Below are 72,089 nucleotides of genomic sequence, written 5' to 3'. Positions count from 1 at the left end.
TAAAATATTGGGGAAAGTGCTGGACAAGCAGTGAAAAGATCTTGGATCCTCACTTTAGGCATACCCTTTGCTAAACATTTTTTCCTTTCTAAAATTCAACTTCTTTATCTATCAAAATGTATACCTTTGCTCTAGGTTTTTTGTTTGTTTGTTAACAACAAAATGATTTATGTGCAACACAGCCCAGTCTCCATCACTTCACACTAGTACAGTAGAGAAGAGTTACCCTGCAAATACCCATTCCATTCAGGGCAGAATTCCATGCATCCCAAGAGAGCAGACCCATCTCCCTCAGAGACCCATGCCCAGAGCCAAGTTGAATGCACAAACAGACCAGTCACAACCATCCAGTTTCCCATCTGCAGTCTTCTACCCTCTCCACCCTCAGTCAGGCCACCTCCCAGCCTCTAAGCCACCAGGGAACTTCCTTTGTGAGATGATTAACCCCACACAGGTATCACATAAAACAAGAGATTACTCTGTGGAATTTGTTGTTGTATAGAAACTTGTAAATGACTGCCCGCTACACACACATAACCCTGATTGCAATGACCACTCTTCCTCTGTTCATAGATGTGGCAGTTTTGAAGTGAAGGCCCCCCAGCTCCATACTCATTTCCTTACGCCCTTATTGAAGGCTCCTGTCCTCATTCAAGATAGGAAGGAATCTGCATACTTCCTCAGGCTCAGAGGCTGAGAGGAAGAGCCCTGATAGCTTAGGAAAAAATTTCCTTCCTCTGTTGCCCTAAAAGATGTTTCTGGGGATCTTTGCCAAAAAGTTTTCTGGTTCATTCCAGAAAAGTTGTTTTAGAGTTGGAGGACAGCCAAGCACAGACGCAGACAGCCTTTCTGATTAGGTACTAAGTTTGAGGCTACAGGATGCACAGAAAAGGAGGATAAAATCCCAAGTTGCTCTCTTCATCAGCTCTGCTAGCAAGCCTCAGAAGATGGATGCTAAGAAGATCCCAGCATCCCCAAGCTTTGGTGGGACAATTCCTAAAATTCTGCTATCACGGATTGGTCGCTTTGGGCAAAGTCACAATGAAAGAGACAAGAAAATAGAAAGGGCATTTCCAAAGAAACACTTTACCTCTGAGTAGGGCCAGAACGTACTGATGCTTGGTATCAGAACTGGTTTTTTTTTTAATAAAATGAGGAGCTCATAAATGGGGGGAAAGACTTAAGACAACAATTAAGACAAGGAACAGAACCCACAGATTGGACAGAGAATCACTCTGGTGCTAACGTTGATATTTGTTTATGGAGAAACCCTTCTCCAGTTTCTCAGGAACCCTGGGCTAGCTGCACCATGCTGTCAGTTGCATGTGCAGTCATATCCTCATTCTCCTTCTTCAAGAAACTCCCATTTGCCTCCATCAGAAGGATGCTAATGGGAACATACAAGGGACACAGGAGGGGTGAGGGACACGCTGGTCTACCTGCTCATTAACACGGTTCTGGTTGATGGCATGATTGGTACAATTGAGACTACAACCTAGTAGTACCTGAGGGCAGGTTCCCTTACAGGAGTTTGGGGTGTAGAGATGGGGAGCAATGATCCAGTGACTGCAGCCCAGCTGGCAGAAGCTGATGTGGAAAGGGTTGAGGGACCCCGGTTAGTTTCAGGTCCTTCATGTTCCAGGGAAGGGCCCGGAACCTCAGGCATGACACTACCTGCTTTCCAGACCCTCTGCAAGAGGAATGTCCCTTTCCATGAACTCCTCCAAGCCTCTGGGGAAGTTTGGCCTTCTAGACACTTTTTGTGAGTGCTATTGAAATAGAGTAACAAGAAGGCCATGTCACTGGAGCTCAGGAACCTCACTACCTTTTGGCTGCTGACACAGGAAGTAGAGTTGTAGAACTCAGCACTCCAGAGCCTTTGCCACATGGGTTGTGTGATATGTGTCTCTGTCCAGCTTTGGTGGTCAGGGAAACCTGACCTATGAGGAACATCTTCCTGAAGAAGGAAAGTGGTTGGTTGGGCTGGCTCTCCTGGAGCAAAAGCTCCGTGTGGCAGAGGAGGTGGAAGTAAGCTAAGTGGTGTAGATGGCGGGAAGCCATGGTGATTCTGAATAGTTAGTATGGTTTGGTCTCAGGAAAGCTCAGGGTCTGCACACCAGAGGCTTCTGAAATGCCTTCCTGCATGGCCGAGGGCCTTACCAGGCTCTCAATGATAGCCCAGTTGTGCAGTTCTCCAGACTGTCCCAGCATGTCAGCTGAATGCCAGTACAACTCCAGCATGTACCACAAGGGACATCCTAGGACCAGTAGCTTCCTCTGCTGCTTGCCAGGGGCTTGTTCTAATAGCTTCCCAACCAGGGAAGATAAGTGCTTCAGCCAAGAGGGCAGTAGAAGGCTTCCTTACCTTTACCATTTAAACCCTCTGTTCCATAAAAAGCACCAGTCCCCAAAGGAGCCATTTACAGATGCTGGGGAGGACCACCTTGAAAGGCTTGGTGTTCAGCCACATGCTCCATCCCCAGCCCAAAGGATGTCACTCTGACCCTTTCCTTCATATCCGTAACCACATCCTGGCTCCACCACCACAAAAGATAGGGCAAGGAAGGAAAAAAAAAGTGGGCAAGCAAGCCCCATGTCCCTTCCTCTGGGAGGATCTCCAATGGAAGTCTCTTCCAATGGATCACCAATGGAAGTCTCCTCATTTGGCCTCTTTGCATTGAAACAAACACAAATAGCAGATGAGACAAGGCAGCATGCCTCTCCTGCTCTACTAACCTGAGTAAGATAGTACTTACTCAGAGGCTGAGGTAATTTAAAGAGAGGAACCCATTCCAGGACCTGCTCCCTAGACTTACCCCCTAGAATGGAGAAAAAAAAAAAAAGAAAATGATTTTTGTTTGTTCTTTATTGTTTCCCCCCACAGGAGAGATGGGTATGGATGGAACTTATGGCAGAGGCTTTTTTCTTTCCCCCAGCCAACACCGTGAAGGACAAAGGACACTTTATCAAGAGACTCCATCTTCCCAGGTGGAGTTCAGGGAGGAAAAGCATTCAAGAAGGTACAAATCCCATTACATCTGCAGCTCCAACAGGGCCACACTCTCGCTGTAGCCCATGGGGTCTTTAGCAACTCATTTTGAAGGCTTAACTGAATCTCATTATGGGGCTTCTGTGGTATACTGGGCTGAACCAAATACCACTCCATCCCCAAAAAGATATGTTTAACTCCTCTCCCCCAGAACCTACGAATGTGACATTATTGGGAAACAGCATCTCTAATGTACTCAAGTTAAGATGAGTTCATACTGGGTTATGTTAAATTCTAAATCCATTATCACTGATACCTTTATAAGAAAAGGGGCATTTAGACACAGAGGCACACACAAGGGAAGACAGTCACTTGAGGACAGAAGCAGCAATTGAAAAGACAAAGCTACAAGCCAAGAGATGCTGAGGATTACCGCAAGCCACCAGAAGCTGGGAGAGAGGTGTGGAACAGATTGTTCTGTAGAAACTCGGAGGAGCATGGCCCTGCAGACACCTTGATTTCAGATTTCCAACTTCCAAACCATGAGAAAATTAATTTCTATTGTTTGCAATTCCTGGTTACAGCAGCTTTAGGAAACGAAACATCCAGAGAATCTGCTCTAAGCAAACAGATGGTTGTTTGCTGGTTTCCTTAATAGGTACCTGTTATCCCAGATTTTACTTTAGTGGGTTGTCCCGTGACTTCAGTTTTCTGAGGGTTTCAAGAAGAGTCATGAATCCTCAGCCTTTTCAACATTGTCAATGATGTATGTGGGGGAGCTTTCCAGCTGTCTACATGTCTGAGCTGAAACTGGAATCCTCAATTATGTTCACTCATCATTTCAAAACCTTACACAAAGTTTCTTAAATGAGACATTGTACTCCAAGGCTAATTGGGAAGGGCAAAAAGAGAAGACCTTTGGCTTCTCTAAGCGGTAATTTCTGTTTCCCAACTGCTTTCCAATCTTTTGAACCCACTCCCCTCAAAAAAAAAAAAAAAAAAAAACCACAAAAAACACAAATCACAAAAAGAAAAGATGGAAAAGAACAAAGAGCTCTATACTGTCCCACTCTCCATTGTCTGGTATGGGTGTTGAAGAAATCAGCCATCTCCTGTGGGCAAGACTATTGTGGGAAGACCTGTGCCAATATTTCTAATGGGAATAGCCCACCTTGAGACAATTTTCTTGCTAAATCCATTTACTGCATTGGGGAGTCATCATGGCAGGGAAAGCAAAGCAAAAAACCAGAAGTCTATTGATGACTGAAGGTTCTTTCCAGCTGTGATTGGGACACACTATCCAGCTCTCCATTCTAAGAGATCCTGCTATAACCAAGGACTTGTACCTAAAATTTCAGAAATATTTTCCCCTCCAAGTCTTGACATTTTTAGGTGTTCTCTCATATTCAGTTAGGTTATTACAAAAGTAAGGTTGTCTTATACACTCTGATGAATTAAAGTGAACTTCAATTTGGGGCATCAGGGTGACTCAGTCGGTTGAGCATCCAACTCTTGATTTTGGCTCAGGTCATGATCTCACTGTTTGGGAGATCTAAACCTCACGTGGGGCTCTGCACTGGCAGCTTGAGATTCTCTCTCGCCCTCTCTCTCTCTGCCCCTTCCTCACTCATGCCTTCACTCTCTCTCAAAATAAACATTAAAAAAAATTTTTTTAAATAAACTTTAGCTTAATCATCTTCACACACAGCCACCCATATTCACAAACAAGATGTCTACTATCCTTCTAAAAAAGAAATGGACCTAAACACATTGAGTAATAAAACCAGGCTGTCATCTGGTGAGAATCCTCCCTGTGTCCCTCTCAACCACAACAGCAGAGGTAGAGACAGCAGTTAAAAGTGCAGGCTTTCAGGTCACACGACCTGTATTTGAGCCTCAGATTTCCACAGTTAAGTTTTGAAAATCTTGCTCTTCTCATCTGTAAAATGAGTAAAGTGATAGTAGCCATCTCATGGATTTTATGAAGGTGAAATGATTTAATGCACGTTAAACCTTTAGAAGTGTGACTGGTACATAGTAAGTACTCAGGAAGCATCGGAGGCTATTGTTTTCCTGAGGCTTGGCTGTGTGTCTATCTTCCTCATTTAAAAATCTGTCTGCCGCAGTCCTGAGTTCTCCTCCCCGCCCGCTCAGATCTGGCTCTGTATTAGACACTGGCCGATGAGGGATGCTTGCCACACACAGCTGAAACAGGGCGTCTTCTCTGTCGATACTTCTCACTGTCTCGTTTAGGGAGCTGGATGCAGTCTCGGCTGCTATAAACAAGTCTGCTTTGTGAATGAGTTTCTTATTTGCTTCCTTTTACTTCTGCCTATATTTAGTTATTTCATAAAACTTCTCTGGTCTGTTGCCTTTCTGTCTCTGCATCTTTGGCACGGTCAATTTGGAGTTTTGTTGATTCATTTGAATGTTTCTCCTCATCTTTCTGATTGTTCATAACTATAGAAAATTCTGGAAAATGCACACTGATTTATAGAAGACAATAAATACCTACCATAAATTTCACAGTGGAAAATGTATTTTCTTGGACTCATTGTTATATGCAATTTAAAACACTTTGCAATTTTGTATAATTTCTTTAAAAAAAATTTTTTTAATGTTTATTTTTGAGAGACAAAGAGAGACAGAGACAGAGACAGAGTATGAGTGGGAGGGCCAGAGAGAGAGAGGGAGACACAGAATCCGAAGCAGGCTCCAGGCTCTGAGCTGTCAGCACAGAGCCAGACGTGGGGCTAGAACTCAGGAACCGTGAGATCATGACCTAAGCTGAAGTCGGATGCTCAACTGACTGAGCCATCCAGGCACCTCTATAATTTCTTTCACTTATTTTACCAGCACTGTCACTATATTACTTTTAATTGCACCATTTTAAACATTGAATTAAATTTCCTTAGGAGACATATTATAATCTACCAATGGTTTTAATTAGTAAAACTAGGAAAATATGATAAACCCTGCTATTGAGCAATGATGGGCAATTTACTTTTTGAGAAGCTGAATTTTAAAGTATTTCGGTAAAAAAAGTCAGCTTGCCCAGAACACCGCCTCATGTTATTTACTTTAAGCTGCTTACATTTATTGGCCATTGCACTCAGACTCTGGTTGAAGATTTCTGGCTCAAAAAGAAAAAATAATACTTGAGATGATGCATGGTAAGCTATACTTAGGTTTCTTTTTTCTTTATTTCATTTTGATTACAATTTTATTTTAAGTGTGAAACGAACAGGTAAAATTGAATGTCAAGGGGTTCTTATTTTGATCTCCAACAGTAACTTTAAATTAATGAAAGATGGTTACTATTTAGTAAATAAGACGCAGAAAACATGTGGTATAGCACAAGCTGAGTTGCAAAAGAAAAATCTGGTGTGTGTGTGCATATATGTGTTTTCATATATGTTTATTATTTTGCTTTTGCATTCATGCACACCCATACCCACACCCACAGGGATACAATGTCTCTGAAAATATCCACAAGAAACTCATCACTGGTTTATTCTACAGGAGAAAACTAGTTTTCTTTTTCTCCTTTTTTTTTCTTCTTTAAGAGAGAGAGGGCACAAATGAGCGAGGAGGGGCAGAGGGAGGAGTGAGAGAGAAGGGGAGACAGAGAAGCGTGGTTCATGTTCACCCTAAGCTGGCCTTGAACTCACCCAAAGCGGGGTTCAAGCTCACGAACTGTGAGCTAATGTCCTGAGCCAAAGTCTGATGCTTAAATGACAGCCACCCAGGTACCCAAGAAAATTAGTTTCCTAAGGAGACTTTTTATTATGTAGCCTTATATTTTTTACATTTTTATTTTGTGAATATGTTACTTCTTAAAAACCACATACAAAATAAACACTAATGAAAAGTTTTAAAGAATAAGAAAGAGCTGGGGCGCCTAGGTGGCTCAGTCGGTTGAGCATCCGACTTCAGCTCAGGTCATGATCTCATGGTTCCTGAGTTCTAGCCCCACATCTGGCTCTGTGCTGACAGCTCAGAGCCTGGAGCCTGCTTCGGATTCTGTGTCTCCCTCTCTCTCTGCCTCTTGGCTTCTCATGCTCTGTCTCTCCCTCTCTCAAAAATAAATAAGCATTAAAAACATTTTAAATTAAAAGAAAATAATAAAGAGCTGAGTATTCTTGACAAAAATATGCATCTACGTTTTCAACTCTCTAGTACTCTGCAATAAAATAGTCAAACTGCCAAAAGAGAAGCATTATTTAGGGTTTTTAATTTTACGATTATCAAACACCTCTTTAACATTTGGTAATGCCCTCTCAGAAAATGTTTTCAAGGACAAAAAAACAGGCATATTGGGGAAAACTATCAAATGTTTAAATTAAAAGAATTGCTACAGTAATGTAAGAGGATCTTCATTAAATACCACAAATAAGATTTAATGGCATGTCTAATGACTTCTGGAATTTTAAATTGTCTGCAACAATTGTAGTGTGGGGGTATGGAATTATTTTCAACTTCTATTGGTGACACAGTACTCCCAACAGTACTGTGGTTTGTTGCTTAAAATCATAATTGAAGAAAAGGTTAAATTTCTGTTGGATATTAGTAAAAAGAAAGAAAGAAATTTTTTACCACTCACATTCAGACTCCCAAAATAGTATCCCTAGATTCTCTTGGAGGAGGGTATATTGAGAATCCCTGTTGTTGGAAAAAAGTAATAACTTTGGATCAACCCATTGAATAAAACATAGTGTAAAGGTTATGATGGGGTGGTAAGCCAGTATGAGGGGATCCAAAGACTTTCTACAGAAGTTATGTCTCAGCTATATCTTAAAGGACAAGCAAGAATGTGCCAAGTGAAGGGTGTGTGGATGGCTCAGTTGGTTGAGCATTAGACTCTTAATGTGAGCTCAGGTCATGATCTCAGTGTTGTGGGATGGAGCTCTGCGTTGGGCTCCTGCTTGAGAGTCAGTCTCTCTCCCTCTCTCCCTCTCCCTCTGACCCCTCCCCCCCCAATTTGCCAGGTGAGTAAGGAAAGGAAAGAATGCGTCAGAGATGGAATGATGTGAGCAATAGCAGAAGAATGTGGAAGCCTGTGGGATTGCAACACACAGGGAACTCTCCCTCAAGTGCAGAATCAAGAGAGAATAGGGGAGATGAGATTGGAGAGGAAGGAGAGACTATGCTTTGGAGAATCCTGTGAGCACTGCTGAAGAGCTCAGATTTTATTTGGTAGCAATGGGGACTTCTGAGGTACTGAAGGGATGTTACATCGTATGATTTGTGTTTTCTGTTGAGCACTCTGGCTGCATCATAGCGGATGGATTTGAGTTGGCCGGAGACCAGAGAAGAGGCAGTCTGAGCAAACATAATTAGTAATGATATAAGAATGCTCTTTTAGAATGAGGACAAAGAATAGTGGTAAGAAATATGTGATATGCGTGGTACGTTGGGCCATTGTTTCCTAACTTTGTGCTCTCTCTTGTTTGGGAGGACACACCTTCTATCAAGAGATAGAACAAAACTATTTTATACTGCTGTGGTGGGTTTGTGTAAAAGCCAGATTGCAAGTAGGCTGACTAGTAACTTTGAGAAGGAAATCTTACTTTGGTCAGAAATGTATCCTTAAACTAGTAATGATATCCATGTATCTCAACCACAAGCTGGTCTTAATGCAATGGAGTAGCATATTTAATGTAAAATCGTTTCCTAATTAATGGAATAGCATATAAAATGGAGATTTGTTTCCTCCATTAAAGTGCATTTATAATTTTTTAAACAAAATGTTATGGATTCCTTTAAAACCCTATATATGAAATAAAATCTGTCTTCAGGCTCTTACATACCTAATATTGAATTCTTAAAACAATCGTAAAGGTAGAAGTAGCAGATGAATTCACATTCGAACTCTGACTTTAAATTTGGCATCAAATTCCATCATTCCTTCAGCTACATTACATCATATTGGTAATGGCTACGAAGTGGAATTTCAATTATGTGTGAGTAGGGTTCCATGTCTGAGTATCTCATGAGCCCATTTGATCTATGAGAATCACTTTGGAGATTATTGAAGGCAGACAAGAGCCTCTTGGCAGTAACTATCTTTTATTGCATCTGTTAAGCAGAAATTTAGGTAATCTAGTATCAAAGCATGCCAAAACGTGTTTCTAGCTCTGTTTTAAGCCTTATTATGCTTTGCCTAAAGGTTTAAAAATATTATGTTCCAGCAACACTGGATTTAATTGAAAGCTCCCTAATAAAAGAATTCAGTCAGAAGCAATTTGTAAAAGTTGCTGAGACTGTGGTGTTTGCATTTATAAGTGCCGAACTTCTGACAGAGTTTCAAGTAGAGAGCAAAGAGTAGAAAAGCCAAGAATAGGAAAAGAAACATCTCCACTCTCTTTCATAATAATTTTGTGCTATGGTATGCATTTTTTTGGTCATGACCTACCATTCAATGACCAAAAATGCTAGAATATAGATATATGATGATGTTAATCCTTTTTTGATTTTTTTTAGAATGTCGATGTATTATTTTAAAAAATCCATCCATTACAATTTCCTGAGATCTACTTAAAAGAATGTTTTCTGGGGTGCCTGGGTGGCTCAGTCAGTTAAGTGGCTCAGCTCAGGTCATGATCTCACCCTTTACGAGTTCGAGCCCCGCGTCAGCTCTGTGCTGATAGCTCAGAGCCTGGAGCCTGCTTCAGATTCTGTGTCTCCCTCTCTTTCTGCCCCTCCCCTGCTCACACTCTGTCTCTTTCTCTCAAAAATAAACACTAAAAAAATTTTTTAAAAATAACATTTTCTATTCTATTTAGTTCTTCATACAAGTATTTCTTAGAGTATCTGTAGTAAAGAACCAGTTTTTCAGCTTAAAAAAAATTTCTTAGGGGTGCCTGGGTGGCTCAGTCGGTTAAGTGTCAGACTCTTGATCGGAGCCTGTTTGGGATTCTCTCTCTTTCTCCCTCTCTGCCCTTCCCCTGCTCATGCTGTCTCTATCTCTGTGAAAATAAATAAATACATAAATAAATAATTTTTAAATAAAATACATTACAATGTCAAATTACTATAAAAGTCTTAACTGCCTGTTCTCAGTTTTTGAACTTATCTCATGATAGTCATAAATAGCTCATCGACTGATACATGTTCCCTAGACCACACTTTGAGTTGCCTTATGTTGCAACATCATTTTTTTTAATATTTTTAACAGTTTATATAACCCATCCCATTGTTTATATGTATAGAAATCCATTCCACTTGTCACTTCTGCCTTATTTCCTTCTAATTGGGTTCAGGCAGGGGCAAGTTTTGTAAAGACGAGTCCAGGGACCAGTTATCATAAGTGGACTCTCCAACTGGAGGTGGGCAAGGTATAGAATTTAGTCAGTAGAAGTGAAATGAGTACAATGCAGAAATTTGGACAAAGTGTGAAAGCCAACAAGTACTTTTTGAGAGACAGGCAAAAGAAAAAGAAGAAACTAGCAAAACAGTGGAATAATTTCCCTTCTCTGAGTTCAGAAATGAGAAGGGCCAAGGACACAATTAGACTATGACCAGAGGGAGTCTGTCCCATAACAGGTTTCTATCAGACCATTATTTTCCGAACTGGGACCCATGTAACACTGGTAGTAAGCAATGATAAGTATGCTTTTATTTTTATTATTTTTGAATATTTGTAATATTAGAAAAAGCAAAGTAAGTTATCAAAATTCTGATATCATGGTGAGTATCACTTAGGATAAGTCTAAGTAGTAAAAAGAGTTAAAAAAATAATATTTGTATAGATGTTATGCAAACACAACTGTGGAAATCACTCAATTGGGGGAGCTTTGCATTCAATATGGTTTAAACCCCTACTCAGAATAAAAATTCTATGTATTTTCAGCAATTACTCTGGAGTATAATATACTTCATAGAAGAAGTCTGGGCTCTGAGAAAATGGGTAGAAGCCCAGAAGACAAAAAGTGGTTTGATTACTAAGGCTGTGAAAGAAACCACTTTAAAAAATAGTGACCTAAAACAGCTGCTTTATGATGCTCATTGATCATAATCATGTGGGTCAAGAATTCCACCTGCGAGTAACCAACATGACTTGTCTCTGCTTTCTCATTGACTGACGCCCTAGCTGGGGAAGCACCTGGACTGAGAGACTCTGAAGACCAGGAATGGCTAAGAGACTTGACACATGTGAAATATACCCACTATGGTTCAGTATGTCCAGATTGGCTGAGGGGGAGGGGAGTGGCCTGAGATGGATGTCAATGATGCTGGTCCCAGGACTATACCTTGGGGTGCTAACACAGGAACACACAATGTATTCTGGGTTCTCATTCATGAGAAGAATTTCAAAAGTAACCCTAATTATAATCAGCTTTATATGTAATGTTTCTCTACACACAAACTGCTTCAAATATTTTCCAACAGTCAATTCAAATCAAATAAGTTTATGATCAAATAGAAACTATCTCCAGCTTTTTACTACAAACACAAAGATTGGTACTATCTGAAAGAGATCATAAGGAGATGCGAGATAAGTGAAATTAATGAGAAATGACACAATTATTATAGTGTTTACCAAATATTTGATTACTTCATTTGAATTTTTAGTTTTGAGTTTGCAAGTCTCAGGTTCTTGAGGTATGTCTTTTCCATACACTCTGGCTGGCACATTCTTAATCTCGAATCGGAGACAAACAACATTCAGGGCAGTCAACCACACACAAACATGCACACATTGAAGTTAAATTTACTCTGTGCCAGTGGCATCCTCAAGTGTGTGTGAAGAAACCATTCCAGACATTTCTATCAGAGTCCCAGCCCTTTGCTAATTTTTGAGCTCTGAGCAGAAAGGAAAAGGCACCAGTATGTAATTAGAGAAATCTATGATTTACACATTAACGAGCAAGGAAATACAACCCACAGAGGGGAGAATGAAATTGTGGCCAGCTAATAAGTGTACTTATTAAGGCTAAAGAAACAACCTATGAAGCAAATCTAAGCCTTTCCCAAACAGTGCAGGGCAATTATAGTTGGCATAATTTCCACAGGGAAAATGCAGCTTTATAAACCTAAAGCACTGAGACATGGGAGGAAGAGAGTCAGCTGAAGATACAAGTAAAACATTTCTCAGATAGATCACAGATAAGGGGAAGGATAATGGTGAGAAAAGGGAGACACGAAGGCCATAGGGAAAAGGAGGAAAACGAAATGTGCTTTTAAACTTCAGCCTTCATTCTGGAAGATGATGGGAAAATTTAAATTTCAAAGTCATCCACAAGAACTTGGAGAATAACCTTGATGGAAAATTTCTAGCAGGACTACAGAGACCTTTAATGCCAAAAATCAAAAGAAGCAGATGAACAGTCCCTTGAAGAATTTATTCCTCTCCTGATGGTAACTTTGTTAACACTGACTCTTTTACCGAAATGATGAAACAAATATTATTTCTGCCTTTGAAAAGTTTCCATGGAGTAGAAAGTCTACACACACATATATGCACACATGCCGGCAGTCATGGATGCAAGTTCAGAAAAATTCTGGGTCTTTTTCTCATTAAGAGCTTTGGGTTCAGATCTCAGATACTCTACTTACAAGAAGTGTGACCTTGGGCAAGATATACTTCACTGGTTTGAACACTGGTTATTTGTCTTTAAAAGGGAAATGATAGTATGTAGAAGCCAAGATTGTTGGAAGAATTAAATATGAGGGTATCCAACTCATAAATATATAGTATATATAATTTCCATCTGAATTAAAGCATGCTGCAGAAGGCCAAGGTTAAGGATAACGTCTGGGACATTCAGGACGGGCTATCTGCTTTCCTCTCTAGCTCCTGTCCTCCCTTACTATCCTTCACTTACTTGTAACATTATTGTGGGCAAATCACAATAATGAATACAATTCCTGGCCTCGGTCAGCTCACAGTAGAGCAGAAGAAACAGAATTGTAAACCATTTCAGTGCAGTGTGATAAGTTCTGTATCAAGGTGAGTCCAAGCTATTGGAAGAAAATAAAAAATGATTTTCTTATTTATGGGCACAGAAATACAATGTTAAAACTGATGCTGGTAGAACTATCAGAAAGGGTTTCTTGGAAGCAGTTGCAATCAAGGTAAGTTTGGAACCTCCAAAGGGACCTGTTCCCGTTCATTGTCCTATCCCCAGTTTCTAGCACAATGCCTAGTATGTACTGAAAGGTTAATAAGGCGTACATGAAAAAGGTGGAGGGCAAAGATAAGAGAGTAGATTGAGTTCTCTAGATCAATGGTTATCAATCATGGATGAGCATTATTAGAATGACCATAGGAAATTCTAACACCATACTTCTGGCACGGGATGCAGAACAATACGTTTCTTATAAATCTCCACAAAGAGTGTTATGCATATTTGTGTAAGTTATTATTCAAAAAAGAGGACTGCATGTGTTGAGGCTCAGCAACACAAGATGACTTCTCACTGACAGATTATTAAGAAAAAAGCAAAAAACAGCCTGAGAGGTTGTAGGTACAGCTGTTGCCAGAACAAAACAAAAGAAGTTCTTCTCCACCACTTACAAGGAAGTGTGGGACTTCTCTTTATGTTTTTAAATTCCAGTTAGTTAATGTACAGGGTCATGTGTGCAATCTAATGACTCAACACTTCCATAAAACACCCAGTGCTCATCACAACTTAATCCCCATCACCTGTTTAACCCATCCTCCCAACCACCTCCCTTCTGGTAACCATCAGTTTGTTCTCTAGAGGTAAGAGTCTGTTTCTTGGTTTGCCTCTCTCTTTTTATACTCTTGGCTCACTTGTTTCCTAAGTTTCACATATGAGTGAAATCATATGGTATTTATCTTTCTCTGACTGACTTATTTCTCTTAGCATAATACTCTCTAGCTCCATCCATGTTGTTTCAAATGGCAAAATTTCATAATTTTTTATGGCTGAGAAACAGTCCATTGTATCTTTTATCCATTTGTCCATCAGTGGACACTTGGGTTGTTTCCATAATTTGGCTGTTATAGGTAATGCTGCTACAAACATTGGGGTGCATGTATCCCTTTTAGTATTCTTGTATTCTTTGGGTAAATACCTAGTAGTGAGGTTGCTGGGTGCAGGATAGTTCTATTTTTAACTTTTGAGGAACCTCCATCCTATTTTCCAGAGTGGCTGTTCCAGTTTGCATTCCCATCAAGAGTGCACAAGTGTTCCTTTTTCTCCACATCCTCATCAACACCTGCTGTTTCTTGTGTTGTAGAGTTTAGCCATTCCGACAGGTGTAAAGTGATATCTCATTGTAGTTTTGATTTGCATTTTCCTGATAATAAATGCTGTTGAGCATCTTTTCATGTGTCTGTTGGTCATCCATATGTCTTCTTTGGAAAATAACACATTTTTATTGGATTGTTCCCTTTTATGGGTGTGGAGTTTTACAAGTTCTTTACATTTGTTGGATACTAAGGAAGGGTGGAACTTTTTGATAGATGACTATCCTAGTTTAGGTCCCCTACCCCACCCCAAAACCCAGTCTGCAGCAAAGTCTTACAGGTAGTTCATTGGAGGCTGATTCTAGGAAGCAGGATCTAGGAACCAGTAAAAGTACAATAAAGAAGGAAAGAAAGATTGTGCTGTTGAGTTGGGCCACCAACTCAACTCAGCACCACCATGGGCCACTCCATCTAAGCAGATATTTTGAGGAGCACTTAAAATAAGTTTTATAATTTCCCAGCCAAGGACCTCCAAGGAGAAACATCTCCCAGCCCCGGTAGCTGGCTGGTTGAAATTTGTTCTAGGACGTGTTAACTCTTGTGCAACTCCAGACAGACCAACCGGAGGAATCATGGGCAGAAAGCAAAATATGTACTATACATATTGGAGTTGAATTTCATTTGGAACTATGCTGAAGACAACGGTGAACTCAGAGGTAAGGTGGAGAGGGTGGGGTGGAGGTACACAAGAGAAATCGGATATATTTAACTTCGAGATTCCTCTCAATGAACTATTTAAACTTTTTCTTACTTATTTGCAGCATACATTTAAAATTATCACCCTCCAATCAGAGCATCTCACTTATTCCTTTGGTTGATGTATGTTCCATTTAACCTATCGTTTAAGAGTCTGATGCAATCACTGGCTGGTCTTTTTTCAAAGTATAGACTTTAGTATAATTTCCTTCTTTACACAGTAGTTAAGTTTAAAACATTCTTTGTCAACGTTCTATTACTCTTTTGACATCACGTGGAAAACGAGAAAAAACAGACAAATTTGTCACTAAAGATTTTAAAACTTTGTGAAAACAAAGACGCTATTATCAACAGAGTAAAGGCAATCCACAGAATGTGAGAAAATATTTGCAAATTATGTATCTGGTGAGCGATAAACATCTAAACTGCATGCAAAACTCCTAAAACTCAGCAACAATAAAACAGTGCTTTAACATGGAAAGGACATGAACAGACATTTCTTCAAAGAAGATCTACAAATGGCCAATAAGCAGGTGAAAATATGCTCAACATCACTAATCGTTCGGGAACTGCAAATCCAAACTGTAATGACACATAACCTCACACCCATTAGGATAACTACTCTAACAAAATCGTAAGATTACAAACGTCGGCAAAGATGCAGAGAAATAGAAACCCTTAGGAGGAGCCAAGACGGTGGAACAGCATGGAAGTTTTTTTTTGCGTCTCGCATCCATGAAATAAAGCCAGATCAACACTAACCCATCCTACAAACCTAGAAAACTGACCGAGGATTAACAACAATCTGCACCACCTGAACCACCGAAGTCAGCAGGTACGCGGCACAGAGAGGTGAACCGGGGGAGAGAGAAGCTGCTGAGGGCAGGGAGCTGTTTTGCTTGCAGAGAGAGGATGGATTTGGGGGGGGAGAGTACTCGAAAAGCACCCTCCCCACAGCAGCTGGAGAGAAAGTGGAAAAGTGGAGACGACCGCAGGGCCTGAACAAAACAAGGAGAAAGGAGAGGGTTTCAATTCCATTAAGACTCTGTAAACAGGGGGAGCAGAGCCTGAAACTCTGCCGCTCGTTACCTGGTGGAGCTCTGGTGAGAAAGGCGAATCCCCAGGAGCAGAGTCAAGTCCGGGGTCTTCGGGCCACACGGGGAGAGGCGGTTGCCCTGCTGGGAGGACTCCCCACAGGCAAAGGTGCCAGTGGGCCCCGGAGAACAACCACATTCGCTGGTGCCGGAACAAGGTCGCTGGGGATGAAGCCTGGCGCCGGACGTGTGTTGTGATTTTCCATAATCTCTGAAACGCTGCTGCTACGCTATCTCGGGAACTTGTCCTGGGGCTGGCTGGCACCCGGCCGCAGTCTCTGGGCACCTGCAGCAGCACGGTTTCCGTGAACCAACGTTCCTGGGTGTGGCTGGCAAGGCCACGGCTTGGTGAAACCCTCCCGCAGAGGGGCGGAGCGGGTCAAAGCGGCACTCCCTAAGAAATAAGGGGTTGGGAAACAAAGCCACATCTGAGATAAAGCTCAGGAGGGAGGTGCTGCCTGGGGCTTGGTCATGGACAGAATAAAAGCGGGCAATGGATGGAAGCCGAAGACAAAGGACAGGTCCGCGATTGCTGGTCGGGGAGCACTAGAGACTAAGTGGAGGACGCCATTTTTACAGTTCCCGCACATGCGCCTACACACCTACAAGCACCACAACAATCCATCCCAGGAAGCTAAGCAGCGCCACCTAGTGGGAGACGGAGCCGTTACACTCAGCCCCGCCCAACTGGGCCAACCTCCCTCATCAGGAACACAAGTCTCTCCACCTGCTTAGTTTATGGACTATAAAGCACTTGATAGTTCGACTTCTAGGGGAAAAGAAAGTCATTTCAATCGTATTTCAGTCTGTTCGTCTGGTCCAGCTACTCAATTTTCTTTTTCTCTCTTTTTCGTTTCTTTTCATTTTCTTGAATACAGAAAGAGAAACAATTTATTTTATTTTCAATTTTTATTAAAAATATTTTTAATTTTTTCCTACTGTATCTTTTACTTTTGTGTAAATTTTTTCAAACTCAATTTTACTTCCATCATTTCATTTTATTGTATTTCACTGTATTCATCTTTTCAAATTTTCAAATGATTTCCTTTTTTTCCTTCTTTCTTTTCCCTTTTTTCTCTAATCTATCAAACCCCTTTCAACACCCAGACCAAAACACACCTAGGATCTAGCATCATTTATTTCATTTTGTATGTGTGTGTGTGTGTGTGTGTGTGTGTTGTTTTTATTTTTTTAATTTTAATTTAATTTAAAATTTTTAAATTTTAATTTTTTTTACCTCATTAATTCCTTTTCTCCCTTCAAAATGATGAAATGAAGAAATTCACCCCAAATGAAAGAGCAGGAAGAAACAACAGCCAGGGACTTAACCAACACAGATACAAGCAAGATCTCTAAACCAGAGTTTAGAATCATGATAATAGGAATATTGGCTGGAGCCAAAAATAGATTTGAATCCCTTTCAGTGGAGACAAAAGAAGTAAAAAGTAGTCAGGATGGAATAAAAAATGTTGTAACTGAGCTGCAATCTCGAATGGTTGCCACGGCGGCAAGGAGGGATGTGCCAGAGCAGAGAATCAGCAATACAGAGGACAAACTTATGGAGAATAATGAAACAGGAAAAACAGGGAGACTAAGGCAAAAGAGCATGGTTTAAGAATTAGAGAAATCAGGACTCATTGAAAGACACAACATCAGAATTACAGGGGTCCCAGAAGATGAAAACAAAGAAAAAAAGGTAGAAAGGTTATGTGAGGAAATGATAGCAGAAAACTTTCCTAACCTGGGGAAAGACAGAGACATCAAAATCCAGGACGCACAGAGGACTCCTGTTAGATTCAACCAAAACCGACTATCAACAAGGCACATCATAGTCAAACTCACAAAATACTCAGGCAAGGAAAGAATCATGAAAGCAGCAAGGGAAAGAAAGTCTTTCACTTACAAGGGAAGACAGATCAGGTTAGCAGCAGACATACCCAACAGAAACTTGGCAGGCCAGAAAGGAGTGGCAGGATATATTCAATGTGCTGAATCAGAAAAATATGCAGCCAAGAATTCTTTATCCAGCAAGGCTGTCATTCAAAGTAGAAGGAGAGAGAAAAAGTTTCCCAGACAAACAAAAATTAAAGTAGTTTGTGACCACTAAACCAGTCCTTCAAGAAATTTTAAGGAGGACTCTCTGAGGGGAGAAAAGACCAAAAAAAAAAAAAAAAAACAAATAAATAAAGACCAAAAGCAACAAAGACTAGAAAGGACAAGAGAACACCACCAGAAACTCTAACTCTACAAGCAGCATAATGGCAATAAATTCATATCTTTCAGTACTCACTCTAAAAGTCAATGGACGGAATGCTTCAATCAAAAGACATAGGGTAACAGAGTGGGTAAGAAAACAAGATCCATCTATATGATGTTCACAAGAGACCCACTTTAGACCTAAAGACACCTTCAGATTGAAAGTAAGCGGATGGGGGCACCTGGGTGGTGCAGTCGGTTAAGCATCCGACTTCAGCCAGGTCACGATCTCGTGGTCCGGGAGTTCGAGCCCCGCGTCAGGCTCTGGGCTGATGGCTCAGAGCCTGGAGCCTGTTTCCGATTCTGTGTCTCCCTCTCTCTCTGCCCCTCCCCCGTTCATGCCCTGTCTCTCTCTGTCCCAAAAAATAAATAAACGTTGAAAAAAAAATTAAAAAAAAAAAAAAAGAAAGTGGATGGAGAACCATCTATCATGCTAATGGTCAACAAAAGAAAGCCATACTTATATCAGACAAGCTAGACTTTAAAATAAAGACTGTAACAACAGTGAAGAAGGGCATTATATCATAATTAAGGGAACTCCACCAAGAAGACTTAACAATTATAAAATGTGGAACACCCAAATTTGTAAATCAATTAATCACAAACATAAAGAAACTCATTGCTAATAATACCAAAATAGCAGGAGACTTCAACACCCCACTTACAACAATAGACAGATCATCTATTCACAAAATCAATAAGGAAACGATAGCTTTGAATGACACAGGACCACATGGGCTTGACATATATTCAGAACATTTCATCCTAAGGCAGCGGAATATACATTCTTCTCCAGTGTACATGGAACATTTTCCAGAATAGACCACATACTGGGACACATATCAGCCCTCAACAAGTACAAAAAGACCAAGATCATACAGTGCCTATTGCCAGATCACAATGCTATAAAACTCGAAATCAACCACAAGAGAAAATTTGGAAAGGTAACAAATACTTGGAGACTAAAGGCCATCCTACTAAAGAATGAATGGGCTAACCAGGAAATTAAAGAAGAAATTAAAAAGTACATAGAAGTCAATGAAAATGATAGCACCACAACCCAAAACCTCTGGGATGCAGCAAACGTGGTCAGAAGAGGAAAGTATATAGCAATCCAGGCCTTCCTAAAGAAGGAAGAAAGGTCTCAGATACACAACCCAACTTTACACCTTAAAGAACTGGAAGAAGAACAGCAAATAAAACCCAAAACCAGCAGAAGACAGGAAATAATAAAGATTAGAGAAGAAACCAATGCTACTGAAAGCCAAAAACAAACAAACAGTAAAACAGATCAATGAAACCAGAAGCTGGTTCTTTGAAAGAATTAACAAAATGGATAAACCACTAGCCAGTTTGATCAAAAAGAAAAAGGAAAAGACCCAAATAAATAAAATCAAGAATGAAAGAGGACAGATCACAACCGACACAGCAGAAATAAAAATAATAATAAGAGAATATTATGAGCAACTGTACAGCAATAAAATGGGCAACTGGAAGAAATGGATGCATTCCTAGAAACATATACACTACCAAAACTCAAAGAGGAAGAAATAGAAAATTTGAACAGACCCGTAACCATAAAGAAATTGACTTAGTAATGAAAAATCTCCCAAAAAACAAGAGTCCAGGGCCAGATGGCTTTCCAGGGGGAATTCTACAAAACGTTTAAGGAAGAGTTAACACCTAGTCTCTCGAAGCTGTTCTAAAGAATAGAAATGGAAGGAAAACTTCCAAACTCTTTCTATGAAGCCAGCATTACCTTGATTCCAAAACCAAAGACCCCACTAAAAAGGAGAACTATAGGCCAATTTCCCTGATGAAATGGATGCAAAAATCCTCAACAAGATATTAACCAACCGGATCCAACAATACATTAAAAAAATTATTCACCACAACCAAGTGGGATTTATACGTGGGATGCAGGGCTGGTTCAATGTCGGCAAAACAATCAAAGTGATTCATCACATCAATTAAAGAAAGGACAAGAACCATATGATCTTCTCTACAGATGCAGAGAAAACAAGTGACAAAATAGAGCATCCTTTCTTGATAAAAACCCTCAGGAAAGTAGGGGTAGAAGGATCATACCTGGAGATCATAAAACCCATATATGAAACACCCACCGCTAATATAATTCTCAATGGGGAAAAACTGAGAGCTTTCCCCCAAGGTCAGGAACAAGACAGGGATGTCCAGTCTTGCCACTGTTATTCAACATAGTATTAGAAGTCTTAGCCTCAGCAATCAAACACAAAGAAATAAAGAGGCATCCAATTCGGCCAGGAGGAGCTCAAACTTTCACTCTTCGCAGATGACATGATACTCTATATGGAAAACCCAAAAGATTCCACCAAAAATACTTCTAGAACCAATTCATGAATTCAGCAAAAGTTGCAGGATATAAACATCAATGCACAGAAATCCGTTGCATTCCTATACACTAGCAATGAAGCAACAGAAAGAGAAATCAAGGAATCGGTCCCATTTACAATTGCACCAAAACCCATAAAATACCTAGGAATAAATCTAACCAAAGAGGTGAAAAATCTATACACTGAAAACTATAGGAAGCTGATGAAAGAAACTGAAGAAGACACACACACACACACACACACACACACACACACACACAAAGGAAAAATACTCCATGTTCCTGGATAGGAAGAACAAGTATTGTTAAAATGTTAATACTACCCTAAGTAATCTACATATTCAATGTAATCCCTATCAATATAACACCACCGTTCTTCACAGAGCTAGAACAAACAATCCTACAATTTGTGTGGGACCAGAAAAGACCCCGAATAGACAAAGCAATCTTGAAAAAAAGAAAAAAAAAAAACAAAAAAAAAAAACAAAGCAGGAGTCATCATAAACCCGGACTTCAAGCTGTTTTACAAAGCTGTAATCATCAAGACAGTATGGTACTGGCACAAAAACAGACACACAGATCAATGGAACAGAACAGAGAACCCAGAAATGGACCTACAAATGTATGGCCAGCTAATCTTTGACAAAGCAGGAAAGAATATCCAATGGAATAAAGGCAGTCCCTTCAGCAAGTGGTGCTGGGAAAACTGGACAGCAACATGCAGAGGAATGAACGTGGGCCACTTTCTTACACCATACACAAAAATAAACTCAAAATGGATGAAAGACCTCAATGTAAGACAGGAAGCCATCAAAATCCTCGAGGAGAAAGCAGGCAAAAACCTCTTCGACCTTGACTGCAGCAACTTCTTACTCAACACGTCTCTGGAGGCAAGGGAAACAAAAGCAAAAATGAACTATTGGGACCTCATCAAAATAAAATGCTTCTGCACAGTGAAGGAAACAATCAGCAAAACTAAAAAGCAACCGACAGAATGGGAGAAGATATTTGCGAATGACATATCAGATAAAGGGTTAGTAACCAAACTCTATAAAGAACTTATCAAACTCAACACCCCAAAAACAAATAATCCCATGAAGAAATGGGCAAAAGACATGAATAGACACTTCTCCAAAGACATCCAGATGGCCAACCGACACATGAAAAAAAGCTCACCATCAGTCATCATCAGGGAAATACAAATCAAAACCACAATGAGATACCACCTCACACCTGTCAGAATGGCTAACATTAACAACTCAGGCAACATCAGATGTTGGTGAGGATGTGGAGAAAGAGGGTCTCTTTTGCACTGCTGGTGGAAATGCAAACTGGTGGAGCCACTCTGGAAAACAGTATGGAGGTTCCTCAAAAAATGAAAAATAGAACTACACTATGACCCAGGATTACACTATTAAGTATTTATCCAAGGGGTACAGGGATGCTGTCTTGAAGGGGCACATGCACCCCAATGTTTATAGCAGCACTATCAACAATGGCCAAAGTATGCTAAGAGCCCAAATGTCCACCAATGGATGAATGGATAAAGAGGATTGGTATATAGATACAATGGAGTATTACTCAGGAATCAAAAAGAATGAAATCTTGCCCTTTGCAACTACATGGATGGAACTAGAGGGTATTATGCAAAGCGAATTGAGTCAGTCAGAGAAAGACAAATATCATATGACTTCATTCATATGAAGACTTTAAGACACAGAACAGATGAACACAAGGGAAAGGAAGCAAAAATAACATAAAAACTGGGAGGGGGGAAAACAGAAGAAACTCTTAAATATGGAGAACAAACAGAGGGTTACTGGAGACATTGTGGGAGGGGGGATGGGCTAAATGGGTAAGAGGCATTAAGGAATCTACTCCTGAAATCATTGTTGCACTATGTGCTAACTAACTTGAATGTAAATCAAAAGAGAGAGAGAGAGAGAGAGAGAAAGAAAGAAAGAAAGAAAGAAAGAAAGAAAGAAAGAAAGAAATTGGAACTCTTTGTTCCAATTGTTGGTGGGAATGTAAAATGGTGCAGCCTCTATGAAAACAGTATGGTATATCCTCAAAAACCATAATGAAGTTATCATATGATCCAGAAATCCATTTCTGAGTATATGCCCAAAATTGTGGAAAGTGGAGTCTCAAAGATGTATACCCATGTTTGTAGCAATATTATTCACAAAAGCTAAAACATGGAAGCAATCCAAGTGTCCATTAACAAATGAATGGATGAGTGTTGACACATGGATGTGGATGGTAGTGAATGTATTTAATATTACTGAACTATACACTTATAAATGGGTAAGAGGGTAAATTTTATGTTATGCATGTTTTACCACAATAACATTTATTCTAAAAAAGTAAAACATGGTGGGAACAGGATGGGAGAATAGCAAATAATTGCTATTTTTTCTGATGAAGTAGATATAACACAAACTATAAAAAGGAAGGGAAAAATGAACAAATGTGTTGACTGCTGAGTGGGTAATATGTGGGAGGCAAGGAATATTATTTAAATTTTATAAACCAAATAGTAGATTTTGTAATTTTCCTTTGTTTTTGTAAAACCTTTCATTTATAAGCTTGTTTTCTTCTTTCCCTTTCCCATTATGCATCCAAGGGAGGACTTTCCCCATGTAAATAGCTCTCTCTCAGAAACAGTGCTTTGCCCAGACTGACACTTTTAATCCTTTCCATTTGATCCACCATATATTAGTTATGTATTTCTGGATAATAAATTACCCAAACCTAATGGCTTAAGATCACAAATATTTATTATATTACAGTTCCTGGGGGTCAGGAATTCAACAGTGGCTGAAGTGGGTTAATCACTATGACCTGTAGGCTCACTACCACAGAACGATCCTCGTCCAAGCTCATTACTGTAGCTGGTGGCAGAAGACTTCTGTCCCTCTCTGAGTGTTAGATGGAGGGCTCACTGTGTTGGCTGCTTCACTGGGATGCTTGAGTGTCCTCACAACATGGCAGCTGGCTTCCCCAGAGTGACCTGAGAGACAAACAGGAAGAAAGAGACAGAGGATAGGATGTTGTCTTCTTTCACCATCATTAGTATCCCAGTGCCCTCTGTTCTTTTCTTTGTACTTCTGTTTGACTATTCACCCCTGTGTGGGCTCCTGAGTTTCTTACATGTAAATTGAAGATTCTAATTTTCTTTTACCTCCTGTGATGTTGTAGGCATGGGATACATGCCTTTTCTGGCTATATGATCTGGATGGATATGTTGGCGGTAAGGTAGAAAACATGTATTCAGACAGCAGTATACTAAGGGAATGTGTAAAATAATTAATAAATTGATACAAAGCCAAAGGCTAACTTATTGAATGAAATTACACTGGTCATCCATTACAGAGACTGGATTTTCATGACCATATGATAAGACTTCTGTTTCTAGAGAAAATAAAGACAAATATTATAATCAAAGTATTCCTGGGTGAGAATAGATGCATAAAAGTTGAACCAATGATAATATTTGGAAGTTTAGCGGCATAAGATCTCCGTGTGTGACCAGTGCTCTGCCATTGCCATGATGGTTGCCTGGCAGGGTGGGTCTGTACGCAAGGTAAAATCGATACCCTGTTCAGTGAGTGAGCCCTTATCTTCAGACTTCTCATCATCATATTATACTGTTTCAAAACACTCTCACACTGGTTGAAAATATGACGGTCTTTTCATATACACACACCATGAAATCAATAATGAGGTAGAGTGGCATGTCTGTGAGCGTGTGTACCTAAACTTGAGGCAGAGGTTCATGCACACCTTCCTGTTCAAAGACAATCAAGCCTGTATACTTATTGACAGAAACACTGGCAGCTTGAGGAGTGCTCAAGCTTTAGTATCAGACCTGGGTGCTCTATCCCACGGTGGATTCTCTGTTGAGAGACCTGGCCCAAGATGCTTTACTTCTCTGAGACTGCCGTTATCTGTCCAGAGCCTTAAGACAATTGTATGTAACCTTTCTCTCCGTGAGCACATTCTCTGATTAACACTTTTGTTTTGGAGGCAATAGCTTTTTATACTATTTATTTCAAATCTTTCCAAGTGTGTTTGGCCAAACTCCTTTATTATTGTCACACTCTCAAAGGCATACTTTGCATTTCTGAGGTAACTCAGGTTGTCATATTCTGTTGAATCCTTTCTGATCAGGTTCAAAGATTTTGAAAAGTAGATAATTTTCTCTTAAGCTAGGAAGCATAAAGGAATATAGTTTTTTTTTTCAACTGTGTTTCAAGGGTGTCCTTCTGTAAAGGGGAATGGCTGACTTTTGGTGAAGAAATTAGTATTCTAATTTTCTAAAGTATGTCTTCAAGAAAGAAAGAAAGAAAGAAAGAAAGAAAGAAAGAGAAAGAAAGAAACAGAAACAAAGAAAGAAAGAGAAAGAAAGAAAGGAAGGAAGGAAGGAAGGAAGGAAGGAAGGAAGGATCTATTTATTAACACAGCCTAAACCTACAATCATTGTGAAAATGGGCAAATGTGTTGTAAATCAAGACTGCAAACTTTGATAGATCATCCTTTGTTGTTGTCATTGTTTCATTTGCTTAATTGTACATCATCATTTCCTATGGTTCCATTTAATTAGGCACGGTTTTATTGGCAGAAAATTTTGGATTATTTGGTTAAAGCACCAAACAAATCATAAGACTAAATTGTTAAAGACTACTTTTCAAATTATCGTATTGGAATTATGGGAAATTATTTTGATGTAATAAAAAAATGAGAACATCTCAAAAATCGATCCACGGAAGTCTCAAATTCTAGACAAACGAAGATAGAAAAGAAAAGAGTATTAAAAGTAAGAGACTTTCTGGCCGTTAAGAAAAGAAACAAAAGCTGTTGGCTTTTCGCCTCCTGGCAGTCTTTCAAATCATAGGACAGGGTTGCGTAAACTGAGTGCAGACTTTTAAAGCACACTTTAAAGAATTAGAGGACATGATATTGATTTCTTTCCACCAGAGGGCACCATAGACTACAATCCAGCAACCGTGCTTGAGGGCCTGGGTACATAGACACAATAATCTAAAGCAGCTATTTGTAGGTTTTATATTTTTGTACCAAGGATAGGTTTTTAAGATCAATAAATGGGCATTATTGATTTTTCAATACGGTAGGATTTATAATAGAGACGCTAATTTGACTCTATACCCTTCTGACATTTTACCCTCCAGATAGGGGAAAATATGAAAACATAGGCAAAATCTTACGTTTATAAATGTACTTCCATAAGGTTATTTATTTAGAAATTGGCTCTTGAAAACTTTTTGCCACAGGAACCCCATGATGAAGTCTACCAACAGTTTCGCCTGTTGGGATTCATCCTGGACAAGTATTTGGAATTGTGGGTTCTGTGAAACTATCGTAGGTTCTATTTTCCACGGAAGCTACAAGGAAGTAAGGCCCTGACTCCCTGGACGTTTCTCTGGTTCTAGCATTTATACATATCCATTCACTTCCAACCCAGTAGCGCACTGACAAATCTCTGCCTTGTTCAGTAAAGATGATACCCCTGCTTGCCATGTATTGAAAATCCAGGCTTTGCCCTGAGTCTCTGACAGCCAAATGCTTCAGTTTGCTTCGAATGCCGGGCCTGGAAAGACAGATTTACTTGTACTCCTTTTGTACTCTGAGGGGCAAATTTTATGAGCTGAAAGCTTGCTTTCAGGCTCCTGTGAGTGTTCAATAAGCCAAAGTGCGTGTGAAGTATAACCCCCACGGCTGCTTTCTACTGGCTGATGAGGACTGAAATAGTGCGTTTGAAAATGGAGCGCCATTTGAAATTCATGGGCTGGCAGGGATCACAGCTGATCATAATTTCTCATGTGAAAATGTGATTTCCCTCCCCCTGTTACTTCTTGTTAGGCCATTGAGGAGTATTAACTGTGTCTCCCAGCCTGTGACAAAGGACTTCTGTCGTGGTGATGCTGGGAGAAAAAATTAAAAGTAACAAAGGCATCAGGTTTCCACACTCTGACTTTTACGCTTAGCAAGGGATGGCTTTCAGGCTTAGGGAAAAATGAACCCTATATGGGGAAAAAGCCACATGCTTCTAAACCGTGTAAGCCACGCCCCGATTTTAATACAGTTTCCGCAATCACTTGGGATAATCCCATGAGCTTGTGACTGACAAGTGTCTCATAGAGTTAATATGGCTTTACAGCTGGGTGGGCATCTGAGGCCTAAAGCACATACCCATCTTCCCTAGGACTCTAGATAGTGATTATAATCCTTTCTATTCTCACATAGCAATTGAGGAAATACTAAGTCATTTCCATATGTAACTAATAGACATTCCACATGACATGAATTATTTTGTTAGCAAATGTAACTTTTCTCTTGGGTCCCCTCCCCTCACCCCCAATATCATGTTTTCCTTATTCTAATCTCGTCCAATCCTAGACTGTTTTATGTCCTCTGCAAAGCCTAAACCCTCCCCCTGTGGAATTTAACCATGAGAATTCATGACTGCCACCTGTCAGAGCAATTTAATGGGAAACGTGAACTCTCAAACTGGGGGCTCCCTTTCAACATAAATAGTAAGGAAGATGGATAAGTTGTAACTGATAATGTAAAGCCCTTGACATGGATATTCAGTCTGAGTAAAGCAGTATATGCTTTTGCATTGGGATCATAGCAACAGAGTGTGGTTGCATTGATCAGAATCGATTTGACAATTAAGTATTTCTGACTAATAAAAATAGGACATGAAATAGTTGCTGAATAAAAATACAGTGGTCTTCAACACTTATGCACCCCTTCTCTTGTTGCTGTCTCTCTCCCTCCCTTTTAAGGAATTGAAAGAAGCATTTGTTATCTGTACTTCTCACTTCCCATTTCCTCCATGACCCCCAACTGTTGCTTTCTGCCTGCAAGCTTTGACTGAAACTGCTTGTGGTAAAGTAATCTATGACTTCCTGATTGCCAAGGTCAATAGAAGCCATAATGTCCTTCTTTGATTTGCCAGCTGTAAGTTCTGGCATCACAGACCGCCTGTCTTCACTCACATGATTTTCGCTTGTTGTTTATAACTCCATCTCTCTGACCATTTTCTCTCTGCCTCTTTCCTCTTCCTCTGCCTCCACTTACACATTGTCTTGAGTTTCATTTTTATCCTTTCTTCCTCAATCTATACATCTCCTATGTGTCCTCATTGGAGTCCAACTACTATTTATATAATAATTTTGTAGTCTTTTCTCTGGTTCAGACTTCTGAGATTCAAACTCATCTTTCTGCCTCCTGAATTTTCCTACCCAGAGGTCAGAGTAGAAACAATGCTATGTGTCCACAAAACTGTTGCTTTCTTTTTTGTATTTTACTGGGCACATATTTGTGAACCTTCCTTGTAGTTATCTGGGGCCATGTGACAGACTTACAGCCAATGGAGTATGGGTAGAATTGACACTGGTCACTTCCATTTCTGGTCCCTAGGATGCCCTGCATGATCTCCTATGCTCTTTCTCTTCTCTGACACTGGAAGATGATAGTGGCACAGAGAACAGCCTGGAACATTCATACCCCATTTTTCAGGAAAGAGTAAGAAGTTGTGTTAGACCACTGAGAACTGGGTTGTTGGTTACAGCAGTTAGATTGTTGGGATTGTTATGGTATAACGAAGGACTCAATATCTCCAGAACAAAGCTCATCTAGTTCCACCTACACTTCCTTATCTCAGTGAATGGGACCCAACTTGCCCAAACCAGAAACTTTAAAGACTCTCAAAGCTTATCCTCCAACCTTATTTCTGTATCCAGTCTCTCACCACGCCATGTGAATTTGAGCTTTTTAACATTTCCATGGAGACTCTCTAGGTCAGACCCTTGTAGTTTCTGGCATGCACAATTCCAGTGGTCTCCTGATCATTCTCTGCTGGTAGTCTCCTCTCCTTTCCTTCCCAGTCTGCTGGGAAGTCCTTTGCAGGATGAACTTGTTCTTCATAATTACAGTTGACCCTTGAGCCAGATGGGTTTGAACTGGGTGGGTCCACTTATACATAGATTTTTTTTAGTACAGTACTATAAATGTATTTTCTCTTCCTTATGATTTTCTTAATAACATTTTCTTTTCTCTATCTTGCTTTATCATAAGAATACAATATATGATACATATAACATACTAAATACGTGTTAATCAACTTTTTATGGGTTAGGCTTTCAGTCAACAGTAAGCTATTAACAGTTCAGTTTTGGGAGATTCAAAAGTTCTATACACATTTTTGACTGTGCAGGGGTCAGTGCCCTTAACCCGTGTGTTGTTCAAGGGTCAACCATATATCGTTTTAATCCTAAAAATCAATAGCACCAATTTTCCTCTAAGGAACGGACTATGTATGTGTTTTAGAAATTTTGGAAACTCAGAAAAGTATGAATCAGAATATCAATGCCACTTATAATTTTGTTGCCCTAATACAAACACTGCTCCCATGGCTTCCTATGTTATTTTTATGTTTATTATATATAAATAGTATTTTTAATTTAATTTTAATTTTTAATCAAAGTATTCAAAAGAAATAAATGCTTTTCAAGTTGTTTAGTGATTTATATAATTGTTGTTCTTCATATTTCTAAATGACATGCTTGTACTGTTATTCCTTGATTTTTAAAATTTTATGTTATCTACTCACTTTGTACTGTCGAAAAGGAAGATTAAGTTTTGTTATATCCCACACCTCCACACAAACCTTCTACTTGACATAAAATTAGGCCACTGTTTTTGGTTAAATCAATAATGGTATTTACATTATTACTACTCTGTAAATATTATTCAAAGTTGATCTTCAAAAAGTATACTAATCATATTTCTTTTCTTTTGTGTATATATAATGTTTATTTATTTTTGAGAGATAGGGACAGAGCATGAGCGGGTAAAGGGCAGAGGGAGAGATGAAGACACAGAATCTGAAGCAGGCTCCAGGCTCTGAGTTATCAGCACAGAGCCTGACACAGGGCTTGAATTCATGGACCGTGAGATCATGACCTGAGCCAAAGTCGTACACTTACCCAACTGAGCCACCCAGGCCCCCTTATATTTCTTTTCTTATTCAAGTTTTTTCCTTTTTCTGAAGTTTAATAAAAACTTCTATTTATTGACTTTTCATCTTTTTATATATCTATCACAAATTTATTTCTACATCCTCAAAGAATCAAATATTCTTTTCACTATAAAGAAATGCATTAGACATTCAATTAGGTACATTTGGGGGGCACTTTTCTTTTTAAAGCCCTCCATATTGATGTACCAATCTGGACTATTTGTTTTTAGTATCTAAAATATTTAAATAATGCTTAAGATCAATAAAAAGAAGAGAAAAATGGGAAAAATGTTAAAAGACTATTCATAAAAGAGAAAGACCATCAAACGTGTTGAAAAGGTGATCCATTTAATAGGTACTGGAAAAATTAAAAAGCTTGATGATTCTAAGTTTATTAAAAAGCTGCCTTGGTATAAACTTTTGAGACAGTGTATCAGAATCTAATGAAGTTACAGACATGCATGACCTAAAACACAACAATTCATTAGAAGTTATATGCCCTAAAGTAACTCTTACTCTTATGTATGAGCAAATGTATACACTTATGCATTTGGCAGCATTGTTCTTAGTGACTCTTAATGAGAATAGTTGTAATGTCCAACAATAGGACAATGGACGAATAAACTATGGTGTGGAGTTCTATTTCATGCAATGGAATGCAGTCCTGCAATGATATTAATGAAGTACATGTCTACATGGATGAATCTCACATAAGAAACGATAAAACGTCAGTTTCAATACAGCAATTATCCCTGTGAGAAGTGTTGGGAGGTGATGCGAATAGGAATACACAGAGGACTTTAACTGTAGTAGCATTTTCTTTTGGATTAACATAGTGAGTGCATTATATTATACATACTTCTTTATCTGAAATATTCCATAATACGTGGAAAAAACTGAAGTCAGATAAGTCATAGGAGAACATATTTGGTGTGATTTTTGAGTATGTAGAAATTGGCTGACTTCATTGGTTGTAGGGTCCTCAATGAATAATTCTCCAGGAAAAAAATAAAAAAATTAATAATAATGTCATTTGACATTAGGAAGGAAAAGGAAGGAAAGGGCTTCAGAAGGAAAAGGGCTAATCACTTGATTTTCTTCTTTCTCTCTAAACTTCTCTTAAAACTTGAGGTGCTGTGTTTGGATGGTATTTGGGGACCAAGTCTCCTGGCTTGGTCTGTGGCTATTGATCAGTCTCATTTTGCCTGGAGGGAACTTCATGCCTGAAAGCACATGAAACCGCAATTAAATAGCTGATAGAAAAGTGACCTTTGAATATGTCAGTCTGTCGTTATAACTGGGAAACACCTTCAGAAAGATTCAGACTTCTGTAATTCTAAATCTTGCAGATTTGTGTGGAAATGTTGAAAGCTTTCCCAGATTTGCACCCGCTTTAAAGCTGTAGGAGTTTGGCTTGCTAATTAGGGTAAGGTACTCTGCCAGTAATGTTTACTAACAGAATTTCTAACTCAGTCCTGATACTTCCGCATGTGTTTCTTTTTGGAATGGACACATCTCTGCATTGGATTGTCAATATTTTCCATTGTAATGACCAGGGAACTGCAACAGGCACGGGAGATAATAGGTACTGCATCAAGCATCAGATCCCATCACAGTCTAGGGATTGCTTCCTGTTACTCTGTCCACCATTAAAAGGAATTATACAAAGTTCTGCAGTGAAGGCAATGGACTGAACATGAGGTATCGAAATCACTCCCAGCTTTACTAACTTACTGTCTAGTGGTGCAGTAAGTAACTCTGGATCTCTCAGCTACGCGTAGTAAAATGTTAAAATGTTTACAGCACTCACAAGGGTATAGTAAGGCTTACTAAATGTTTAGAAATTCCAACTAATAAGCTGCCTTTCTTCTAAAGCATTCAAGATACTAAAACTAATTAGGTGCTATCTACTTATTAAGTGCTAGATGATGAATGTTTTTCCTGAGTTTTGAAATTCTGGGGAAGAAATTGTGAGGCATAATTATCGTTGGCAGTGAATAGTATACGTGATAAATAGCATGAAAAAAAAACTTCAAGTTATTACTGTAGACGATTTTAGCTATTTCACTGGCAGGACTAGAAGAAGGTACTGTCTAAATTGAAAGGGAGAACCAACATACAGACATATTAAGATACCTGAACTTTCAGAATGGACCTCAGGGTGGACCCTCAGGATGTCATGTGCGCTGAGAAAAAGAATGGAAAGTTTCCTTATGAACTAATTTGTATCCAGACAAGCCATTTTCCAGAACCATAATGAATCTGCCCTAGAAACATTCTCATGACTCAGGAAGATATATACATTCTGCCCTTCGGTAGAGAAATGAATGGCTACAGATTTGGAAGAGAATGAAACACTTCATTCATGAATTCTTGGACTATTATTACCTAAAGTCCGAAGACAGGGTCGGGACGTTGAAGCAACAGTCTGGAGTGCTTTCTCTACAAAAACTTCATTGGTATTTTATCTCAGCTCTCAGCCTGATCGTGTTGGCACCCACCCCCCTCCCAAAGACTGAGTTTTGTTTTAGGGAGAGATTTTCCATTTCTTATGTACAGGTGGGTTACACAACAGCCTACATTATCAATTATAGGGAATAACTTAATAGCACTAGAAAAAACTTACATTTCGATGATTGACTATAACTGCTAGGTAAACAAAAGAATTGTTATCCTTTAAAGTATAAAGTACTTTAGAGTTTAGAAAGTGTTTTCATTTTCTGCTGGTTCCAGAGACCAAAGTCCATTTTTTTTATAGAAATTTTACCAGATATAGGTTTATTTGTCTGTTTCAAAATGTCTTCTGTGTGCTAAGAACGATCTATGGCTCTTCAAGTCTTAGGTTCATTTCTTAAAGTTTTTAGAAGTAGAAAATCTAGAAACCTTGAAGTCTTGCTTGAGACCTGTATTATTTTGATTCTAAATGAATGAGAGTCAATTTTATATAGCTTAAGCTCAAAGGGAGGGATGTATTTGGTTTAAAAACCAAGCCGTAGGCAGAGAAAGAATGCCACTGAGCTCAGAAACATCTGGAATGCCAAAAGGACTTCCCCTCTGCCTCTCATGTTTGCTCTTCTTTGAGTTCCAATTTCATTCTCTTTTCTTTTACGCCACTGCTAGAGCTGTGTGGACTGTTGTTGTCTTTCATCTCTAATTTTAAAAAATCAGGAGGAAAGACTTTGCTAACGATTGGGGGTGGGGGTGAGAGGAGTAAGGACACCTGACACTCCTATGAGAATTGGTTGGGTGTAGCACACAGAAGAGCACACCAAATAAGATGGGTGCTGTTCTCAGAAGAAATCGGGTTTGGAGCCAACAAAACAAGAGATGTCCACAGAGAAATACCATTGAATCCTTCAACATTTGCAGTTTACAGTTTGAGAAAACAGAGTTAGAGTGGGGTAGTGATTTGTCCAAGGTCATGCAGTTCCTAAGTGAAAGAACTGTAACTTGAGCCAGCATTTCCTCTCTACCTGCCCCTTCTCTTGTCTAAGGTATCACCCTGTGGTCTAACCTCCTGGCTGGCTGCATAAAGCTTGGTGTATTTCAGATGACACTGATATCTGTAACATTCCTTGGGAGGGCACATGGAAGTTCTATATTGTCTCAGGTTTGGGGATGGCCTCGAAGAGACTGTGAGCAAGGCTAGTGAGCCATTCCGAGAGTCAATGTTTATTTTTTGACCACCTTCTCTAAGACATGGACTGTGTTAGGCTTTTGAATTACAGAGAAAAATAAAAGGAAATTGTATAACTAATTAAATAATTATAAAACATTAAATATGCAAAATGGAAAACCACATGATGCTATGAGAGTATACAGAAAGATATAAAATAGGATTGTGCCATTATGAAACTTTTCCTTGTGGACGACCCTGAGATTCTTCTTTTTTTTTAATTTTTTTTAACGTTTATTTTTGAGACAGAGCATGAATGGGGGAGGGTCAGAGAGAGAGGGAGACACAGAATCCGAAACAGGCTCCAGGCTCTGAGCGGTCAGCACAGAGCCCGACGTGGGGCTTGAACTCACGGACCGCGAGATCATGACCTGAGTTGAAGTCAGACGCTTAACCAACTGAGCCACCCAGGCGCGCAAGATTCTTTATACGAGAAATTGGTTGGTTCTAAGAGTTGGCTTCTAAATGTGGATAAATACTCTTGGTTTTCTTTCTGAAAGTCATCTAGTTTTGGAACTCGTACTCTGAATTGAAGGGTGTAAGATGTGAATTCAAATCAGAGGAAATACAATAGCATCATTAAGTACCAATTAATGTCCGTTTTTGTATCAGTTACTTATTGCCATGTAACAAATTAATTCAGTGTCTTAAAACAACACACGCATCTGCTAATTAGTGGGGGTTTTGCTGATTTACACTGGGCTTGACTGTGCAGGTGTATTTCAAGCTAAGAATTCAACTGGGCTTGACTCCTTTCTGCCACTTGCTTCAGTCAGCAACATGTGTATTCACTTTGGGGCCCAGCTGAAAAGACAGCAGTCACGTAGGGGAACCACCTCTGATGACAAATGTGGAGGTATGAGAAAACAAGCCCAATCATGCAAGCACGGTTCATGCTTTTGACTGTGTCATGTTTGCTGGCATCCTATTGGCTGAAAAAAGTTACATGGCCAAGTCCAAAGTCAAAGGGTGGAGAACATTCCTCTCATGGAAATGGTGGTTGGGGAGGGGGTAGTGAATAGATCTATGCAATCCATTCTACCCGGTTCCATAGATGAAATAACCTTTTTATTTATTTATTTTTACTTTTTATTTTTTAATTAAAAAAATTTAAATCCAAGTTAGCTAACATATAGTGTAATAATGTTCTCAGGAATAGAATTTAGTGATTCATCACTTACATATAACACCCAGTGCTCATCCCAACAAGTGTCCTCCTTAATGCCCATCACCCATGTAGCCCATCCTCCCCGCCCAACACCCCTCCAACAACCTTCAGTTTGTTCTCTTATGGTTTGTCTTTCTCTCTGTTATCTTATTTTTGCTTTCCTTCCCCTATGTCCATCTCTTTTGTTTCTTAAATTCAACATATGAGTGAAGTCATATGAATGTATCTTTTTAAAAAGTGTATAGAAAAATGTATTCCTGGGTGATTCTGGAGGAGACGCATAAAATATTGTGAAAAAGTGCTGACTTTTAAGAGTGGTGAATACGTATTTTTGCCACCAAAGGGAATCAATGGTTTTCTTTTTAAAAATTTATTTTCCTATATACCAGACTTCTACTGAATCTACTATTATTAATTTCATGTTAGCCAAGTACATTAGTCAGGGCTTTCCAGGGAATAGAACCAATAGGATATAGACAGATATACAGAAAGAGATTTATTACAAGAAATTTGGCTCATGCAATTATGGAGGATGAGAAATCCCACAATCTGCTGTCTGCAGGGCAGACAGAGCTGGAGGCCCAGAAAAGCCAGTGGTGTAGGTGCAGTATAAATTCAACATTTATTTAATTTTGGGACAGAGAGAGACAGAGCATGAACGGGGGAGGGGCAGAGAGAGAGGGAGACACAGAATCGGAAACAGGCTCCAGGCTCTGAGCCATCAGCCCAGAGCCTGACGCGGGGCTCGAACTCACGGACCGCGAGATCGTGACCTGGCTGAAGTCGGACGCTCAACCGACTGCGCCACCCAGGTGCCCCAGTGCAGTATAAATTCAAAGGCCAGAGAACTGGGGGAGCCAATGGTATAATTCCCAGTCAGAGTCTGAAGGCCCAAGAATGGGAGTTCTAATGACCCAAAGCAGGAGAAGGTGAATGTTCTAACTCGGGCAGAGAGTAACTTTGCCCTCCTTTTGCCTTTTTGTTCTGTCTGGGTTTTCAGTGGACTGGACGATGCTCACCCACATTGGTGAGGTGGGTCCAGCAAACCCCTTGCAGACACACCCAGAAATAATGTTTTACCAGCTACGTGGACATCCGTAGCCCTGTCAAGTTAATGCCTAAATTAGCCATCACACCAAGTGGTCTTATGATTTTATGATTTGTCTTTCATTGTATTTGGAGGGTAAAGACAGTAAGTTTATCACAGTTTTTTTCCTCTTTCAAATCTTGGGTTCTGAGTTAAGTTAGTGATTATCCTCAGTTGGGTCACATCATTACCATTAGTCCATGTAAGTTCTCATATATATATATATATACACACATATATATATAATTTTTACATACCATTAGTCCATGTAAGTTCTTTTATATATATATATGTGTATATATATATAGATATAGATATATAGATATATATAACTTTTATAATGTGTGTATTTAACCTTTTCTCTCTAATCCTCACAAAGAAGTCTCATTGCTTCCCTTATCCACTTTTGGTAATGATTCTGAATCTTTAAGTGTGTATCTTTCTGTTTGTGTGTATTCTTCCTAATTATGTATTGACAGTTTTGTGTTATTGAATTTTTATTTTTGTTTATTTTGTAATGTTCATTTATTTTGAGAGAGAGAGCATACGCGCAAGCGGGAAAGGGTAGAGAGAGGGAGAGAGAGAGCCTCAAGCAGGCTCCACACTCACTGTGGAGCCTATCTTGGGGCTCAAGCTCACGACCATGACATCATGACCTGAGCCAAAATCAAGAGTCTGATGCTCAACCAACTCAGCCACCCAGGCTCCCCATGTTACTGTGTTTTTAAATTATGTAAATAGTATTGTGTTATAGATCTCATTTTATTTCTTCTTTTTGAACTCAACACTTCTCTAATAACACCCATTCACATTACTGTGCACACCTACTATTCATTGTTTTTCATTGCTGTTTAATGCTTGGGGGTTTGTATCTACCACATTTTCCCATTCTCCCAAAGATGGAGACTCAAATTGCTTCTAGATCCTCATGACTATCAATAACCCTAAAAGGAAAATTCTTCCACAAATCTCCTTATGTACTTGTAAGAAATATTCCTTGAGATATTGTATCAGCTGTGATAGGCCAGCTTGTGCTGCAGTAACAGACAATCTCACAATTCCAGTGGTTTAACATAACAAAAGTTCATTTCTCGCGCATGCTAACGATACCACACAGGTCTCAGCATACGGGATATGCTCATGGTAGTCACTCATAGATTCAGGTTGATAGAGACTCCATTTTGGCATATTGTTTTCTGTTATCCCTGGAACATTGGGAAGAGAGCATTCATCAGAAGTGAAATGCCTCATATCTACTCACATTCATTAACCAAAGCAAATCTCATGGCTACACTCACCTTCAAAGCTGGAGGAGAAAGTAAGTTCAACGGTACTATGCTTGGAAGGTTGAAAGCCAGGAATTTTTTTTTTTTAATTTTTTTTTTCAACGTTTTTTATTTATTTTTGGGACAGAGAGAGACAGAGCATGAACGGGGGAGGGGCAGAGAGAGAGGGAGACACAGAATCGGAAACAGGCTCCAGGCTCTGAGCCATCAGCCCAGAGCCCGACGCGGGGCTCGAACTCACGGACCGCGAGATCGTGACCTGGCTGAAGTCGGACGCTTAACCGACTGCGCCACCCAGGCGCCCCGAAAGCCAGGAATATTTGATTAATAGCATGGAGTTCCACAAACATGTGCCCAGGATTGGAATTTCTAGATGATAGGATATACATACATTTTTGGTCTTACTGATGCCAGGTTGCATTCCATAATGGCTGCACCCATCCGCATTTCCAGCAGCAGTGTGGGAGAGGTTCACATCCTCACCAATGCTCAGCACCATTCAGGTTTCTAATTCTTCTAGGTGCAAAGCAGTACCTCACTAATGTTTGATTTTCATTTATCCAATTAAAAATTATTTGGAATATGACTCCATATGCTTAATTTTGGAAGTCCTTTCTATGAAACTATATATTTATCTGATAAACTGCCTTTTGCCTATTTTCTCCTTGTTTTTCTATCTTCTTACAAATTTGTATGAGTTTCCTTTATATTCTAGGTGTTAATATTTTGGCGGTTTAAAAATTGCAAATTATTTTTCCCATTCTGTCACTTAACCTATTACCTTTATCCATGATCTCATGTTTTGAATGGTAATTCTTAATTTTGATGTTATTTTCATTTGTCCCTTCCTTTTCTTTTTTTCCTTATGTGTTATGCTTCAGAATTACCTCCCTATAGTTTACAATAATATTTTTCTAAATGTTCTTCTATAGAGTGTCTAGATTTGTTTTTCACATTTAGGTCTTTAATCTACCTAGAATAAAATTTTATACAGACTGGTATATGGGGAAAAGTTTTTTTATATTCCGATTTTCAGAGAGTTTTTCCAGTCATCTACACTTTCCTCGTTGATTCGGTGGTGCATCTTTACCGTATATTAAATTTCCACATTTATATGTGCCTACCTTTTTACTCACTTCTCTTTTTTCTCTCTCATTTAAGATTACTTAGTGATTACTGGGTACCTATTCTGCCATGTAAATTTTGGAGTGAATTTATTAAGTTTCTGAAAAATAGAAATAAATGTCAAAAGGTATTGAATTAAATTTGTAGGTTGATATAAGTATAATTGACATTCTTATAATATTAAGTTGTCTTATCTAAGGCTAAAAACCGTCCCCCCCCCGAAATTCCAATTGTATTTCATGCACTTTGTTAGATATTTACATTTTTCTCTATGGAAGTGTTGTTTACTGAGTTTTTATTTAAATTTTGTGTGAGCATGGCAACGTGCTAAAACTTATTCCATTTAATAAAAGAATAACTCCTGCTTTTTATGTTTGAAGGCAGATAATATTTCTATAAATAATGGCAATTTTATTTCTTTTGCACCAAACGTCATTGCTCTTGTTACTCTCTTTCTCTCTTTGTACAGTTGGCCAGGACTTTCAGAATCATGTTAAGCATTAATTGTGCAATAGAGATGGTAGGCATACTGCTCTCATTTCCAGTCTTACAGTTATTTTCTTTAAGTTTATGTTATTACTTATTTTGAGAGAGTGCATGAGAGAGTAGGGGAGGAGCATAGAGATAGGAAGAGAGAGAAGATCATGACCTGAACTGAAATCAAGAGTAGGTCGCTTAACCTACTGAGCCACCCACGCGCCCCTCTCATTCCCATTCTTCAGGGGGATGTATTTAAGGTCTCCTGCTAAGAGTAGTGTATGCTATAAAATTTTCATGTGATCTTTGATCTTTGTGAAGTGAAAAGGTTCCCTTCAAACATTAAACAGCTGATGATTTTTTTTTAAGTCTAAGTTCTGAAATTTATCAAGTGCCTTTTCTGAATCACATGAGTCTCATTTTTTAAGTTTTTTTAGTCTATTGTATGGTAAATTAAGTAATGTATTTTCTAGTTTTAACCCATCTTTGTGTTCTTGGGATAAGCCAAGAACCTGGCCATTAGAAGTACATTGTTGGATACAGTTAGCTAAAAGTCAAATTCCTTACAATGGCTACAAGCATCTATAGTACAGCTCATCGTCGCCCCACACCAAGTATCTCTGACTTCATTTTCTTCTTCTGTCCTCATGCACTTTTTTTATTCCAGCCATTCTGGCCTTCCTTCTGACCCTAGACCCATCAGCCATATTCCCACCCAAGCGCCTTTGCAATTGCAGTTCCTTCTGCCTACAAGGGTCTTCCTTCAGACATGCCTTCACCAACTTTATCCAATGCTCCGTCTTCTCGTGACACCCTCCTGACATTCCTATTTAACATTGCAACATACCCACTCAGCATTCTCTACCCCCTCTCTTTGCTGTATTTTACTATTAGCTATGTTTTTTTTTTTTAATTTTCTATATTCTTGATGCTCTGGCATTTGTGATATCATTGACTTGGATTAAGGCTGTCTCTCCTCGATCTAGCTTCAGAGAGAGAACAAGGTGCTCACCCAAATACATCTTGCATGTACAAACTAACGGATCCAGAACCCACAACTCTAACCATCACCTTTATCAAACTCTTGCAGATCAAGCCAATATTTCTCCTGCCATAAATCAACCTGGATCATGTACCAGACTAGAGATAGTATCTCTGCCCAAAAGCCCACAGAAAGTATTCAAACCAGCCAGTCTTATATTTTCTATCCTGGTCTGTCTTGCTTTTCCCACAGAAACCCCTATAAAGGCCTCTCTCTGCCTTCCTGTCCTTTTTGCCTCTTGATTGCCCTTGGTGCCCCCCCCCATGTGGCCCAGCATGACATGCCATGCCTCCTCTTTTTAAGAATCTATGAGTATAAACTTATTTATTCATGACAATCATTCCCACATCTCCATATCTTACCATACCTGATGAAAGCAAATCTTGGATACAAATTTTAGAACATTTATTTCTTGTTTCTTATCACTTAGTATATAATATATTATACAGTTTATTTACATTGTTTATTACAAGTCTTTCCCAACTAAAATGCAAGTTCCATTAGGCAGGAATTTATTTTGCTTGTGTTTCCCCACTTCTATATCTCCATTATCTAAAACAGTTCCTAGCAAATACCAGACCCTCAATAAATATTTATGAACTAAATGAATGAAACATTAACAAGTAGAATGAATCTGTACTTTTCCTCTCTTGTACTGGTTCCAAAACCAGATAAAGAAAATGAGAAGCAGTCAATGTCGGCATTTTGATAGATATTCTATCACTCAATTTATGCATTTTTTATTTACAGTTGACTTCGTGTTCTCATTTGATGACAACTGTTTGAATGTTTGTTTAGTAGCTGCCTAGATGGTTCCAGACACTACGCCAGGTACCCGGCAGGCAAGACTGACGTGAATCAATGCTACTCATTCTTGTCTACAGACAGTTTTCAGTCTTCCATCTATTGATCTTCTGCTTAATATTATGTTATGGGCATTTCCTCTTGTTGTGAAAACAAGTCTCCCATGAAAATTAATTTTAATGGCTATGGAACAGAGGACTTAAAACAATTTTTCACTCATTACATTGAGTCAGCTGACTCGCTTTGCTTACAGACACATGTTTAAATGAGTTGCCAGTCATTTAAGTTGAACACTTTAACATTATATAATTCAGACTTCCAGTTGTTCCAGAAAAACAGGAAATTCTAGGAAAGGGAGCCAATGTCCCCTAATTGATACTTGCAGCTAAGTGGCAACATCCAATTTAGACTGGGTATTGGCTTGTCAATAGGGTTTTCTTTTATCTGCCTGCCTGCTTCACTCACTTATATGAGTGGCCTCTGCTTATTTTGAATTTGTGACTTCTGGGTAGAATATTAACCTTTCATGGATGGACCATAATTTTCTTAGCTGTTTCCCAAAGTTATTGCTGAATGTTCACTGTTGTAAGCAATGAATAAATCTCTATCTGTAAGTCAGATTCTTTCCCAAGGGCAAATCCCTAATAAGAAAATTACTAAATGAGAGAGTAGGGATGTTTTAATTGATTTTCAAAAAAAGTGTACAATTTTCTACTTCTAGTTAAGTACAAGGATGCATGTCTCAATAATGGTCTACTGAAGCTGCATTTTAGAATGTTTTACTCTTTACTAATTTAATAAGCAAGCATTGTATTTGAATTTGAATTTTTTTGACTACCCCTGAGATTATACGGTTTCTATATTTTATTGGCAGTCATGCAGTGCTATCTGCTTTTATTTTAATTTGCCATACATTCATATTTGGTATAAGCTCTTTCTATATTAGTCATATAATGATTCCTTTGCCGTAGTTACTGTAAATATTTATTTTTTGTTTTAAAATTTTATGTTTTCTTTGATAAGTAGAAGTTATTTACTTTTAATATTTAAATCAAAAGATATTTTCATTTTTTATTTCCTCTATCATCTTTAAGTTGACTGTATTTTTTCTTCTATGGAGGTGAATGAAATAATACATCATAAATACATAATAAGACATTATATAGTAATACATTATAAGTCTTAACTGATACATAATAAGACATATGTCTTATGATTGAATTTAAACACTACTCTTTTTTACCTTGGAGTTCACTTTGATGCAAGGTGAGAACTTAAATTTTTTTGTGGTTGTCATCAATTTCTACTGTTTTATTTTTTTTTATTAACATCAAGTCAATATTCTGAAAAATATCTACAAAATAATTCTCCTCTTTCTCACTTATTTGTTTACCTGGCTTACTGTGTTCTAAATTCTAATATGCATTGCTTCATGAATGTGCGTCCACACTCTTACGGCATTTCATTATTAAAACTTCATAGTAAAACTATGGAGACAGCAAAAAGATCATTGGTTGCCAAGGTCTGAGGGCAGGGGAGGGATGAGCAGTTAAAGCACAGAAGGGTTTTAGGGCAGTGAAAACACTCTGTGATACTGTAATGGCGGATACATGTCATCACACACTTGTCCAAACCCATAGACTGTGAACTTTGGGTGATTGTAATGAGTCAATGGAGGTTCATCAGTTGTAAGAAATGTGCCATTCTGTGCAGGATGAGGATACTAGGGGAGGTTGTGTGTCGGGGGGAGCAGGGAGCATATGGAAAATCTCTGTACCAACCCCTCAATTTTGTTGTGAACCAAAAACTGCCTTCCCCAAATAAAGTCTCCATAAAAAAAAATTGTTTGTACTCTTCTTTAGCAGCCAAATCCTGCTTAACACCAATCCTTATGATTTCATTTTCTTAAACATAGCCATTCTTATTTTTAAAATGTTTTTCTCTAGAGGAAATGTAGTATTATAATTATGATAAATATTGATAAAACTAAAAGTTGCTTTTTTGAAAAGTAAACAAAAGCAATGAACTCTTATCTAGAATACCTAAAAACAAAAGCAAACAACAACAAAAAGAGAGAAAAGACAAAATCAGAAAAAGAAGAGAAAGCATTATAGCAGATGCCACAGAAATAAAAAAAAGACTATAAGAGAATATTTTGAACAAATATATGCCAAGAAACTGGAAACCTAAAGAAAATGGATAAATTCTTAGAAGCATATACATTACCAACATTGCATCAAAGAGAAATACAGAGCCTGAATATACACCAGTGATTTCGTTTTGGTTACAATTACCAGGAAAATGTTGAAAATATTAATGATATTATACATTTTTACCCTGATTCTGGTTTTAATGGAATATCCCCAGTTTTTCACCTTCAAGTATAATATTGCCTACTGATTTGCCAATATTTTCATCAAGTTAATGAATATCCTTCTCTTTCTAGTTTATTAATTATCTCTACATGGAATTAGAGTTAAATTTAAACTACTGTCTTTTCCACCATCTACGAAGACAGTTATATTTTAAAACTTATACTTGTTCATTATATATTATATTATTAAGTTTTAAATAATAAATATATCTTTTGCATTTCTGAGTTCAGAATGAATTGTTCCTTTTGTGCTGTTGAATTTTGTTTACCACTCTTAAAGATATTTATATTCATAAATGAGATTACATAAATGCTTTCTTTTTGCCTTATGTTTATCAGTTTTATGCTTAAATCACAACTCTACTTGTCATCTCCCTCTTTCTGTCAGAGATGGCCTCATTGAGGAGGGAACATTTAAGCAAAGATACGAAGGAGGCAAGTGAATTAGCCATGAAGCTATTTGGGAAAAGTGTTAAAGACAGAAGGACCAGCTGGTGCAAAGCCCTAAGTTAATATCCTTCAATGTGCCAAGCAGGCTTTGGATCCAGGGATCTGAAGAGGAATAAAACATCAACCTTGCTCTCGAGTCTAGCAATGAAAATATATAGATTGTTCTGTCATAGTAACAAACTACCACGGGAGAGAGAAACACACAATGCTTTAGGAGGACATAGAAATTAGAAAGCCTTCTGACCCAGTCTGGAGACATCTGAAAAGAACAGACATTACTTCACATTGTAGGCTGAGTTGGACTTACTTAAGATCTTAGCAAGCAAGATCCATGTGAGAATAAAATGCATGGAGGTAATTTAGCATGGAGTATAATGTAAATAGCAGAAGAGCGTGGTAATGAGAATTGGGATGAGAAAGGCAGGAAGGGCCAAATCAAGCCGTGCCAAGTTCGTCTTCTCTATCTGCCATCAAGAAGCTATTTAAGTGCTTGACCACATCCTGTGTTAGAAGAGTGACTGGCTGTCATGTGTAAATGATGCTGAGCTTGGATGAAACAAACCTGAAAGCAAGGTGTTCAGTTAGGGTTCTGTTGGTCATCCAAGCCAAGACTGAGAGAGACTGAACAATGTCAGAAAGAGGACAGGGTGGGTGAATCTGTAAGCTATTCAGTAGCTAAAGTGAGCAGGCACTGGTGAATGACTGGATGGAGAGGCAGTGATGGCTTGGAATCCTACATTTCTGGCTTCTGTGATTGGGTGGAAGATGATTGTATTCCACCAGGATGGCTTCCCTCCCAGATAAGGAATGCTTGGAAAGGAGCAGTTTGCGGATATGATAAAGAAAATAAGCACATCCATTAAAGACTTAATATCAAATGAAAGAAGGGCACTGGATTCAAGCTCCCAAATGAGCTGTGTGTGTGTGTGTGTGTGTGTGTGTGTGTGTGTGTGTGTAGGTGAGCTTTAATTCCTTTCCTCCAAAAGTAGTATACATTTTCATAATACATAAGATCCGAGAGCCTTTTTTATTTTGTATTTGACACCTAATATATGTATACGTGTTTGTAATAAATTCTAAATATATCCAGAGGGCTTGTCTCTTAATTGAATTTCCTGAGGCATAACTCACTCCCAAGAGGTGCTAATAATCTGATAATTTCAGAACTTTAATGCTAGAAATATTGGTGAGAGCCACTGAATAACTTCTTAAAGACTCTATTAGTCATATTTCTCTTTTAACTTTTACTGGAATAGGAATTTCTTTCATTATCCCTCTGTCACCGGCACACAAACCTTCCTGTTTTAGGAAGCCTTCAACAATGACCTTTTGATGTGTTATCATTCAAAGGACAAACTTATCATATCTAAAAGTACCACCTCAATCATGTTGCTTCTAGTAGGAAGAAACTTGCCCCTGATTTTTGAGGGAAGGTTAAATGAAGCCAGAAGGCTCCTGTGTTCTATCTCATTGACCTCTCCCTCAGGCTGTTCTTTGAATCCTCCCGCTGGGTTGAATCAGTGCTTCTCATTATGTGTGCCCTCAGATGTGAAAGAACCAGCAGCGGCTTTCAAGCAGGGAAAAGTCGGGGTGAAGCTGCTGTTCAGCATCATGGGGGACAGGCTGCCTAGGAAGGGGTGGTGAGGCTGAGCCTGCGGGGCCTCTGGGCACCCAAGGCAGAGCACGCCCCCCCCAGGGGAAGAGATGATCCTGAGGACCATAGAGGATGGGGTCAACGCGACAGAAGAATGGCAGGAATTTAAAGGCGGGATGTAATCATGGAGGCAGCTATTCTGAGCACGGTTCTGAGAACTCACAGCTCCGACAAAAATTCAAACGGAGCCACTCTTGGATATCTGCAAATATCTAGGAAAATTTGAACGTGGTTTGGTTTATTTGATTTGAAAATTGGTTAAATGCTGGAAGGGGGCTTCCTGGTGGAAAATGTCCAGCAGTTGTGTTAATCAAGTCAAGGTCACAGGCCCATTCCAATGGATTTTTGTGTTGTTGGTGCCATTGTTTGTAGCATTATTTCTTTCTGGGTGACTTTTGGTGCACCTGCTGATGTGAAAACCAACTCTGAAATCATACCACCGCATGAAAATTCGGATAGGAATGATAGTTTCCACTTACAGAGAATTCCTGTCTGTCAGTTACTGATTAATCCTCAGAAGAACACTATAAGGTGGGTATAGTTACAACAATTTGCAAATTAGAAATTTGAGCTGATGAGGAATGAAGGAGTTATCCAAGTATTATATATACTACTTTACAATAAAATACTGGAGCTAGGATTTATTGTTGGCTATACTTATTCTTTGATTTGTCCCCCTACTCCCTACATTTCTAAAGGACAAGTTCAGGTGATTTTAAACCTTTGTGATGAAACACAAAAAACCTGGGAACATCAAAGTCCAGCCATGCTCAGAACTTCTGCCTGACAATGCTGACAACCTGTATGAGACTTTTCAGATAGATCAACAGGCCATAAAAAATACAGCTTAAACAACTTGGCAGACAAATTCATTTTGGGGTCAGAAATGCATGTCAAGGTTTATATATGAAAGCCAACATTTTTAAAGCTTGTGGATAGATAGATCCAAATAGTATGGCAACTTGAAAAATCATATGATTAAATCTTTAGATCTACACTGGAAAGTTCAAGTGAATATAAAAGTGGAAGAGTGGAGGTATTCTATCCGCCCTGAAATTTAGAAAAATGGTCCCAGCCCCAGAGCTCAAACTTCAAGGAATTTCTACAAAAAAACCACAGATCAGGACCAGACCAAGATACATGCTAACACTGGGCAGGGTAGTAAATTGGTGTCCCTTTAAACCCCTATTTTTAATATATGAGAAGCATTTATTAATATATGATATTAATAATATGAGGGATTGATATGAAGGATTGCCTTGGCAGAGGAGGGCTATTTGAGACCAATGTGGGGTCATAGTCTCGCCCAACTTCCAATGTGTACATCTCACTCACCAATTAAAAGGACTCACCCCTCTCCCCTACAGAAACTGTTAGTAATAATCTACTGTTACATTAGCAGGTTCCTTTTAGACTGAACACTTCAAGCAGCTTATCGACATGTTCCTCTTAACCATTCAGAGTTTTTCTTTCCTGCTGTATCCATCTGCCTCTGTGCAGCTGTGTTAATATTTTTACCACATTTCTGGTGAACGATACTCTTTCCCTAAGGGAAGTATTGATAAATACAGGATTTTTTTTTTTCATGCATAGGGGAGGAAAACTTTTCCTTTCTTCCCTTCTAGGTTCTTTGGCTGGTCTAATAGTGAAATTGACACAAAACAGATTAACACGGGGAAAAAATTTTTAATTTCATTCGTGCAGGATCCCCAAAGATATGATGTGGAAACTCCAAAGATTGAGATGCCCCAACACTCAGTCGGGCAATTAAGGTTTTTGTGCCATCCTGAGCTAAGAAGAAGGGGGTTTGTGGGGTCTGGAGCCTCAAAGGGGAAGGGAGCAATTCACAGGAAGATGGGAAGAGCAAATGCTTGGTAAACAAATGCTTGGCACGCCACTCAGAGACAATGGGGCACAGAGAAGAAATTGAAGAATCAGGCTGTGCCAGCAAAACCCAGTTTACCATACCTAGCAGGTACTCTGTGGCTCTCTCTGGTTGATAGTTCTCTTCCTGGACTAGGCTGTCTTTCTAAATTTTAGGCAGTTAAGGGAGAGGCAAAAGCTCCTTGGGCCCTATTGTCTTCAGCTCGAAATAATCTGCACATCGAAGTGGAGCATTCTGGAGCAGCCTGTCCTGCACCTCATCGCTGGTTTCTAGGGATATTTTTGCTCCACAATGATGCACCTCTGGCTAACTGTTGAGACTGGCTACCCCTTAATCCACTTCAGATCCAAAGGGCGCTAATTTGAAAGAAAAAACAATTGATGTCTCACCATGCTGCTTGTAGATGCTAAGTAATGGGAAGAATAGTCAGCCACAGGCTATCATTGCCTTCCCTAATTTAAAGCTTGCTGAGAAGTGCAGGAGAGTATGAACAGGAGGAGGAGGAGGAGGAGGAGGAGGAGTAGGAGGGGGGAGGGGGAGGAGGAGGAGGAGGGGGAGGAGGAGGAGGAGGAGGAGGAGGAGGAGGGGGAGGAGGAGGAGGAGGAAAGAGGCACATTTCAATTTCATTTATGCCCGGGAACAGGTTGCCAGTGCCTCAAGGCTAGAGGAAGCTGGGACCTAGAATGGCAAACACTCTGTACCTGCATATGGTGCCAAAGGAGGGGCCAAGGCTGCCTCCAGGAAAAAGCAGCTCTCCAGGGAAAGGGGGTTGCCCTGCCTGCCCGCTTGCCTCAGGGTTGCCAATAATACACAAAGAAAAGTTTTCTGCAGAGATATCAAATTCCCTACTCCAAGCCAAAACAAGTCAAACAAACAAATGAAAGCAAAAATACCTCTCCACTCCCTTCCTCTACATTCTGGCTGCAGAACCAAAACGAAGTCCAGCAAAAATAAACTTTCCCTTCTTCCTCCATATTTACAGAATGAGTGAACAAATGGCCCCCATCAGTTATCACCTTTTATAAAACTCATCTCTAATCCCACTGCTGGGGAAAAAAACCTCTTACTGTAAGAATGAACACACAGAAGAACAGGTCAGACATTTAAAAAACTATGCTTAAATTAGTATGTAATTTGATTAATTATACTCAATTAATGAATATAGTGAGTCAAAGCAAATTTTCTACTACTATAAAGAAGTACTGTAAGAAAAATTAGACAAACTAGAGAAAAATCTCCAACTGATATGCTCATCAAAAGTCAGTAGATGTGATATTGATGAAACCCTAACACAAAAAGGAAAAAACTGGTTATAAAAGGTTCATGGTTATAAATGTTATAAGAATGTGACTGACAAATTAAGAAATATAATGAAGGCAATCAAAAGCATATTGGAATGCTTAGAAACTTGCATCGGGGAAGGGAAAAGCAGCATAATACCACATCTCTAACTTATGGCAAGAAAGCGAGGCTATAGTTGTTACTCGTGCTCTTCACTAAATATTAATAATTCTCTGCTCAGGTTTCTAGATAAAACCAAGAACACCCAGTTAAACTTAAATTTCAGTTAAAACAGCCAATTTTAGAAACTATAAACATGTCTGAAATATTGCATGGGGGCATGCTTATACTAAAAATTATTGATTTGTACCAAAATCCAATTTAACTGGGCATCCTATATTTGTATTCGTTAATTTCTGGCACCTCTACTCTCCATCTTTAGGGACTGATAGAACTCTATTTCCCTACCTCCCGAAGAAGTTTGCATCCACCCACGTTACTTGCTGTGGCCGGCGAAATGACTCGGGAAGGGTTTCGAGTCCCTGAACACTGAAGGGATTGAGCCAGTGAGCGATCTGACAGAGTGAAAGCCCCAGTCAACCCACCGTAGACTTTATCTTGAGGGGGAATAAACCTCTGTGGATTTAAACCACTAAGAGCTGGGGATTATTTGTTACTGTAGCATGATCCAGCCTATTATAACTAGACAGATCATGACTGAATACATAAGTAAAGATTACAGTTGGGAAAAATAGGTATGCATGTATTTAGTATTGCAAACACACTTCCACTCACAACTTACTGACCAAAAATAGTCATAGGCACCACTCAAGACTAACGGGAGGTACAATCCTACTATGTGCACTTGGAGGTGGGGAAAACCAGTAATGTGGTGAACAATATTAATATATCTACACAGAGAAAGATAGAGTCAGAAAGGAAACAGAAAAAAAAAATCTCTAAGTGAAAAGATTTAAAAATTTGATAGCAATCGTAAAAGTAAATAAAAATTGTCGAAATATTCACAAATATATATTGATAAAAGAATAAATAACATTTAAAAACAAAAGACAAAAACTAACTACCTTCGGTATGCAAGAATATTTTGAAAGTATGGCCAACATTACCGGTGGCTAGCCAAAATCCATTGTTCTCTCCATTACGAGAAACTTGATTTTATTTATTAATTTTGGGGGTGTCGGAAGGCAACATGTACTTCTAGTTTTACTTCCTATCTTCCTTTTCAGACAAGAGTTGCCATGTGCCATAGCTCTGACCAATAGGAAGCTAGTGGAAGTCACAGGTGGTGTTGGGAGACTGGAGGGGTGTGTGTTGGGGGAGGCTGGAGGGGGGATGTGGGGAGGGGGAGACTGGAAAGGCATGTGTGGGAGGCTAGAGAAGTATGTGTTAGGGGAGACTGGAGGGATGTGGGGGAGGCTAGAGAAGTATGTGTTGGGGGAGACTGGAGGGGTGTGGGGGGGGAGGCTGGAGGGGTGTGGGGGGGAAGGCTGGAGGATGGGTTCAAGGAAAATGGAGCAAGCTCAGCAGGCACAGGCTTTTTGCTTTTGCCCTTTCCCCTCTTCATACCTGGCGCACTTTCCCAATGCTGGAGATGGCACAGACATTTGTGACAATAGGGAAGTAAGCAAGAGATCAAAAGCCCTGAGCTAAGGATAGATGAATGGAAAGAAAGGAGCCTGGATGTAGACTTCTCTTTATAAGAGAAAAATAAAAGTTTTTTTTTTTTTTTACTAAAGGCACTGTATGATGGATAGTCCTTTAAATGAAGCCAAATATAATCCTTAACAGATACACAGATCAAAAAGAAATGTATTTTTTTAAGATTTTATTTTTAAGTAATCTCTACACCCAATGTGGGACTCGTGGGACCCGGACTTATAACCTGGAGATCAAGAGTCACATGCTATAAGACTCAGACAGCCAGATGTCCCAGAAAGAAATGCACTTAAAACACCAAATTAAAATGGGCGAAGTGTATCAACAGGCCTCTTTGCTTTCACAGAGGCAAATTAAAATTTATAATAAAATGAGAAAATATATTGATAGAGAGTCTTAGGGAATCACAGTTATGCCTTGCTGGTGGGAGTATAATCTGGTTCAGGGCTGGTGGAGATTGTTTTAGGGAGTACACAGGAAGCTTTTTACAATGTGCTTACGTTTATGACAAGCAATTCCATGACTAGAAATTTATCCTATGGAAATGCTCAGGATAGGTGTGAAGAGAATGTTCTGAAAAGCTTCACTATAGTAATGAAAATCTGAATACCACTGGCCAAATTAAAAGTCTGTTAAATCCATCAACATCATTTTATCAATGTAAATTTATTATAGAATCTTATACATGAATGTATAAACTAGAGTTGCAATTACCATCACTGAATTAACATACAAAAGTCCATGACATATATGGTTTATATCATCGATAACACACACATGTGCATATATTTAATTTTTACGGAACACAATGGTTCTATAGGCATCTTCTTTGTTTTAATTAAACATGATACCCTGCCATTTTAGGACATTCGCCTTTACCATATTCTTTCTTACCAACTTCCTAGAATTCCTTATCGTCTTTTATGCAGAGTTTTTTACAGTGGTTCATAGTCTTACCTAATCTGCCTTTTTCTTTGTGCTTGTTTCCTTTGCTTTTAAGTTTACTTCCTCCTCTTCACCCTGAGGTCAGCTTTAAACCCATGTTTCATTATTTTCAGAATAGTTTAGTTTTGTATCCCTAATTCTTTCACACTTCTAAAATAAGAATATGGCGGAGGGTAAAAAATTAAGCTAGCTTTCTTTCTTTTTTTCCTATTAACATATTAACCACTTTTCCTTGCATAGCCCACTGAATGAAATCTGTCTGTACAAATCTTTGTAAAGGCACTTATTAAATTGGCCATAGAAACCAGAAATCTGAGTAAAGTAAAATAGCCTCTCAACGTCTCTCCTGGGGGACTTCAGGCAGTTGTATCAGTGGTAAGGGTCCCTCCATCATATTTGTAAGATAAAAGTATCCCTTGTTTGTTTGTTTGTTTGTTTGTTTGTTTGTTTTCTTTCTTTCTACCCATCAATGTCACATGTGATAGAACACTAAATAGCTGCATTTGACTACAACTGGCAGAACAAGATAAAGGGTGGCTTATTCCAACAGATCAAATTGTGGTAAGATTGCCTGTTTCCCCAGTAACTACCTTTCTCAACTCCCTGCTAAAGCTGAAGTGATACCGTAGAAGGGTGGATGGAAAATCAGAAAAGAAAGAACAAGGCAAGGTAAACTAAGGGAAAAAAAAATAGGATGCCTTTGATCTTTGAAAAGGTTAAGTGCCTTTGGGATCAGAGAACTACAGGGCCAAGTCTCGAGAAACAGCCAGCCGCCACTTGTTTGACCAATTGGACTATTCCAGGTATATTCAGAACTCTCTGTACACTATTCAGAAAATATTCTCCATTGAAATGTGGTGGTATTCTCGTTTTCATTTTCCTGTTCACTTCTAGCCTCATGACTCAACTTTCGACTCATATGTAGCTGCAATTCTCCCTCTGGCTGCAGAGGTCACCCACGCAAGCCTGAGGTGACCCCAGGAGATACCATTTAGAAGTCTTCTTTCTAATTGAGAGGACCGTCTTAGTGCCAGTAAGCCCAGCATCTAGGTGTGAGGGAGGAGATGTCTTTGAAGTGGCTGAAAGGTCATTTCTCCCCAGACAAGGCTTTCTGAAATTATAGCCTGGGAGAAAAATGGCTGCGTGCCAAATCTAATACATGTTCCAACTCATGGTGCAGCCTCAGAGGTCCAGAAGATAGGAAGAAAAAATAAAATAAATGTACCTTTGTCAACTTTTCTTCTTTTTCCCTTTTGTCTTATTATTTTATTCTACTTGGGGTATTCTACTTCAGTTATCTCGGGAACTGAAAAGACGTCTTAGAGCTGACCAGCGAGGAAATGTGGATACATAGCAGTGCCATTTTTGACTTGGGTTTATGGATTTTGCTAACTTCAAGTTTAGATCATTAAATTTTACATAACCGAAGTAATAACCAACACAACTGTATTCGTGGGGTTCAAGCAGTGTTCAGTGCATTTAAAGCCACTAAATTTTAGTTCTACTGATATTTTCTATGGCACTACCATGTGACCAGATACGGTACCTGGAGGAACAAAGAATAAATAAGACATGATTCTTACCTTCTCAAGTATTTCAATCTTGTAGTTTAAGGGAAAAATGTTAAGTTGAGTGTTATATGTGTTAATTAAATATGAATGTTCCTGTTGTTTCAGAGTATCCACTAAGAGCCCCAAACTAAGACTATTAGGGGCTAAGCAACCTCATGTTAAGTAAGGTACAAGATTGTATCTGTAGAATTTATAAATTCGGGAAGTCAGTGGCTCAGTTGGTTAAGCCTCCAACATTAGCTCATGTCATGCATGATCTCACAGTTTGTGAGTTCGAGCCCCACATCGGGCTGTCTGCTGTCAATGCCGGGTCTGCTTTGGATCCTCTGTCTCCCACTCTCTGCACCTCCCCCCTCTCTCTTGCTCTCTCTCAAAAATAAATAAACATTAAAAAAAGAAGCTAAATGTACATTTACCCTATGACCCAGTAATTATTCTTCTAGTTATTATTCAAAAGAAGTATAAACATATGCCCAAAGACTTGTACACAAGTGTGTATGATAGCTTTATTCATAGTAGCTAAAAGCTGAAAATAATGCAAATTTCCATCAACATGTGAATGGATAGACAAGGTATGGTGTATCTATAAATGGATCACTACTCAGTAATAAAAAATGAACAAACTACTAAAACATGCAAGAATACATAAATGGTTCACGGAAACATTGTGTTAAGGGAAAGAAGACAAACACAAAAGAATATATACATTCTATGACTCCAGGTATATGATTCTAGAACAGGTAAAAACTAACCAATAATGACAGAAAAGCAGATTAGTGCTTGCCTGGGGATAGATGGGTTGGGGTTTAATTGTCAAGAGGTATGAGGGAACGTTTTTAAGTGTGAAAATATTCTTTGCCTCTGACTATGGTGGTGGTTACATGTTGGTTCCTATACTCTTCAAATGGGTACATTTTATTATATGTAAAATAGACTTTAATAAAGCTACATTTTTTAAGAGCCAGTTATACCAATATTAGTTCTCCCAACAAGTATAAAAAAGACTAAGAATTCAGTAGAGATTTGAGAAAGGTAGAAGAGTTCTTCAGATAGAGAGAGAATGTTTTAGAGGTAAGGGAGGAGAGGTGTTCATTCACCATAAGTGGTCAGGGACTTCGAATGAACCCCTCAGATAACCTGACATATATTCCCTAGAAACTGTGGAATAAAATGGCTGGTACCTTATGACTAAAACATCTTAATCTGAGAAGAAAAATAGAGTGTTTTCATGAGCTGTGGAATGAAGAGACCGGAGTGCTCTGAGAAGGGTTTGCACTTCCAAAATTTGATAGGTCAAGGATGTGTGTTTGCATCCTGAAGGCCAGATGTAGGCCCAGAAGGGAGCTAGATGTGCGTGGTCTTAAAAATAGCTCTATCCATCTGGACCTGTGAGAGGATTGGGCCACAGGAAGTCAGTGGCTGGGGTGAGGGACAGTGTTAAGTAGTTATCTTGAAAACGCTGCTGTCAGTGGAATGTTCTGTAAGCTTTAAGAGTCTGTAAGAACCCACAAAAATGCCTTACAAATAAGCAAGGTTTGTTTCAAAGGGAGTTGATTTTTCTCAGAAGGCACTAGAGTATAAAGTGTGCTTCACAAGTAAGGTGCATCTGTCCCTTATCTTTCCTTCCACCAACTGGCCAACCACTGAAGGAGGGAGGAGTGGTAAAATATAGGAGAGAGAAGAAGAGAGGAGCAAGCTAGAAAGTTGAGACCCACTGTCTACTATGAGGCCTAGACCAGAGGGTGGGGTAGTTTTAAATGTAGTAAGAAATTGCAACTTTGACATGAGGGGGCATTGGAATTCTTAATGACTTAAAAAATAAACTTAATAAAATTAATAATAATAATCACTGGAATAGCTCATGAAGTTAAGCCAGCCCCTGCCTACAGTGTTTGGAAAACAAGAGATCACAGAGTAGCGTGAATGGGACAGTGGTGAAAAAACAAAAGCAATTGCTTTCCAGTTGTATCTTCAGGATCCTGACCATTGACTAAAACCGGTTAAAATAAAAACTTCACTATAATATTAAAAACAACTACTTCTGGGAATAAATGTCATCTGACTAGCTTTCTCCGTGCTATCTCTCCCAAGTATTATAAAAAAATACTTGGGGGGCCTGGGTGGCTCAGTCGGTTAAATGTCCGACTTTGGCTCAGGTCATGATCTCACAGTTTGTGGGTTTGAACTCCATGTGGGGCTCTGTGCTGACAGCTCAGAGCCTGGAGCCTGCTTCAGACTGTGTCTCCCTCTCTCTCTGCCCCTCCACGGCTCTTGCTTTGTCTCTCTCTCTCTCAAAAGTAAATAAACATTAAAAAAATACTCATGTGGCAGGTATAAGTCTTCCATTCACAAACATAAACTATTTTGTGTATGCAGGCCCAAATCTGCTTAATGCGCACTTTCATGATAATTATGGAGGCTCAATGTTGCCAATTCAGTGTATTGGGGAAGGGATATAAGGGTAACTCAAAGAATTTGAGGAAGCTATCCAAGAAGGTAAAGATCTTAGATACTGAGGAATGAGACGAAGGTGGACCAAATTCTGCCCTTGATCTCCACTACAGTAGGACGGCATCTGTTGCTGCTACACTGAAGCACATCATGGCTTTTGGTTGCATGGTCCATACAGGCGAAGTTCACTCTCAGTTTCACTTTTTCTTTTAAGTTTACTTATTTATTTTGAGAGAGAGAGAGAGAGAGAGGGCATGCAAGCAGGGGAGGGGCAGAGAGAGACTCTCATGCAGCCTCTGAGCTGTCAGTGCAGAGCCCCACGTGGTGCTCAATCTCACGAAACTCAAGATCATGACCTGAGCCTAAATCAACAGACCCTTAACTGACTGAGCCACCCGCATGGCCCTCAGCTTAACTTCCAATACAGACAGTTACACCAAATAGATAAATGGCTATGACAGGAACTTTCTCTTGACCTTTCATTATTAAGATGTTAGGAAGTCCCATCAAGTCAGATGATGATGTACATAAAAATGATTTTGAACTATGAAGCACTGTATTTTGATCTGGTAGATAATCATTATCCTGAATCATGTTTTGCTACCAAGAATAAAAATGAAATCCTGATCCTTCTTATATTTTTATTTTCAGAGATTTATTTTAGTTCTACAAAGATTACCTCACACACACACACACACACACGTGGAAATTTTTTTTCCAAAATTGGAAAATGAGCCAAACCTGCAGGACCTCCCTCTGGCCTTTCAAAATAGTAGCTGTTGGCCAAATGTTACCTCCATCATTCTCTCACTCCTCCCCCTACCTGGCCCAGAACACACTGGTGCCAAATACTGATTCCTGTGGCTCCTAACAGGTCTGGCGAACCCAGGACTCCAGCTGAAGTGAATAGTGAAACAGTTAGCCTTTGCACATGACATTTCCTCCTGCCAGCTGTAAACAGCTAGTCAAGGTGAGCAGGACAGGCTGACTTTAGGAGAGACAATGACATCAGTATGCCAATAGTTCCCTCCTTCCCTCTCTCTCTCTCTCTCTGTTTCTTTTTTCTTTCTTTCTCAGTTCGAGTGTATGCGTGTGTGTGTGAAAAATAGATAGCCAGCAGCAGCTACGTGAGCTGGGAAAACGACTCTGGCCGAGAAAAAGGAAACAAGGGCAAGGATCTCTACGTCTCATATGAATATGAGATATATGTATTCAGTGTGTGTATAGTACGTGTATAATACATTTTATATTATAATAATAGTCATTTTTATAATTAATTTTGTTATTCATACAGTAATATGATTTGCCTATTAAGGTTGTTAAATTGTATGAGTATATAAATTTATATTTAAATTATAAATCAATTTATAATTTAAAGATATATATATAACATATAAAATAACTATATGTTATAAAGTAAATGCATACTTACTAAAATATACTAAATAGTAAAAACATGGACGATTATAGCAACTACGACATCTGGACCAATAGTAGCGGTGTCGATAAATAATAGCTGTTTTGAATTCAGCTAATTTTCCTGCTAAGAGATTTACATACATTATTTCATGTAATCCTTACAATAATCCTATGAAGGACTAGCATTTTCCTCATTTACATAGCTGGAGAAACCAACCTTTAGAGATGTGAGGTAACTTGGTCAAGGTCACTCGATATGTAAGTGGTAAATGTTGGATTAAAACACAAATCTTCTTAACTCCAAAATCCTCTGCTCTTATCGCCAAAGGAGGTCAAATCCTTCAGTGGAACCATCCCTTACTACTTGTCTGCCATTTTCTTCTCACATTAGGAAAGGCAAATTTAGTTTTGGTCATTTGACTAGATGGATTTTCTAAAGTCACAAGAAGGAAAATACCACTTGCCAGAGTAAATAGAGATCAAGAAACCCCCAAACTTAAATCTTTTCAAGAAATTAAGTCCACATTGAGCAATGTAGTCAAATATTTTTGCCTGATACAATCTTTTCTGGGCATCAATGACAAGAAAGCATTTTGAAGGACAAAAAAAGTGGCAGACCATTCACAAAAACTCTTGGGCTATTGGTGTTATTTACCCTTCCAAGGAATACCAATATACACAGAGCATCTCAAGGATTTAACCACTCAGAGCCATCCGAATCCAGGAATGGTAACTACACGTTTCAAATGGCCAATTAAGGATGAAAAGACACAAATAACTGTTTCTATTAAAATGCCAATTATATTCTTTTGCTTATTTTAAGAAATAAGATTAAATCATAAGGTGATATTTCAATAGACGTTCCCATACTTTTGCCCATTTTCTATTGGTTCATTTACTCCTGTCCATTTCAAAGAGAGTCATTTATAAATTCTTCTATATAGCATGTTTGCCCCAAATCTATTATTTGTTTACTGTTTTTTAAAATAATATCTCCCTTGATAGACAAAAGAGTTAAATATTTTTTGCCTAAAACATCTATTATATGCTTTAATATCATTTGTAGGTTCTTGTTTAAAATGATCTCAATGTGAAATTGTTACTACTTTGATTTTTCTTCTAAATATTGATTACTGGGGTATCTTGGGTGGCTCAGTTGCTTAAGTGTCTGACTCCTGATTTCGGCTCAGGTCCTGATCTCACAGTTCTTGGGATCAAGCCCCACGTCAGGCTCCACACTGACAGTACAGAGCCTGATCGGGATTCTCTCTCTCTGTCCATCCCCTGCTCACAATATCTCTCTAAAAATAAATAAACAGTAAAAATGTTGATTACTTAATTTTTTATGTATTCAATGATTTAATTCATCTGAAATTTATTTTGCATGCAATATACAAGAGAGGACCAACTAATATTGTCCAAGATGCATTGTGAGGTGTGTCAGCACTAATTATGAAACATTATCTTCCCAATGAATTGCTATGCCACTTTCAGTATATATCAAATGACTGGAGTTCCTTTTTGATATTTTCTATTATTTTATGTTTTTGAATTTATTCAATATTATGTTACATAGGTTCATTTAATCAGGGCAGATTTGTTGTACTTTCTGACAGTTGACATAGCAAATTTTCTGTCACAATTGTTTTGAATTCTATCTTTAGTTATTCCTAGGCCTTCATTCTATATAAATTTTAAAATTATTTTCCTAATTAACAATAACCTTTGGGGATTCTAATTGCAGTTGAATCACACTTACATATTAACTATGGAAGATTGCCACTTCTATGACATTTTTACTGACAATTTTTGCTCTACAAAAATCTGAAATATATTCCTATTTTTTCCAAACCTCTGTGTCCTTTAACAATATTTATAGTTTTTGTTATATATATATCTTTCTCCATTCTTGTTACATCTATTACTAAATGTTTTTCTCTTAGGAATATACTTATAATATATAAAATGAAAATTAACACATAATATATATTACAATGTATAATATAATAAAATAAAATTGATAATTAATTTACAATTAAATATGTTTATAGTTTACTGAAACAAATGAAGGCCACCTTATATTTTTTATTACATATGTCCTGTTCCACTTTTATTAAATTTATTCCTACATATTTTGCTTTTTTGTATGTTCCTCTCATAATGACTTATTTTCCCATTTTAATTTCTAGATACTTGTTGTTGCTTTTTGAATATTTATCTTATATTAGGCAAACTTACCACATTCTCTTAACAATTCTCATTCATTTCCTTTACTACAGTAAAAAATATAATTTTTTCAATTTTAATACCAGTTGCTTAAATTCTTCTCTCCTTAGATCTTCTAAGACAATGATGAATATCAATGGGGACAAGAACATACCTATCTAGTTCTTGACCTTAATTTAAATAATTTTACTCTTTTTGTATTTTTGCTTTTACCTAAATAGCCTTTATAAAATACAGTTTTCTTCCTAGCTTATCTTATCTCTTTCTTAGGTTTGCTGTTAAATTTTATTAAAGGTGTTTTAATATATTTTGATTTGATCATATGAGTTTCTCATTTAATTTATGGATTTGGGGTTATTAAATTCTTTTTGCATTCCTCTTAAAAAAATCTGCTTGGCCAGAGTATATTATATACTTTATATATTAATGAATTCTATATGCTGAAATCTTATTTAGAATTTTTTTTATCTATTAGGTGGAACCACATGAAATTGCTAATTTTGTAGCTCAAAAATAGTCAAAAATCAGCAATTACATATAATAAAATCTAATATGTTCATACATGAGATTTGTCTATCATTTTCTTTTTTGTGTGAATATGGCTAAAATTACTCAGATTTCAGAAAATAAGGAGTTATCTTTTATAGTAATTTTAAAGTAATAATACTTTTACTTTATTTTATATTTTTAATAGATTTTTGAATAGGTAATGAATAGTATGGAGTATTCACAACATACCAAGTTTGAAACATAAAAATTGACTTGCTTTTACCCCTGAGCAAGCACTATTATAGGTTTCTTTTATTTATTTATTTATTTATTTATTTATTTATTTATTTATTTATTTTTCCCCAAGAGATAATTATATACACATAAATGAAAGAGACACTTTACTCTTTGGCACTTTAATTTTCCCACTTAACAATACTACTTGTGGGGTGCCTGGGTGACTCAGTCAGTTTATCTGCTGACTCTTGATTTTGACTCAGGTCATGATCTCATGGTTCGTGTGATCTAGTGCCTGCATCAGGCTCTGCATTGACAGTAGGGAGGCTGCTTGGAATTCTCTCTCCATCTCTCTCTGCCCTTCCCGTACTCACATTCTCTCTCTCTCTCCCTCTCAAAATAAATACATAAACTTTAAAAAAGTAAAAAAAAAAACAAAAACCCAACACTATTTCTTGTATATAGAATGTCTTTATTCATTTTAGTACCTGCAAAACATTTCAACATACTGGTGTAGCAAAATTATTTTGGCTCGCCTTATAATGCCAGAAATTTGTGTTGTTTCATAACTCTTGTTGTTGCTACAATGTAGTATTTAATACCTTTGCCCAAATAGCATTTTTTACATGTCAGAGAATATTTGAAAGATAAATTCCTAGAAGTGGAATCAGCATATCAAAGTACCTAGGCATCTCACATATGGAATAGCTAGTTACTAGTGGATCTTGGGTTAGGAATCAGATCCTCAGATTTCTCTACAGTGGTATTTCAAACGTGAAAAATAGATTCTTCCTTGATGAATTAAGATCTTGCTTGGGACAAGAAATCAAGGCTAGGATTTCTTTGAGGTTGGGAAAAGATCCCTCTTAAGGCAAACTCTCCCCCCGCCCCCCTTGGCCCTCTGAATATACCAGTGAGGTGAGAAACAGGGTAGAAGTTCTGACCAATGACCAGTAGATTAAGGCTGGGGTGTTGTGGGGGTGCACTGAGGAAGGTCTAGTTATCTTCAGGTATCAAAACTTAGAAACTTGTTAAAAGGGGTTAGCTGTTCCATGCAGTTGAGTGGTTTGTGCCTCATAGAACAATCACCTTTGGAGTAGTCAAGTCAGGATGGTGGAGCATAGGAAAATAAGTTGATAATTGAAGGTTTTCCTGAAATCAGATCTAATAATAGAATAAACAGGAGATGGTTTTTTATGTTTGTTTGTCTTATTTTTACCTTTCTCTCATATCTTTCCCCTTAAATGGCTCTTGGTATTTCAGTTCTATGTGTGAATATTTAGTTGGAATTTTTCCAATGAGACCAGAGCCATCTTGCTTTAGAAGACCAGTGTTTTTTTTTTCTTTCGTGTTAGTCCTTAATGTAAGCAAAGATATTTTGCTTCTGCTCTGTCATGGCTTCTCTTACTAGGCTGAGCTACTTTGTGCCAATAGCTAGAAGATGTTCTTTTTCCTTCTTCTTCCTCTGTTTTTCTCCAGCAGTGCAGCAGTGGTCTTAATGTGCTATTGTGTTTTAATAGTCAATTTGGCTGACTATTAAAATAAAATAGTAGACTGTAAAACTACTGCATAGATGAGCACCCTCCAAGTGGTAGATCTCAAGGAAATGGTGTTCTTTTTAAGGGATGACAGAGGGCACAAAGTTTGATAGGGGAGGAGAGGTACTCTGACAGTCCTGTCATCACCCTAAATTTTAGTTTATTTACCTTTCATGCTGATTTCTGTTTGTTTGCTGAGATACTTGTTTCACGTGTTATGGACAAATCACTGATACTTATTAAAATATAAAGAAGACTTTATTCAAGGCTATTGTGATGGGGTATTGCAATAGAGGAGAAAGATGGGGTTCAAGTCCGAACACAACAAAGACAGCCAGGCATTTATAGCCAAGAAGTACAGTAAAGAGTCAGGGTCTGGAAAATTGCTAAGAGAAGATGCCAAGGGTTAGGAAGATTCTTGCTAAACTGATGTAACATGATTCTTGTGAAAGACAGATCAAGGACTTGGAAATCAAAGGCAGAAGATGGAGTTGTGATAAAGAACTTGATCAAATATCAATGTTGATCAGATAGATATCAAGGATGGGAGATGTCTTAGCAGGGTTCCTTGTGCTGGAGAGGTTTAGAATACTCCACCAAAATATTGCTAGAACTGATTCATGAATTCAGTAAAGTCGCAGGATATAAAATCAATGTATAGAAATCTATTTCATTTTTATACATCAATAATGAAGCAGCAGAAAGAGAAATCAAGGAATTGACCCCATTTGCAATTGCACCAAAAACAATAAAATACATAGGAATAACCCTAACCAAAGAGGTAAAAGATATGTACTCCGAAAACTACAGAAAACTTATGAAAGTAATTGTAGAGGACACAAACAAATGGAAAAACATTCCATGCTCATGGATTGGAAGAACAAACACTGCTAAAATGTTTACACTATCCAAAGCAATCCGTGCATTTAATGCAATCCCTGTCAAAATACCACCAGCATTTTTCACAAGCGTAGAATAAACAATCCTAAAATTTGTATGGAACCAATATTAAAAAAAAAAAATTCCTTCACATCCGTCATTTCTCCCAAGTGGTAATTTTAGGCCTGTAAGAACTCTCAGGGTAAAATGCTTGAGCAAGATATGTCCAATGGAGTAATGCAACAATAGTGTTAGGGAAACAGCTTACATCCTGAGAAGAGAAAGGGCTTTTGGTCTCCTATAAATCATATCATTTAGGCTGCTGCCTCGTATGTGAATTTACTAATTTGACCCTGACCCAAGGTTCTTGGAAGCTTTATCTCAGAAAAGATTAGGCAGTTGGAAACCTCCAGGAAGATCATTTTATACCTGCATCCTTGCTCTTTTTCTTTAAAATTCTGGCCCAGGTCGTGGTGAATAATTTTATTAATGTATTGTTTGATCCGGTTGGCTAATATCTTGTTGATGATTTTTGCATCCATGTTCATCAGGGAAATTTGTCAATAGTTCTCCTTTTTAGTGGGGTCTGATGCAGGGCTGGTTCAATACCCACAAAACAATTAACATGATTCATCACATCAATAAAAGAAAGGACAAGAACCACATGATCCTCTCAATAGATGCAGAGGAAGAATTTGACAAAATACAGCAACCTTTCTTGATAAAAAACCTCAAGAAAGTAGGGATAGAAGGATCATACCTCAAGATCATAAAAGCCATATATGAACAACCCAACGCTAATATCATCCTCAATAAGGAAAAACTGAGAGCTTTCCCCCTAAGGTCAGGAACAAGACAGGGATGTCCACTCTTGCCAGTGTTATTCAACATAGTATTGGAAGTCTTAGCCTCTGCAATCAGACAACACAAAGAAATAAAAGGCATCCAAATCGGCCAGGAGGAGGTCAAACTTTCACTCTTCACAGATGACATGATACTTGATATGGAAAACCCAAAAGATTCCACCAAAAAACTGCTAGAACTGATCCATGAATTCAACAAAGTTTCAGGATATAAAATCAATGCACAGAAAGTGGTTGCATTCCTATACACCAACGATGAAGCGACAGAAAGAGAAATCGAGGAATCGGTCCCATTTACAGTTGCATCAAAACCCATAAAATACCTAGGAGTGAATCTAACCAAAGAGGTGAAAAATCTGTACACTGAAAATTATAGAAAGCTTATGAAAGAAATTGAAGAAGACACAAAGAAATGGAAAAAGATTCCATGCTCCTGGATAGGAAGAACAAATATTGTTAAAATGTCAATACTACCCAAAGCAATCTCCATATTCAATGCAATCCCTATCAAAGTAACACCAGCATTCTTCACAGAGGTAGAACAAATAATCCTAAAATTTATATGGAACCAGAAAAGACCCCGAAAAGAATCTTGAAAAAGAAAACCAAAGCAGGAGTCATCACAATCCCAGACTTCAAGCTATATTACAAAGCAGTAATCATCAAGACAGTATGGTACTGGCACAAGAACAGACACTCAGATCAATGGAATAGAATAGAGAACCCAGAAATGGACCCACAAATGTATGGCCAACTAATCTTTGACAAAGCAGGGAAGAATATCCAATGCAATAAAGGCAGTCTCTTCAGCAAGTGGTGCTGGGAAAACTGGACAGCGACATGCAGAAGAATGAAACTGGACCACTTTCTTACACCATACACAAAAATAAACTCAAAATGGATCAAAGACCTCAATGTAAGACAGGAAGCCATCAAAATCCTCGAGGAGAAAGCAGGCAAAAACCTCTTTGATCTTGGCTGCAGCAACTTCTTACTCAACACGTCTCTGGAGGCAAGGGAAACAAAAGCAAAAATGAACTACTGGGACCTCATCAAAATAAAAAGCTCTGTACAGCAAAGGAAACAATCAGCAAAACTAAAAGGCAACCGATGGAATGGGAGAAGATATTTGCAAACGACATATCAGATAAAGTGTTAGTATCCAAAATCTACAAAGAACTCATGAAACTCAACACCCAAAACACAAAGAATCCAGTGAAGAAATGGGCAAAAGACATGAATAGACACTTCTCCAAAGAAGACATCCAGATGGCCAACCGACACATGAAAAAATGCTCAACATCACTCATCATCAGGGAAATACAAATCAAAACCACAATGAGATACCACCCCACACCTGTCAGAATGGCTAACATTAACAACTCAGGCAACAACAGATGTTGGCGAGGATGCGGAGGTAGACGATCTCTTTTGCACTGCTGGTGGGAATGCAAACTGGTGGAGCCACTCTGGAAAACAGTATGGGGGTTCCTCAAAAAATTAAAAAATAGAACTACCCTACGACCCAGCAATTGCACTACTAGGCATTTATCCATGGGATACAGATGTGCTGTCTCAAAGGGACACATGCACCCCCATGTTTATAGCAGCACTATCAACAATAGCCAAAGTATGGAAAGAGCCCAAATGTCCATCAACAGATGAATGGATAAAGAAGATGTGGTGTATATATACAATGGAGTATTAGTCGGAAATCAAAACGAACGAAATCTTGTCATTTGCAACTATGTGGATAGAACTGGACGGTATTACGCTAAGTGAAATTAGTCAGAGAAAGACAAAAATCATATGACTTCACTCATATGAGGACTTTAAGAGACAAAACAGATGAACATAAGGGAAGGGAAACAAAAATAATATACAAACAGGGAGGGGGACAAAACAGAAGAGACTCATAAATATGGAGAACAAACAGAGGGTTGCTGGAGGGGTTGTGGGAGGGGGGATGGGCTAAATGAGTAAGGGACATTAAGGAATCTACTCCTGAAATCATTGCTTCACTATATGCTGACTAATTTGGATGTAAATTTTAAAAAATAAAAAATAAAGTTAAAAAAAAAAAGAACTTCCAGGAGGATGGATTCAGTGATGCGATCACCAAAAAAAAGAAAAAGAAACAAATAAAATTTTTGCCCAGGTAATACCATATCAAGAGCTAATGAAAATAAAGAACCTGGGAAGTTCTAGACAAGTTCACACTTGCCAACTCTGAAATTAACTGGCTAGCTTTTTTTTTTGGGGGGGGGGGGAAGAATATTTTTCTGAGTTTTAATCTGCAGTCTCTCAAGTCTAAATTTCATTGTGATGCAAGGGGTTGCATTGAGTAAATCTATAAGCCAGGCTCGAAAACAGAAGCTCTCATAGAGCTTATGTATGTGAAGTCATATTAATTTATATAGAGCTATGTTTATTTATGCTCAGTGAATAAATGCTAACTATAAATCTCAAAAAAGGTTCGAGCCATGAGGAGCAGCTTTGGATGTGTTCACAGTTTACATCCTAAGAATATGCCCTTCTTTTAGAGACTGAAAATGTTCAGATTTGATGTGCCTGTGCCTGTCTGCACAACCCACTTTCCATGAATAGTTCTCAGACAACTATGGTCCCCTTGAGATCAGAGAACATGAAAGTTCAACACAACGTTCAACACCGCACTGGAACTGTCAGTCCTAGAGTTGGAGTCAGGAAGAGAACTTGAAAGCAACCATGGAGGATTCCACCAGCTGATGGTGACACCCCCAAAGCCCCTGTGGGCTGGAGAGAATTCCCACTTCTGCATAAAGCACACCGTTGCTTCTTCACCCCACTTCAGAAAGAGTCAACTCTGCACAGAGTGATGAAAGGCTAACAGGCTAATGGGATTTGTAAACTGAAGAGAAAGGATATGGCTTCTCCTATACAAAGTGCTATCCATGTGCTCCTGAGAGATTTAGCAGTTAGCAGTTGCCAGAGAGGGCGCTTTCAGACTGTGCTTCGTTTCCTTTAATCACAGTAAGATGAAAACTGCAGAAGACAAAGAGTAGAGGGTAAGTCCAAACCTTTCCCTTGGCTTCTATTTCCTACTAAATAGCCATAGATTAGTGGTTCTGCCTCCAACACTTGGCTTCGAGGAGGGAACTCTTGAGTTCTCAATGCGGTCTTAAAGCCCAGGGCTGGCACTTGCCACTCAGTGATTGGAAATAGATACCACGTGACTGTGCCCAAAGCAGACTACAGAGCCCCTCTAGATCCCTATTCCAGCCAAGGGCGAGCCTGTTTCTGATAGAAATCGCAGGGATTGCACTGAAATGCAATTATAACTTCCTTTTCTGTATTCAAATATTCTTCCCTACTTTATCAAAAAGTTCAAACAAATAACACTATACAAACAGACTTTAAGCAGGATGTTTGCTGATGTTATACAACTTCCTTCAGGAAATAATGCAGCGTCTATTTAAAAAAAAATAGCACAACGGCAATGATATAACTCACTCTGAGAATAAAGAAGAAAACTCTGAATCCCATTTATTGACGTGAGGTAGAAAAAAACCACCCGAGGGTCCCAGATGCCTCAAGCCCCTCCTATGGGAACCCTCCTAAATCTTCCAGAAAAAAAATATTACCAATTCTATTATTAGGAGAAAATATGGAAAACAGTAACCTAACAGATTAATGAAATAAAAGTATAAGACCTCTGAGGAATGCTAAATGATTTTGTAATTTTTAAGCTTCCTCTTCCCTCTCAGGTCTAAAATGTCCTTAAGAAGAGATCTACATATATAAAAAGGTGATTTCAGAATTGAAGGAAACCAGTTCAAAAAAATTTTTTTAATGTTTATTTATTTTTGAGAGAGACAGAGACAGAATGCGAGTGGGTTGGGGCAGAGACAAAGGGAGACACAGAATCCGAAGCAGGCTTCAGGCTCCGAGCCATCAGCACAGAGCCCGATGTGGGGCTCAAGATGCAGAGCTGTGAGATCATGACCTGAGCCGAAGTCAGACGCTCAACCCACTGAGCCACCCAGGCACCCCTGAAGGAAATCAGTCAAAAAAGAGGAGGAGCCGTTGAGGATAAGCGGTCTGAGGACACGCCAGACTTCCTTTCAATAAAATGGATGTTGAAGAGATACCACAGGTGGACACAGCAAGGGATTGGATTCGGTTACTTCTAGTGACAGCAGTTACTTTAAAAACCCTTTTTGGTTTTGACTTTCCTTCTGCAACAAATGCAGCTACTCTCTTCTATCTCTAGTGTAATGGACCCAAACATACCCTACTCCTTCTCCAGGGACTGGCGCATAAATGATGATGACATAAAGTCTGAAACAACACTTCCTGCGGCCATCTGATTGGTCTTAAAATTGAGTAAGGGAGCAAATGAGGTATGTCCTCTCTGTAGGGTACGGGGTACTTGTTGAGGCGGGGCATCTCCAAGGGCTCAAGGGTATGAAAGAGTGGCAGATCAAGTTTCATCTTGATTCGGGGTCCAGACTCTTTTTTTTTTTTTAATAAGTTTGTTTGTTTGTTTATTTAAAGAGAGAGCGTGCATGAGTGTGTGTATGGAGGAGGGACAGAGAGAGACAAAGAGACAAGGGAGAATCCCAAGCAGGCTCCACACCCAGAGCCCCACCTGGGGCTCCATCTCATGACCACAAGATCACAACCTGAGCTGATATCGAGAATCGGTTGCTCAACCAATGGAGCCACCCGGGTGCCCCTCCTTCGATTTTTTAAACCCCCAATCCTGCTACATCTTTCTCAAACAATTTAATTGGATTGCCACTAATTGAAGACTTCCTATTTGACATGTTACAGACCTTGTTTATAGATTGTCTTGAGATGTAGGGACCTCTTAGCATTGTAACTTCCCTGTTGCTGACCCCTAAGCTGTCCTAGGAAATGTCCTAGACCTTTCTCTAGACAACTATCTTCATGGGGCTTTCAAATTTCTGAGAGGATTAGGTATCTTCTTGAAAAGGAAAAAATCCCATGCTTCAACATGGGGTGGTTTTTCAACACTTTTTGTCATTAATAGAGAGAAAATGGGTCTTTTTTCCCCCAAAATTAATTTACTAATTTAATTAACATATCCATCAACGTTCAAACATCAATCAAATGGTTCAAGTAAACAACGTTAATGAAAGGACCACTTTCAGAAGTGTGGACTGGGGTACAAACAATAAAAAAAATAATAAAGCAATGATATGACTATCATAATAAAGGCTGTTGCCATCACTAGGATTGAGGAAAAAAAGGATAAAAGACAGTATTACCAGGACCCAGTGAGTGTGGGCACCATGGAGGAGCCATGGAAAAAGGCAGAGAAGAATGGAGAGTGGACACGGGCTAGGCAGTACAGGGAGGATTAGAAAGTAACCAGCACAGGGGGGCCTGGGTGGCTCAGTTGGTGGAGCGTCCGTCTTTGGCTCGGGTCACGATCTCACGGTTGGTGGGTTTGAGCCCCACATCAGGCTCTGTGCTGACAGCTCGGAGCCTGGACCCTGCTTCTGATTCCGTCTCTCCCTCTCTCTCAGCCCCTCCCCTGCTCATGCTGTCTCTCTCTGTCTCTCAAAAATATATAAATGTAATTTTTTTTTTTTTTTTTTAAAGAAAGTAACCAGCACAACCAGCTAACTCAACAACAGCAAAAAAATCTAACCGGACAGTGACAACCTGCTACAGTTCTTTTCCCTCTTGTCTAAAGCATATTTTCTCTTTTGTGTTTAAATTTCGGTGAATTTACATCAGCAAAGTTCAACAATTATATGTTTGGTGAGTACTCTTTTACATGCAAGACTTGGCACCAGGCTTTGCAGTATAGTGTTTCTATCATCAGAGAGTCTGTTGCCAATGGATAGAAGCAAAGAACACATTGTTGTTTACAAAATGTTGATGGTTTTATGTTCCTTAAAATGAATGCGAGGTCTATGGAGGTTTAAACAAGAGGGAAAATCCCATTAGCTTGATAGGGATGCAGATAATCTCAATGGATAAGTAGGGGTTTTAAAAGACTTTTTGATGTGTTGGCATGATTCTGAGAGGCAGGGTATGGACTAATAGGACATTCCTAGAAGAGGTAAGAGAAAAGCAGAAATATGTAAGCCCATTTTGGGAAACAGTGAATGACCTCAAGTCCAAAGATGAGTAGGTGATAAGCCTAAGAGACTGGCTTTGACTAGATCAGGGAAAGTAGAGAAACCAAGATAGTGATTTTGGAAAGAAAGATAATGGTAGGAAAAATTAATGAAATTTGTCTTATCTGAGTCTTGAGTTGTCCTGACCATTTCTATTTCACACTATAAAAGAAATCAAGCAGATCTAAGTCTATACTAATTCCAGAAAGCAAGAACCATGAGAAAAAAATATAGAAGGCATATTCAGACCAGTATGAAGAAACATTTTCTAACCAGCCTTCCAAATGCAATAGGTGCCTTGAAAATAGGATTTGGAATGTTCAAAGCAGAAGGAGCCAATCACATATAAAGACTGATGCAGAGCTCTTTCCTTAGCTCAAAAAATTGAAGAGATAGCCTTTGGGATTCCTTCCAACATTGCATTTCTGTCAGAGAACAAGATACAAATTATAGTAGTGAAATTTTAAAATCTGAATATTTTATAGCCCTAATAGAGGGATGATAAATCAGAGAAAAGAAGCATAAAGAATATTTATATATTTGCTTCTTACTGAAGAAAGTTTAGGAGTGAGTGTAAGTTGAAGGGCACAGAGTCCTGAGAAAAGAAAGTGGCATCTTAAACAAGAAAACCTGAGTAAGAATCTTTTTCTCTCTTCACTTATACTTTTGGTGTGGCTGAAACAGATAATATGTCTGAGCCTCCTTTATCTCCTATGTAAGGCAAGATTACAATCACATTCTTATAGGCTTTGGGGAGGAATGAAAAGAAGTGATATATGTACATTTTCTGCTACGTAATAGTTACATAATAAATGTTAGTTTGCATGTGTTAAATTTTAAAGATGTTTGGACACAAATTTTCTATGTTAAATCATATAGCAAAACTGCAAATTTAATAAGAAAGGGTTTATTTATTTTATTGAATGATATTTATTTATTTTATGAATGATAGGAATACTTGTTATTTATTTTATGAATGATAGGAATGCTTGTGAAAATAAAATTAAACATTTAGGAATATTTTTGGTTAAAAGAAGTGATGCTGTGCAATAAATTGAGACTATGCCAAATCGAAAATACGTACCTATTTTAAACAGCTTGCAAAATACAACTGGTTCAGTCTATCACACCTTCTTAGTGTCTCAATGATGAAGAACCTACTTAACATCTTCACCTGGTTAAGAGTTGAAATCTGCTAATTAACTCAGGTAATTAAGACTTCCAATGTTTGCTAAGAAAGGGGACCTATTGTACCTGTGCTCCTGACATTTCAAATAGCAGCACTGTAGCTCTTTCGAGTTTCAAGAAAGAGAATTTTTATTTTAATGAGTGGATTTTGAAAACTCAGGAGAATATGCCCAAGCTAATGCATAAGTACAGGAGAATGCAACCAATTTTTATTTTGCATTTTTCCCTGAAATAAAAGACACAAATGAATCAGTTAGCCAGGCAATCAATCAAACAAATAAGCAAGCAAAAAACAAGTAATACAACAGAAGAAAATAAAATTCAAATTTTTCCAATGTTCAAGTCTAAGCTTTTATTGCCAATATTGTTCCTGGAATTTTATTTTATTTTTTCATGTTTATTTATTTCGAAAGAGAGAGAGAAAGAGAGAGTGCACGCACACAAACAGGGGAGAGACAGAGAGAGAGGGAGAGATAGAATCCCAAGCAGGTTTTGTGCTGTCAGCACAGAGCGCGATGTGGGGCTCAAACTCACAAACCATGAGATCATGACCTGAGTCGAAATCAAAAGTCGGATGCTCAACAGATCAAGCCACCCAGGCGCCACCAGAGCATTTTGAAACTCCACTTATGATCTCAGATATAGCAGCATTTTTTCCACAATTAATTTCCAGCCTGCTCTTGTTTGAGGCAGTATATTTAGGTAAATAGAACATGGGACTAAAATTTGCAACTCTTTTATTCTCCACATCTCATCATTCACCAAGATTGGTCATTTCTTTCCCATAAATGACACTGAATTGGCCACCACTGCTACTGCCTTCCTACAGGCTCTCGTTTCTGACCATTGCTACTCATTGACTCCACAGGGGACGTCTTTAAAATTGCTACTTACTGGCTGCGCAGGGGACATCTTTAAAATTTAGATATGGCCATATCACTACAAGACTGCTTAAAAAGATAGCTTTGATGATTCCAACTTTTTATTTTTTTTTTTTTAAATTTTTTTTTTCAACGTTTTTTATTTATTTTGGGGACAGAGAGAGACAGAGCATGAACGGGGGAGGGGCAGAGAGAGAGGGAGACACAGAATCGGAAACAGGCTCCAGGCTCCGAGCCATCAGCCCAGAGCCCGACGCGGGGCTCGAACTCACGGACCGTGAGATCGTGACCTGGCTGAAGTCGGACGCTTAACCGACTGCGCCACCCAGGCGCCCCATGATGATTCCAACTTTTTAAAGTTTAGAGCATAGCAAAGAGACCCTTCATGATTGGACTTTATCAGTTGCACGAGTGCGCACAGCCTTGCATGAGTTCCACACCACAGGCACATAATCAGAGCTATTTCACACTGTTTACGTACTCTTTATCGTTACACGTTGTTTGCCTCTCTGCCTTTACACATGCCATTCTCTGTGCATCATTCTCACACCCACCATCCCTGGCTAGCCCCTGTTATCCCAGGACTCAATTTAGACATCACTTCCTGCGGGAAACCTTCCTAGAATCCTCTAGATTTGATTTCATGGTTTTTACCTGCATTGTAGCTGTTTTCTACTTGCCTACTTTACCCTTGAACTGCATTCCTGGGAGGTTCATCTTGGCCTCCACGTTTCTACCTCTCGTGCTCATTACAAATCAGTCATACAATAATGGTTGTTGAGTGAATTATTTCTTCATCCATAAAATAATCTCCTTTGTCTATGGAGTAATATATTTAAAGATGCTCCTACCGCCAGTAATATTTGTTGTTATTGTTGGTGTTTGCAACAGATTTCATTTTCTGCAAATTAGCAAAATATTTATTTCTTGGTGCTTAAACTTTTCTTTTTTCAAGTGTAAGATTGAACTGCATAAGCCATGTCTGTTTCAGTGGAAAAGTTAGATTAGAATTAAGGTATTCAATGCTATAAAATGCAATTCTGACCTTTAAAGTTTTGCTGAAGAGTGTTTCTATGGTTAGGATAGCATAAACATTCCTTTTTTTATTTTATACTAGTGCAAATTATGAATCCGTGTTTTTTACATTTTAGATCTTTTGTTTATACACTGGATGAAGAGACAGTCAACATTTTTTTCCACCTTATTATATTTATTTCACACGTTTTTGGCTATTCTCTCTCTTGTTTGTGTTATGCCATATTCTATTTTCTAAACATGTTTTCTGTTTGAAATATTTATTCAAACTCTAATTAAATTAATGTTTTCCCTTTACAAAACATTTCTGTAATATTTCTGATCCAATCTACACTGCCATAATTTTGCCATTTTACCCAAAAAAAGATTAGAGTGTATATTCCCTTCTCTTGAATTAAGTGCATTTTTTGGTGGTCTCAGTGAATAGAATGCGGCACAGATGATGACATTTAAATCTGAACCTCGCTTATAGAATGTGATACAACTTTTGTCTGCCTCATTTTCTTGGGGTGGGATTTAGAATTCAGCCACCATAATATGAGGAAGCACAGGCCACATGGGGAGGAAAATTTAA

This window comes from Lynx rufus, unplaced genomic scaffold, assembly GCF_022079265.1.
Source record: "Lynx rufus isolate CCGP_SWC_20201006 ecotype Redwood Valley unplaced genomic scaffold, mLynRuf1.p SCAF_5, whole genome shotgun sequence".
In the NCBI taxonomy this organism is placed as follows: Eukaryota; Metazoa; Chordata; class Mammalia; order Carnivora; family Felidae; genus Lynx; species Lynx rufus.
The sequence above is the reverse complement of the archived record's forward strand: the minus strand, read 5'-3'. Positions refer to the sequence as shown.